General features: G+C 45.8%; 1 protein-coding gene across 7 annotated transcripts; it reads left to right on the top strand.

Annotated features, from left to right (window-relative positions):
- The first annotated feature begins 16,497 nt into the window (after window positions 1-16,497).
- On the top strand, window positions 16,498-49,387 carry POMGNT2 (protein O-linked mannose N-acetylglucosaminyltransferase 2 (beta 1,4-)). Of its 7 annotated transcripts, XM_074860507.1 has the most exons (6): window positions 16,498-16,654; window positions 18,951-19,081; window positions 24,172-24,491; window positions 25,185-25,304; window positions 43,467-43,616; window positions 47,068-49,387. In XM_074860507.1, the coding sequence occupies exon 6, from the start codon at window positions 47,160-47,162 to the stop codon at window positions 48,894-48,896; it is 1,737 nt and encodes a 578-aa protein (XP_074716608.1). In that variant the 5' UTR covers window positions 16,498-16,654; window positions 18,951-19,081; window positions 24,172-24,491; window positions 25,185-25,304; window positions 43,467-43,616; window positions 47,068-47,159; the 3' UTR covers window positions 48,897-49,387. The 7 variants fall into 7 exon arrangements, with proteins under 7 accessions (XP_074716608.1, XP_074716618.1, XP_074716597.1 ...); XM_074860517.1 differs by lacking the exon at window positions 24,172-24,491 and having other exon boundaries at window positions 18,951-19,085; window positions 25,189-25,304; XM_074860496.1 differs by lacking the exons at window positions 24,172-24,491; window positions 25,185-25,304.
- The last annotated feature ends 21,974 nt before the right edge of the window (window positions 49,388-71,361 follow it).

Here is a 71,361-nt window from a genome sequence, read left to right as displayed (position 1 = left end):
CCAGCTAAACCTTCCCTTCAAAACTTTCTGCTTACAGTCTGTCTGAGCCCAGCCATTAGCCCGGGATGCCTTTCAGCCGCATCCCCTCCTGCTGCAGCTGCAGGGATGCCCTCACAGCTCTCCAGTTTTATTAAAAATCAGGAGGGAACCAAGTATTTAGTGAAACAGGGACTCAAGCCCAAAGCTGGAGCACGAGACTGCCGTACGCAGCAGGAGCTGGTGGCTCCCCCAGATATTTTCTCTGCCCCTGCCCCGTACCCCTCTTTTCTGTAGTCTCCCATAACAGGGGAACAACAGCTGAGAGTTACAGGACATGTTTCCCTTACAAGGCTGCCCAGGTACTACCCAGCTCCAGAGGCTTTCATGGCCTTGGTAAAGGAGGAGCGGCATGGCCCCAGCAAGGGGCAGATCAGAAAGCAGAATATTCCATGAAGCTGTGAGAAAAGAAACCCTGCTCTGCCTTCCCCCTGACAAAACATCCACAAAAAATAGCCAGCTTTAAAAGGAAATTTTAGTTAAAAGATAGTTGATAACACAGTTTTTGAAAAATGTGAGTGCTAGGCTTTTCACTGCAAAGAAACGTCTCACAGCAGAGTAAATATTTTGCAAGCAATACGAGCATTTCTTGTGATGGAAAAAACATTTCCCATGGAAACTTCTGATGGTGAAAACAGGCCTTTCTGACAGGGAAGCATAAACAGAATTGGATTCTGGTTTCGGTCCTTCACAATCTGCTCTCTGCTCGCCAAAACACAGGGGCAGGGTAGCTCTCAGGAGGGCTCTGCAAGGGCTCACCAGCCCAAAGCTCTGCGCAGCCGCCTCCTGAAAGCCACTGTGGGATGGATGGAAGGGACAGAAGTGGTGGTACAGCGCATCCCATTCTGGCAACGCTACGTATGCATTTCGCAGAGTCATGGGTACCATAGGCATGTAGGGTTTGAGGATGTGATGGGAAGAGAGGGCTGGACGGCTATGGGTGGCCAGTTGGCAGACAGCAGTGAGCTGGACTACCAGGAGGGGGAAAAGTATTGGGAGCCATGAAGCACGACACAAAAGCTTGCCAGTGACTGGTGCAAGGGGTCAGGATCCTCTTAAAAGAGTAAAAGAGCTGCTGGGAGAGGGAGGGCCAGTAAGGGAGCCTGGGGAAGGATGGAGGAGGCTCTGCCAGGGCAGCAGCCCGCACAGATGCTCCTGCCAGCTGGTCGTGCCACTTCTCTCATCCAAACGCTTGCTGCCGTCACATCTGCTCTAAGTGTGAGGCCGGCTGTGAGCATAAATGCAGCTTACTTGTGTGGCTCCGAGCAGAGGCAGAGGAGGCTGCAAGAGCGTGGCAGCGGGCTGGGGGAACACAGGGGTGTGGGCAGGAGATGGTCGCTCTCTTGCAAACCAGTCCTCATATTAACTCAGCAAGGCTGATAGTCAAACAGCAAGAGGTTGCCAAGCTTTTGCAGAAAGCACAACTGAGCAATGTTGGTTGACTTGTGCTCTGTATGTAAATACTTTCCCTTCTCTGACTACAGTGGCAGCCCTGCTTCGGGGTCATCTGCACCTAGAACGCTTTGAGCATCACTAGTAGCAAACAGCAATATAATTGTTGCCTCTGTTGTGACCAAAAACCATTTTCCCTTCATCTTCTGTCTGAACTGCATAATCACCGGAGAGTCAAGTGGTTGGGGTTTTTTTTTGTATGATAAAAAACTCAATGCTGCCCTCTGTCAGAAATGCAGCAGTACTGGTCTTAAGTTGCTTGTCCTTAATTAACAAGTACTATGTGTTCTTTCCGTGGCACGGCTTTTAACCATAAATCCCCCTCCTCACATGCGAGCCCACTCATAAAAGCGAGGAGGCGATCCAATTGCTTTGCGCCACACTATTTCATGTGCTAAACATCTGATGGTGATTAATAAATGCAACTCAGCTGCTCAGCTAGTTAGAGTGACGGCTAACGTAAGGATGACTTAATGAAAAGAAGATATATTATTGCCCAGGTGAAAAAAAGGAAAGAGTGCTGTTACTGTTTCTGTTTAGTGCCGCTTAAGTGGAAGAATACATGGGCGCTCTGTTAACGCTGATTAACCTAGTGAGCAGGATAACTTCCCATTTCATGAAGGCCAAGTTGGGGGCAAGCCCCCCAGGTATACTGGCAGAAAGACGGCCAACCCCCACCCCAGTGTGGCACAGCACCCCCAGCTGGTATAGCTCAGTCCCATGCAGTGTGGCTGTAAAATGTGCATGTGGTGGTGGTGTCCGGGCTTGTGCTGTCTGGGCTTCTGCCCAGGGGTGGCTTTAACACACCAGGAGAAGAGATTGCCTTTAAAGGGATAAATTACAGCTCTTAGCAATGTATCTATCAAATAAATGGCTACATCCAGAGCTGTTTGGTCCCAGCACACTGCGCCATAGTAGATCAATCAGAAAAAGAGTGCCATTACAGGGGATGCTGCCTGGCTAAGTCACCTCTCAGCGGGGTCTGGCAACATTCACACACTTCAGACTTATAGATTGCTGCCCACAACCCCCAGCAAGCCAGGATGCATGTGCCAGGCAACCCACAGCTGCCCCCGGAGCACATCCGAGACACCTTTTCTCTGGCAACGTGTCCTGCAGGCACGTGAGTCTCTCTCTGCAAGTGTGTGACAGCCGTGGAGGGGATCAAATGGCCAAGAGGGTGATGAGACCCTCCCGTCTCCTTGCACCACAACACTCATTGCCTTTGCAGTGCTGCTGGGGTCACCAGTATGCAGTCCTCTCACCTCCCTACGATGAGATGTTACAGGGGAGCCTACCTTGCAGGCAATCTGTCTGCAGCCAAAGCAGGTCTGCCGTCGGGGGCCACTGCGGACAGCATGGCCACGCTCTCCAGCGAAGGCTGGCAAGGCCAGCAGCCAAGGGAAGGAAATCTGTGCTTGTAAAACACCACATTTGGTCTGGAGCCACAAGCACAAAGCACCGGGATGCGTCGCTTTTCAGGCAGGTGTTGCCCTTGAGAAGGCACAGAGGTCTGGGATGAATTTTCCTGAACGCTAACTGAAGACACCGCAGATATCACTTGGTTTCACAATGAGTCACTGAAACTCGAGAAAAGCAATTCACCAGGGAAATCAAGAGGAGTAATTAAGAGAACATAGTAATTAAAAATGTATCCTAAGAGATCCTGTACGTGACATCCGCACCAGACAGAGAAGCATGCCTTTACCCACCGCAGGTTACGTGAAGTCTGGGGAACGCTGCAGTCACAAAGTCGCCATGGTTACAGATGCACAAAACTGAGAGCAATGAGACGTCCTGCTCTGCTATGACCACAGCATGCATCTTCAACTATTAAATTGCAACTGTTTAACTGACCCTTGATTATGTAATTTAAAAAGAAAGAATCCCAGAAAGTCCTAATATATTCAGGGGTATAACAGCAGACAGATTAGAGATTTTTGTATATGTGCACTGTACAGGGTGTGGGGAGGAATACATATGATGTTATTGAGCTGTAAATTGAGGTACTCATTATGCAGTCCTCATTCCATGTCCAAAACTTCTGCTTAGATTTGTTTATATCACCTTCTGTCCCAGAGATGCCTGCATTTGTTAAATATATATTTATATATTTAACTGATGTATTATATGTGTATTTGTGTGCATGTATACTAGGATGTAGTTGTAATACATCATAAATCCTACATACTAATTATCACATGCTAATGTAGCAAATTAGCTGTATGTTAGTTTCCATCAAAAGCAGATTTCCTTTGCATACAAGGTGCCAGATACAACCTCATGTGGCCTGATCAGAGTGGAAATGACGGGTGCATAATAACCACTTGAATACACTTTCCATTCTATTTTGCTGACATAAATCCTAGTGATAAAAGCGTAAGAAACCACCAAGGGTTTTAACATCACACTCTTTACTGCACATGATAAGGAAACTGGATTTTACTGTCTGAATGCATTCCCAAGGGCACACTGGTACACCGACATGTTTTTAGGGTAGTGGTAGTAAAACCCAAACTCACTTTTCAGATTTCTTAAGGTGTCTTGCTATTTTTCCAAATCCTGTCTTCATCTGATGCTGAAGGGCTGCCACAGCAAACTTAGCGGGCAGCATCTTGACTCTATAAGCAAGTCTATTGGCAGGAAAAAGCTGTCTGGAAGCACAGGCTGTATCTACAGTAGGAAATAACTCACATAAGGGTAAGACCAGAGCCAGATCCTATATCTTGCCCTGAGGTTCCCAGTCCATAGGACTGTATTAACCCACCATGCTTGTTCTGGTCACCAGAGAGCAAAAAGCTTTTCTGTGGCAGCGAGGAGGCTGTTCCTTCCTCTGTGAGTATAGATGTGGGACAAACAAATTACATGCTCATACTCCCACTTTTTGCATAGATGTGGCTCCTAGCTATGAATTAAGGCTTGCTGAAGGTGCGTGGAAAGAGGTACGACAGCTTTCACTGAGCCACAGAGTCTATTGCATCTCACCAGTAGTTTACAGGAGTGCTCTTCTGAGTTGAGGCTGTCTCTCAGCAGAGGCGACAGGATAACTGGCCTTGTTTCTGGGAAGAGGAGGACACTAAACAGCAGCCTTTTTGCTCAAAAATCTGAGCTTTCCTTTTGTTTTCAAAATACAGGGTTGTAATTCCTAAGCCATGGATATGCAGTATAAAAGGTAAAATGGTTTTCCTTGGAAGCACTGGAAACACCTGCTCTATAGATAATAATGCATCATAACACAGAGCAACATGCGTTTCAGACACCGAATTTCACTAAAGTTGTTACAAGTAGTGGTTTGTAGGCAATGAAATTACTGGTAGCAGTTGGCTGTAAAGGATTATAACTGCTGGGCTGGTAATAGGACTCAGGCATTACATAAACCCTAATTAGAAAGGGAGTCATTTGCTTACCCGTACATGATTACACCTTAGTCCTGCCACACTGCCATCTCGGTTCAATTTCCCTGCAAGTAAGGTGACCAGAGCCTGTAATATCTACTGTGACACGTGTCTGCAAGTGTTTCAGTGTGAGCTGTACTGTGTGGTGCCCCTGCAAGCTCCCATGCAGCCCGTGCACACAATTCCTTTGGCCTGCACAGAACAATCCATGGGCTTCTGTGGCAGCTGAAATGGGTCCTAAAAGTTTAACTTTCAGTTACTGGGGCTTCTTCACCCTAAAAAACAAGGTCTTGGAACCAGCCTTTTCTCAAAATCTGAATTTTCTGAGCAGTTGCTTTCCTCTGTGCTACCCAGACATTTAACTGTATGCAGCATCAAGCTGCCTGTCTGTGCTCTTCACTCAGGTTCTTGCTGCTTTTATTGGCCTCACTGCCTTTGCTGGTTATTTGAGACATTGCTTTCCCCTTGACTTGTTCAAATATCAGTAGGGGGCATTATTGTCTGTGGCTGCCTAGTCTCAGAGCTCTGCCTGCGATGCCTTATTTCATTCTAACAAAGACTCCGTGAACAGAATCTGTGGCAACTAGAGACCTAAGTCTGCTTTGGTGGATATTCCTACCAGGAGTTAACAATCCTAGTACCAAACCCACAGTTGAAAGACTGGGACCATACTGTCATACTCACAATCTATTATTTGAAGAAATGATCTGTAGCATAAATTTGTCTATAATAGTTCCATGAGCAGAGTCAGATGAGTTTTACATGCACCTTCTTTGCTAGACTAAATATCACTATGTCTCATAAGCAGGAATAGAAGAAGAGGAATATAGTCTACTGCAAGTTAGATTCAAAGATAGGAACACATCTCAAAGTTTCCACATAGAAGAGTGGTATTTTGCGATTTTACTTTTGTAACACTTAGATTTCTAAAAGAGTCCAGATCCCATTCACCTTCAAATTTTCACAATGTGTCAGCACTCAGTGTCTCTCCTCTGGTCAGATTTTCTTTTGTTATTCTTTGACTTTGGAACTAATAAAGTTGTCTTCAAACATGACCTACAGCAGTGCTCTGACATGAGTGTGTACTTGTGCCTTGGATCCAATTCATTCATGCACATAGGAACGAGCAGAGGGATCTATGTGCCACTAACACCCTGAAAATAGGACTTACAGAGCGTCTTTGCATACTTTAGCGTTGAGACCACTAAGGTGGGTGAATTTCAACTCAATATTGGACATCATCTTCAAGCTAAAATGGGATTTTCACGACTGGGCTTTACTTACTGAAGATTTCTATTACAGCCCCAGGACAAAAATGCTAATCCAATAGCTTTCATCTTTCTACAGTCTCTCCCACCTCATTCCCCAGCCATATTCTGGGGTCTGCTCTGAGTGGAAGGATATGCAGCAACAAAGACTGAACAGATGGTTTGGTGATTCTTTAACAGTTGTGCATTTAGCCACTAGCCACTATGAAAAAGTTGGAATTATTCTTATTGCATAGCCTTCTCTATGGAATAAATCAGTCATTTGCTCCAAGAAGAAGCAAGACTCCTCCTCTCCTCTATCCCTGCTCCAGTACTCAGGTGAGACCCATCAGATCTGCATCATGCACAGTGAAGAAGTGCAGAGGACTATTCTGTCCCTTAAACCGGAGCTTAGTTGGGAATGTCAGCCTCATCTAGGGCAGCTGTGCTGGGTTTGTGTGTGTGGTGGATTTTTGGTAGTGAGGGAGGGGGCTACAGTGGTGGCCTCCTGTGAGAAGCTTCTCAAAGCTCCCCAGGCTCCAAGTTGGACCCATCTCTGGCCACGGCCAAGCCAATTATCGATGGTGGTTGTGCCTCTGCAATAATGTACTCAAGAAGGGGAATCTGGGAGGAGGATTTGGAGTTGTGAGGAAGAGTTTTGAGGAGGACACCTATGTGAACACTGAGGCCAGTGTAAGAAAGGAGGAGGAAGGGGTGGGGAGGTCTGCCGGAACAGAGATTCCCCTGCAGCCCATGATGAGAGGACAGGCCACCCTCCTGCCACCATGGAGGTGGCCAGTGGAGAAGAGACCCACCTGCAGCCTGTGGAGGACCTCACACCAGAGCAGGTAACTGCACCCAAAGAAGGCCAAGGCTCTATGGGAAGAAGCCCCACTCTTGTAGTTGCAGTATGTCTTTTGCCCATGACTATAATGGGTGGATCACCCCTCTCTATCCTTATCTCGATTCCTGAGCCTTTTGCTTTATTTTTTCCTTCCCATTGCTGAGGGGGGAAGGGGTGAGTGAGCGTCTGTGTGGTGCTCAGTTTTTCTCTGGGCTCAAACCACCACTGCAGCACAAGAAATGCCATCACGAGTAACCACTCAGGCCATCTCATCTTCCCAAAAAAGAGACCAACACCATCTGACTTGGAAAAAGAAGGAAGAAAAACTAATAGTGTTGCTACAAAGGTTAGTTAGCTTTGGTCTGGGACCGTGAGGACTGGCATCTTCTAAACTCTTTGAGTGGTATATTGTCGGTGAATGCAGCTTTTGGCTGTTCCAGCTTGCCATATGTCAGTGGCTTCTTTCAGACTAATAATAAAGCAAGCCAATGATAAAGACTGGGGAATACTAGAAAGCTGCAAACAATTCACACATTTAAATCAGGCTCAAGTGAAAGAAGCTATTTCCAAAGTATTGGTTTGCATGTTTACTGTACTATATGTATCCCATACCAAGAATTACTCACTCCTGGCAGCGTCCTTGCCTGTGAAGCACAGTAATTGCAATTACACTTCCTAAAGAATTCCAACACTTTACCTTAAACAACCCAAATGCCTTTTGTCAAACTCACCTGAAAGGAACTATTTTTGATTAAATGTTTGAGAAGTCACGACAGCCATCAGGTCTGACTTCAGTGTAAGCATTCCTTCACATGATGCGTCATTTTGGTGTGTGGAAAAGAAGATTAAAACTCTTTCACCACTGGGTGCTACTCTGTAAGCTAATTGCTACGCTAATGTGCAGATGTTCTTTTGATACAACCTTTTTTATACTCCACACAGTGGGCTGTTTAGGTTTTCTGTGAAGAAAATGGAAAGAGACCCAGTAGGTGCCTGAAGTACTGTGTGTTTGTTATGATCCACCTCACTCATCATAACATCGTATGAGTCGATGTGCCTGTGAGTTCTTTTTTTTGAACATCTAATGCAGTCACTAGGAGTTGCCACTATAGCGGTGCTCTCTGTGGAAAATAAAAGGACTGAGGAGAGAGGACAGGTTTAAAATCTACAATTTAAATCCAAATGGCACAAAAGGAAGAGCTTAATTTTCTATATCATTTCAGGCGTGAAGCAGAAGGTGACCCCATGGAAATCATTTTAATAACATAAATGAGGTGGGATGTGTCATCTGTAAGTGAAGGAGAAGGGGGAAGGCAGCCGTGGTTCACAGAGGGCTGTACCTGCAGGGAGACAGAGCAGCTTCAGATGGAGTTGATTTTTCTGTCAGCATAAAGTGCAGGAGGGGAGAGCCAGGGCATGCTTACAGACAGTGGTGCTCTGAGGGAGGAGGGAAATGATGCTGTCTGAGAGACGCTCTGCCTTTCTCTAAGATGAATGCAAGGAGCCAAATTCCCTGCCCAAAATGCACAGACAAATGTTATGTGGTTTTGGCTATAAGAAAAAAAAAAAAGAAAAATAAAAAGAAAATTAAAGAAAAACAAAGGAAAAAAAGAAAGGAAAAAAATAATGTGCAAGGAGCTGTTGCCCTGGAGACTCCCCATCCATCCTGTATATAAATTCTCCCGTAAACAGACAGGTGCTCAATTCGTGTTACAACCTTGAGGTCCTGTGCTCCCAGCAGAGCGGAGCCTTATTCTTTGTCTTGTTTTCATTTATTTTGCTGTGTTAGTTAAAAATTGAGCTCCTAGCAACATACTTTCTGGGGCAGGCAGACTCCAACAAGGGGAGCCAGCTCTAATAACTGAAATGGGCATTAACTGGCCGTAGCTCTCCCAATTCACTATTCTCTTCAACTTCTGCAATACCCAGGGCTGCTACTGAGAAGGGCACAGTTCTTGTAAATTGTGTGCAAGTTCACAGGGGCCAAATATTCCCACTTCAAAGCAATGTTACACAAGGATTGGCAGTGGGCATGCTCTCCTTCTGGCTGGCCTGGATCAGGGTCACCTAGAAAAGTGGGACAGCCAGTTTCCCTTCGCAGTCACGGTCCAGCCCTCAGAAGAGGAGACAAACAGACCATTTGTTTCATGGTTGCTTTGGGCACCTGAGAAGAAAGATCTGAACCCTTTCAGGCTGGAGACAGCCAGTCCAGTCTCCTCTGGGGATGAGACCTGCTGGAAGAGTGGTGGGAGAAGGGTGGATCTACCAGCACTTCCCCAGGAGGTGGGCAGTGGGCATCACTGAGCAGAAGAATTGCCCGTAACTCATCCTGGCTCAGTTTTGCCAACCACGATATTTGTACTTGCAAACTTGAGAACAGTTAACAGATTGCTGAGAATAGAAGTAATCTGTCTGAAGAAAGACTAGGGTGAAAAGAGAAGGGGATTTTAGCATTAGATTTGATGTTTCCTATTGTTTTTCAGGATGGACACAGCTCTCAGCTGCAGTCAGTGGGAAGCTGCAGTCTTGGAAGGGGGAATAATGCCTCCTCATTTCATAGCCATGTGTCATTAAATGAAGGTGACGAAAGTCAGGCTGTGCTACGCTGGGACAAAGCTCACATCATACGAAAAACAGGTATGAAGATAAACAGGCTGGTCGATCAGGCGATCAGGTCCAGAGGAGAGCCATGAAGATGATTGGGGGGGCTGAAGCACCTCCCTTATGAGGACAGGCTGAGAGAGTTGGGGTTGTTCAGCCTGGAGAAGAGAAGATTCCAGGGAGACATCATAGTGGCCTTCCAGTACTTAATGGGGGCCTACAGAAAAAGTGGGGAGGGACACTTTATCAGGGAGTGTAGGGATAGGATGAGGGGTAGTACTTTAAACTGAAAGAGGGTAGATTTAGATTAGATATAAGGAAGAAATTCTTCCCTGTGAGGGTGGTGAGACACCGGAACAGGTTTCCCAGAGAAGCTGTGGCTGCCCCCTCCCTGGCAGTGTTCAAGGCCAGGTTGGACGGGGCTTTGAGCAACCTGGTCTAGTGGAAGGTGTCCCTGCCCATGGCAGGGGGTTGGAACTAGATGGTTGTTAAGGTCCCTTCCAACCCAAACCATTCTGTGATTCTATCACTGCTGTCACAGTTCAACCATCAAGTGAAACAGGAATGGTTATCTTCTATGTCCAGACCTCATACTTTTGCTATGGAGGTGTAAGACATAAAACTGTTTTCCTTACCTCTAAACTGACTTCCTAAAAATAGAATGTGCATCCCCAAAAGCATACGTGAATGAAGGGCATCTTAGGTAACTAGAGATGCAGAGAGGATTCAGAGAGTGCGGATGATCTGCAGCAGAAGTACTCTTCAATGGAAAAAACAAAATTCTCTCCTGTGTGATGGCTCAGTACTAATGTCAATAATCTCTTGGAATTTCAGAACTGAAAGAGATGGCTGAAGAGAGACTCTCCAAAACAATGTCCTCTCAGTGAATTTCAGATGTCAGCAGGTAAAAACTTCAGTATCTGAGCTAAAGAGTGACATGGTCACCTGCTCAAATTAGTCATCCTAAATTACATTCTAGCCACAAGATACCAGATATTTTCTTGAGAGGTACAGATGAATACATGGGAGACATAACACAAGCTTAAAAAAAATAGAAAACAAATATTCTCCTAACCACAAGTTGGCAGAAAGAACTGTTAAAAATCCTGTCCCCAAAGAGCTCATGAATAAAGGAAAGAAGCTCTTTGGAAAGAGAGACGGATCTTGTGAAAGCTGAGGTGAACCGTATTTTTATTAGTTATCACCAGCCTGAAGAGTTAACCACTCTTTTATTTTGTTACAAACAGTTACATATAGAAAAAAGGAAACTACTCCTCAGTGAAGACTTTGTTTTGTTATTTTATTAAAGAATAAATGCCATTTCAAGATACCATTTGCTGATGTTAGTTTTGTTTCTCAAACAGTAGCAGGAAGCCCTGTGGTACTGAAACCCAGCTGATACATCACCCTGGTACTTTTACAGTAACATATGAGTGGTAGTTTATTTCGTTTACAAAATCAGGTGCTTACGGTTTGGTGAAGGTGGATCTGCAGCCTTAATCCATCCCCTTGTAACTACAGACTAGAATCAGACTTTACACAGGCATGGTTTGCAGGAAGAGGCAGAAGGAATAGATGGGGCATATTATTAAAAAAAAATGTGACTTGATAAATTATACTTCATGATGTATAAATAAGAAGGTAAGACCAGCTGTATCAAGTCAAATCAAAGGTACAAATTTATGTAGTCACAGTTCAGGTTGCAACAGTCTGGTGAATACACAGATATGTTGCACATTTTTAGTAATGTCTCTTACCAACAGTTATTCTCACAGAAGCAGGACAGAGTCACACGTTAGAGGAATTCCTGCCAGCAGGGATGGGAGGATGAGAGAAGTTGTGGTGATAGGAGCCCCTCTTTATGGAGGGCAGCAGATGTGAGAGGGTAGGTCAAGGCACACAGGGCTGGGGAAACTGAGTCAGACAACTAAGAGTCAGGAATGTCATTAATATGGGGGTCATTCTCAATGACAGGGGCACCAGGAGAAGAAGTTGGAGGGCTTGTAATGACAAGACATGGTTAGCAGGTCTCATATCTATCTCACATGGAAGAAGAGTGATTAAACGTGTTGCACTCCTCCTGCGTGCAAGTGATCTCCCCTCTCACACCCTGCCAGTGGCAACGGCCAGCGTTGCTCCTACCACTTCCAAAACTGCCTCTGGGTTGAACACTGCTCAGTGCAGAAGGGAACTGGTCTCTTAGGACCTGTGTAATGCTTCTCACTGGATCCAGGCCCATGTTCTCCCATTTTCTGCCGGACAGCTCTCCACCTCAGCAGTTGTATGTGTGACAGCGTTGTCATCTTAAATGGGCAGATTACAGAACACCAGAAATAGCAGAGCATCATCAATTCAGTTGCTGAATGACACGAGGTACTAAGAGTGATGAATCTTTCCTACCCGGACAAGAAATGATTGATTTGAATAATTGCCCAAGAATATTCACATGACACTCGAACACAGTTGCTGTCATGATTACCAATGTCTTTCTTCCTCACAGCAAGTCTATAATTGGCAGGACTGTCTCAGATAATTTATACAGCAACAAGATTTTCACACTTTCCCAGTTCCGGATAGTTGCTAATATTTCATAAGACAGTCACTTTAACATACAAGGGAACTTTCACGAGTTTTTGGCACTTCTATTGATGTCAACTGTCACTGAATTTCTACATTTTCCTGTCTTTTTTATTCATTGTCACTAGTAACTACCTATTCCTTCTTTGTATTGTGGAGGTTTCTATTTAGACATGGTATTAGATTAGTGCAGGACTTTTTCTGTATTTAAGAGGAACATCTATTTAAAGTCTATATATGAATCTCTCTACAGTTCTGTTACAAGGGATAATTCCTTATTTCTCACACCCTCAGTAGCTTGCCTGTACCATGTTGTCAAATAAATGAATGGCTAAATAAATAAGGTGTTTTCTTATCTAACTGTCCTGCATTCCAAATGAAGCAGACCACTCCAAAACCAAGCAGAAGTTGCCACTGCTCCACAAGGAGCTAGAAAAGAGCTACCCTCTTTGTGCTTTGCTGTTGTGCTAGCGCAGATTGTCACATGCTGATCACTTCTGCAGTCAGTGGGATCCGACTGTTAGTGGCAGAAAGCAGGGGTCGGTGCCCTGGTTGTGGCACTCTAACTCTTTTTGTTCTCTTAATAGCACCACAAAACTACTGAATATCTTTAATTGACATTCTTAAAAGTTTTTTCAGTATCTCTTTCTATAGAACAGTCATGTTTGCTTACCTGTTTAGCTGCACACGTGTTTATTTCACCTCATTTTACCTGCAAGAAGAGAAAAAAAGCCTTAACCTTCCCTGGCAATGCCAGCAATTACCCAGCCCTTGGGCTCAAAGAGCGCAACACTGGGACCAGAGCTGCGCTTTCAGAACACCAGGTGCCCTCACCATCTTGTAGACACGAGTCACTTCAGTGGCAGAGTTGCTCAGAAGCAGATTTTTTTATTTCCTTTTTTACTCTTGCATGTGTTCGACATCAGCATGTGAAAAATTGATACCAGGGGATAAGTACCGATCATGATACAGCTATTACTGGCTTTTGGGTACTCCAGAGAGTGGGGCCACTGCTTGTATTTTCCAAATAAGAGACAGTTTAATGAAATCTTGCTCTTCGGAGGAAACAAAATGTCTATCCCCTCCAAACAAATTCATACACCTGAGGCAGAATGATATGAATATGTATCATTTCTTTAGTGAATTAGATGAATTCGTAAGAGAGGTTTGAGGCATGTAGCACTTTCAAAATCCCTCGTTCAGCTTTCTCTGCTGCCTGCATTTAGAATACACTGAGCTGATGTGCAGAGAGTTACATGCTACCTTTAGTCCCAAATGGCTTCACTGACGTTTTTGGCTGAAATGGTTCTCTTTGGCAGGATGATTAGACAGCAGCACACCCCATGGATGTTGCTTATTACCTTTTACAAGTCTTGAATCACTGGTGCTCATCCAGTTTTACATACTGGCTGGTCAGCCCACAAGCTCTGCTGAGATGTGACTACACAGGCAGACTGCCACATCCCTTGGACTTGTGTGACACCCTATACCCACCTAACAAATTTTACAGAGCTGACATTTAAAAAAATCTGGGTGTCTCAATCCCAGCAATATCCTGCCAACAATTTGTGTAGATGCTCTTGTCTGTCCTGGTGTAGAATGGTTAACAGTGCCAGTGCCCAACAAATATCCATTTGTGCAACACACACAGACGCAGTGAGAACCCTGGGAGAGCAGAGGCATTAAGTAAACAGACAAAACATCTGAGGCAACATTGCACAGAAACACACAACAAAGAAGTGGGTGGATCTAGTTGACTTCAGCGGAGCAAGGCTTGGAGTGCTGCTGTGTTGATGTTCATGAGCAGGTACATCAGCGGCTCTGCTGGACTGAGGCAGCTTCCAGGATCAAGCCCTCAGACACTTCCTCATTCAAAGAGGTTGCACATACTAAGGGAGCTATAACCCAAGTGCAGAAGATGAGGTGAGGATGTATGAGGTGGAAGCATTTCAAAGTTTGCTTGAGGTTGGAGATACAGCTCCGTCTATTGGACTGTAAAAGGTGGCTCAACTGTTCTAGCTCCTAATTGTGAGCACATCGTCTGCCCGTGTCTCTAAAAGCTAATTTATTCCCTGAACAGTCCCACTGGAAGTGATTCAGGCAATGTGTGTGGTACCGTGATGAAACTCAAGTTTGGGCCAGGCCTCTAGCTGCCGTTACACTGGTTAGGAGTGTCTTATAGGTCCCATGTCGTACCTACCAGCCTTGCGCAGACATCTTGGGCAACATAAACTGTCTAAAATGGCACTAGGCACCTGTGTCTGGGTACCTAAAGTGACTGTCCCTGCCATTAGCATATTCACACTGCTTTCACTAGCTATCTCCTGTAATACCTTGTATTAAGGAAAACACTTCCCTACCCCTTACAGGCAGTAGACTTAAACAGATGTGGGTCTACAAACTTGTTACTCCAGGAATAATGAATGAACTATTTTGCATGAAAAGTTTATCAGATTATGCTCTTTTCCCATTACAGGTTATTCTGAAGCAGACATGACAATAAATCACTGCAATCCTATGAATATTTCATAGAAACACATTTCAGCTTATGGGTGTTCTTTTCTTTCTTGAATGATTATGTCTGTGTCTTTGGCCATTCATCGTCTGTGATACGTGACTGGCCACTTAATTCAAATTACTGTAATGTCTGGCTTTTTGACTCATTCATTAAATATTTCATAACAAGCAGGAAAAGTAGCACTGCAGATGACATTTATGTGAATATGCAAACAGGTATTTGTGAAATTTTAGTCAAGATTTCTACTCACAAATGCTTTGAGAAAATTAATAGAGCTCTCTAAACATTGTTGAAATAAATACTGACTTTTTATTCCAACAAACATTAATGAAAATGGTGACAATGATGATTGTTTTGCAATGTTGCTCTAGTTATAAGGACGCAGGTCCAGCATTCTGAAGTCTCTGTAAGACTGGAGTATAACTCACAAACCTAATGAGAAACGGAGTAGACGGGATCTCTTGCAAGGGATTTCATTAGTGTAGCAGTTCTTAAACAAACTCTAGAAAGTGAATCTCAGCAGCCTGATATTTACCTTGTCAGTCTATTGGAGCTCAACACTAAAATTCAGAGACCGTAATGAAATTAAATTTAGAGTAGCAACAAGCATTTCTGAAAACCCTCAATTCTTGTGTGTGTTTCTTATAACACAAGTTGGTTCTTCAGATCTTTAGCTACAAAATCTGCAAGACAGAAAAGGAGGCTGGAGGAAGGAGTACTAAGCTATTAAATTTGATTTCCCCCAAACGTCTATCAGCTTTTCAGGGGCAAGCATTTCAACTGTTAAAGTTTCACATAATTTCCTGCACACATGTTTAGCAATCCTGTCACTCTGGGAGCATTTAATTATACATACAAACACCAGCTAACGTGAAAGATGCTACCAAACCATTATTTGTCCTTCTCACTGACCAAGAGCACTGCATGGGTGAGGAAATGGAAAGCTCCCATGGGAAATCAAAAGCCCCGGTGAAGCGAATGAGAAGATCTCCCTTGGGTTTGGGAGAGACTGGTTCAAGCAGAGGTGCTGTCCACACAGGTGTCCATGTGCTCAGCTGATTCGACCTCATATATCAGATTCAGTGCATTCTTGGTGGTTTATTCAAGCTGTAATAGTCTTGGTGCTGCCCTGGTGCCAAACCCCACCATGTAAACGTGACCTGCCGCTGCCGTCACACTTTCCCTGGTGGGAAGGAACCTTCCTCCAGTAAAGATGCAGGTGCCTGTTATCTGTCGGGTTTTGCTGGTAGATTGGAAGCCACGTAGCCATAATAAGGATGGTTGCCCTCCGCTTTAGCATGGATATTCTGAGTGAAAGAAATCAAGAGGCCCGGGAGTGTGGGCAGCAAGCTAGGAGGGTCTCGGGCAGATGAAAGCTGAGGGGCAGGGGCAGGCCGGTGTGGGTAGGCGGTGGGAGGACAGCAGGAGGGTGAAGTGGAGGTTGAAGGAGGTTTGGGGGAGAGGTGAGGAGCGGGGGGCGAGCAGTGCAGACGGCTGGGAGAAGCAGAGAGCTTTAGGGGGTTGTCTGGGTGGGAAGGCAAGGACCGTGCAGCCTGGGGAGAGAGCTGTGAGGGGAAACCCCCGGACTGAGGTGGGAGCCGAGCTGACTGGGACCGGCTCGAGGGTCCGTACCACAAACCCCGGCAGGGAGCCCCCCCGAGGAGCCGGGGCACCCCGGGCACCCGCAAACTACACCCCCCAGCGCGCCTTTCGCGGCGGCCGCCACTGAGCGTGCGCAGCGGCCGCCGCGCCTCCGAGCACGGCGGGCGAGGGGCCGCCCGGCCCCCGCCCCGTCACCGCCCGCCGCCGCCGGGAGCGGCGGTGCCGCCCCGCCCCGGACCCCCGGCGGACAGCGCCCGCCTGCGAGGAGGTGGCGGCGCCGCCCGCCGCGGGCGGGGAGGCCGGGAGGAGGCGGTAGGGCCGAGCCGGGCCGGGCCGGGCCGGGCTGAGGGGGCGGCTGCTGCCTTCGCGCCGCCGGCGGCAGGTGAGGCGGCGCGGGGCGGGGGCGGTGGCGGCCCGGGCCGGGCCGGGCACCCGCAGAGGGCGGATCGCGGGGGCCGGCGGCTGCCGCCTCTTTTCTGAGGGGAAAGTGGGTGCAGGGGAGGCGGGGGGACCGCGGCGATGTCTCTCGTGGTCGGCGGCAACTCCACAGTGGGGAGGCACGGGGCAGCGCGGGGGGGAATAACCCACGGAAGCCCCCCCGGGCTGCCCAGAGCGGAGCTGGCGCCTCGGACATGGGAACCTTTCGTCCCCAAAGCCGGGGAGCGAGAGCGGTCCGGGGCAGGCGGCGCTGTGAGGGTTAGTCCTTGTAGGCAGCTGCCTGCACCGCGGAAACGCGGTTCAATTAAAACTCTAATAACCTCCCTAGAGGTCAAAGACGCTGCAGGTTTAAAGCCTGCTAGGGCAAGCAGAGATGTAATTATGTTCTCCTGACAATTTTCCTTGATGGCTGAGTGCCTTGGGAACCCCCCCAGGCACCTGTCTTCAGCTTCGAAAGCTTATCAGTCCGTGTGAATTTGGCCCCAGTGGATACGGATGCCGAATTTATCGCATCCTGCCCCTTCTAATTATTGTGTGCTGACTAAGCATGGTGGAAAAGTTTCTCTTGCATATGTCAGCTCCCGGTGCGTTGCACGTGTGTGTTCTGAGGTCAGGCTTACGGGTCTGCTTGTGTCCCCTTGCTTCCATCCAGCCCCTCTCATTTAACCCAGTCTTTAAACAGGTTATTTAAGATAATGGCTGCTGCTTTGAAAAGAAGTGAAGAGGCTCGCTCTTCTCTGGTAATGAGAATAATGACTGTATCTGAACAACTGGTAAAGGCAAGGGAACATATTGGTGTTTTCACACTAGTACCGTAGTTGGATAACTATTGACAAATGCTGACTTTTAAACGGTGACTGCTGATTTAGGAGAATATGTTAACTTTGGTAATAAAACAGCCACGGCTCCTTTTAATAGCGTTCTCAAAACACTTGAACTGATAGATTGGCTTGTTAGCTCAAGCCTTGACTTACTGAGAACCAGAAGAGCTTTTATTCTCTGGGAGGACCTTCTCCTCCGAACAAACCTGACGTATGCTAAACACATCAACTGCAAGACAGGATGTTTATTTTGCAATGTCATTTTCAAGAACGTGGTAGATACCAAATGCGTGAACTAGATAGAGGAAACCTGCTTTGCAGTCTGGTTTTCTGCAGGAGTGCATTTTGAACGGTTTATGATTGCAGGGTGGCAGTTCTGCTTGGAGTCTCACTTCTGTGTTTTAATTAGCTGTCATCAAAGCTGGAGTTGAGCCTCCAATACTTGTGAAGCGTGCCATGAACATGCGCTGTAGGGTACATGGTTAATGTTTTGGGACTAATTGCCTACAGCCCATTCCTTATTAAGCAGTGTACAAAATGGATTGACTATATGGAAGTCTTTCCAGTTAAATTTCCAGTCTCCTGAATTGCATCTTGCTGTGAACTTACTGAGGTTTGCTTCAATCATCTGAAAATTGGGTATTCTCATTCTCCTTACTCTCACCCCCTTCTCTTACAAATGGTTGCTTTAACGTCTTTGGTAAGCACTGTTAGTTTAAGCAGTTCCCTATGACAGCAGCCGACATTCAGTTACTGTTCCCCAGAGTTTTTAACAGATTTATCTGTCCTGTGCTCTAACACAGCAAGGTCTTTAGGAAGTGTTTTAAAGCATAGAGGCTTAGAGATCGTCCACTAGTAAAACTATCATTTTATTCAAATAATCAAAGCCATAGATGACTTCTCTCAGCAGAAGAACCTGCTTTCTATTTAAAATGGCTTTTCCAACTGGAGCGTATCTAGGCTGTGAAGGAGTGGATTTTTCTAGGAAGTAGTGGGAGGCAGGGAGAATCATGAAAACGAAGGTGGCGCAAAGAAGAGCATTAAACCACAGAGCTAGAACCAGATTAGAGGTTCTCAGCTGTACAGAAAAAATTTTGCCTTCTCATGCTGTGGGACAATAATATCTTTGGTTGTTATCCAAGGTGGTCACAGAATTCAGTTTTGTGGTTCAGATCGAGGGGTAAAATGCATCTGTGGGCCCATAAAGCTCGGGGAGGAGTGGGCTAGGAAGGGTAAGTGGAATTCTGGGGAAAATGGGTGACACCTTGTTTTGCTGGCTACCTTCCTGGGAAACCAGTGGCTGCTCCTGAGGGACTTTGCACAGTCGGCACAGAGTGCTGGCGGAGGGTTAGCATTGGTCAGTGGTTCTGCTGTGCTGGATGAATGCATGACATGGGACCCTCTTCCTTCTCCTTGTAGGTCTTCACCCCTTTCCTTCACCTTCTGTGGTAGGACGTGTTCCGTCCTCCTCCATCAGCACGCCGCCTGCTCCGACAACATTCTGCCTTCTTCCCTCCACAACTGTCTCTCCTTGTCCTGGAAGTGAACTGGTAGGTGTGAGGTGCTGGAAGAAAGCAGGTTTCTTTCTTTGCTCTCCAAGTACGCAGGCTGGGCCTGGTGGCACAAGCAGCGGGAAGGTGGCTGCTCACATTTGGTCATGCTAGACAGCCCTTGGCTCTGCCTGCGTTTGGAGCAAGCTGTGAGCGGGGCATTGGACTCAGCGTGGTGGAATTTAAACTGCGAGTTTTCAAAGCCAATTACCGGACGCGGTCTGTGTCTGACAAGCTTCAGTTTCGTTAGCTGCCTCCCAGGAGTATCGAGCTGCGCGGCTCACCTTTGCAGAGATCAGATTCTCTTTTGTGATGCTATTAGGTGTTTTTAAAAATAGCTTCATCAGTCCACTTTAAAAGAGCTGGTCTGCTCTGATAACAGTGCCTGCTGGTGCTTTTCCAGATAAGGAACTTGTCAGTTTCCTGCTGTCATACATGCAGCTTCTGCCCTATTTAGAATACAGCTTAAAAAAAGACTACAAAATAACCACCAGTCTTGTGTAAAGATTTTTGTATTTGGTTTAGGAACAACTGAACACTCCTTATTTAACTGCTTTGGACGGTATTGGTTTATGAAGAAGATAGAATCAAACTAGCCGCAGAATTGAAGGTAATAACTTCATATATCTGTGGCTTGAAGAAATCTCGATCAGAAGATCTCTTATATAACAAAGTGACAACAGGCCAAAGATCTCTTCTTTTTTTCTTTCAGTCCCAGTTAGAAGTTCATTAGCTTTTAAAAGGATCTGAAGTACTACATTGTGCATCTATGTGTATAATCTATATGGTGGTGGGAAGCAACCAGATGAAACAGTATAAAAACAATTTCAGTCTCTTTTGGGGGTCTGAAAAGTAGTTGTGTGCTTGTGCACACCAGGAGTATTGTGGGGAAACTGCAATTGCATGACATACCTAGTAATTCATTCTATAATGGTGTATGCAGGAGCAATGTTCTAATTTACTAATTTCTTTGATGTTTTGTGAGCCGATGGCATTTTTTAAAAGGTCTATTAATTCTGTGGGAATTTGATAAAGGCTAATTGCTGGTGGATCAGAAGACAGTAGCAGTCAAAGCGAGACTCCTGACTTCTCTGCTCTCAAAAGAAAGGCAGCCCTCTGCAGCCTCATTTGTAAGCTACTGTCCTCTTAGAAATCCTTGCTCAAGAATATTCACCAGTGTCCTCAGCATAAATTGGGAACTTGTTGATCGCTCTTGATTAATTGGACTGTGCTCCATGAGCCAGTCACTTTCTATTACAGGACAAAAGCACCAGGAAGATCATGGCTTATTGTAGGACCCAGTGCGCTGTGAATTTTCACAGGAAAGCCCTTTAATCTTTCCCTTGTTCCCTCATTCTCACTTGCTTCTCAGTTCCTTTCTTGTCCTTTTTCCTTTCTCTGTTTCTTTCTCTTTCACCATGTCTTTGACTTAGGTCTATTCATGTACTTTAAGGACCCACCTAAGTGTTTGCAGCATAGGATGTAAGTACCTATTTGCACTGTATCATCAAAGGATCACATTTCCAAATTACAACTTTTCTTTTGAACAAGAAGAAAAAAAGGTTCCTGGTTGCTATGGTGATGATCACTATATAAATGCCTATAAATAAACAGCTGATTCTTGGACTTTGATTTGAAGTATTTTTGCTTTTCTAATGAGATATAATTAAATATCAAAATGGGAGGAGGTGACATTTTACTAATTTTATTAAATACATGTTATTTGTATGCCTTCTGTTTTATAGTATTTCTGCTGAGAACAATTAAATAGTAAATTGTTTATTTTCCTCTCTGTAGAAAGTTGATGTTTTGAAAAATCAAAGTCTAGTATTTATAGAAAAACTTTTAAATGCCAAAAGGCACTCCACTAAAAAGGTGGTGTCCATTTTAAGTTTAATCAGAACATAGATTTTGAGCTAAATACCTATTTTTCTTATCTCTAAGAAACTATTATGTGCTGTCACAACATTTAAGTTTCAGTCAAAAGTGTCTGTAAATGTAATTATGTTCTTCTGCAGTATTTGAAACCCCACTGGGGCACAACAGCAAAACTTGAAAATGTCACTGACTTTTTCTTTTATGTTAAAATAACAAAGACAGAGTAAAAAATTGGATATTCCTCATTGAAGTTTGAGGAGGAGAGGAGAATTGACTTTTTTGTAAGCCTTTTGTTCTCAGGTCCATGATGTAAAAGTAGCTTCCTCTCTGTGCTGAAGGTGATAACTAAAATGGATTGGATGGAAACAATAAACTGCTGCTTCAGAAGTCAGCAAGTAGCCATCAGCCATTGCTAAAAAAGCTCTTTTCATTAGTAAGCTCTGGAGCCCAGTCCACCCACTTGCAGTTTCTGAAGCACGACTGCAGCCCAGTTTCCCACCAGTGCACTGGAGTATTCCCCCTCACAGGTGTTTCTCAATCAGGACATGGGTGCACTTTGTTTAACAGCAAAGGAGAGTTTATAATGGAAGGAGCTTGCCTTAGGGGAAGGAAAATAGTTATTTATAATATACAGAAACACTCCTTTGTCAAAGGCTCAGTCTAGTTTCTTGGTGGAAACTGATTTTGCCACAGTGGCCCAAAGAGAGATTTCTTCAGTCCTAAACTGTGGAGTGCAGCTTGTGGTCTGGTAGGGAATAGATCTGCTTTCTACCACCGTCACAGCTTTGTATTCAAAGAAGCTCTCAGATTTCCAAAGAACTTTGAAGCACTGTCCTGTCCTGTTAAACGTTTGGTAAAATAACACCACATTATTCACTGTCTTCGTTCCCTCTGTGCATTCAGATTCATATCTACTTGTTTTACCAATTTAAAATATATTTGACTAAACCCCTTTTACTTCAGAGCATGTGTAATTGGGAGGACAAGGATACACAGTATTGGGGTTTTTTTCCAGTTACACACAATTACTTTTCACAGAGCAAAACACGTACATCTGCACACAGCTATTGAAGGTAGGGGCAGAACAGGAGCAAGGAATGGTGTCCCCGAAGGTCTCGCTTGAGCAGTGACAGCCTGCCCAGGTTTGATTTATGTTTCATAGGCCTGTCACTTTTGTCTCAGCTGAGCTGCTGCTGTGGCCAGGCTGGTGAGGATCACCTGAAGAACAGTGAGTGACAGCTTCAGTGATTTCCTGGCAGTAAATTAACCCCAGAGCTGCCTCTGGACCTGGCGCTTTATGCCATGGTACTGCGCTGACCTCCCAGAGGGTGGCACAGAGTCCTGACCCTGACCCTGTGCCTGCCTCAGCACTCTGTTTTGTGTGAGCTTGAGGCCAGAATCAGGAGCAGGTTGTGCTTTCTACCTACTGAAAGGTGATTCGAGGTTTGCGTGTATCAAAGGCGGTTTTACCTGCATTGAGGTTAGACCTGCAGGTCTCAGCTGCCTTCACAGGATTCTGTGGCGGACAGTGGACAAGGCAATCCAAGGTCTCTCCCAAAAAGGCCATTGAAAAGGCTGATGAGGTTTGTAGGCATCTTGAACCCAAACGGACTCTGTGCTGCCTACAGGAGCAACAGGGAGATTGGAAGGGTGGCAACAAACAAGGACTCTTGAAAGTGCTCCAAGTTCACAACCACTCCCAGGCTAACTGCTTGGCTTTGGTGTACCTGGAGACCATGTTGATGTCGGAGCAGGACCAGGCTCCAGAGTCACGGAGAGAATTTTCTCAATTGGAAAGTACTGTTACTGCTAGTACATACTGCCTTTTAATGGAGTGATATCTTTATTTAGAAGCCTTTTCTTTGGGTAGGAGGATGAAATACATATATTGATATTAATGACAGTGTGAGCTGGTGAGGACAAGAGGTGGAGGGAGCTATTGTGTGTTGCCTTTGCTGGTGTGGATAGGACAAAGGGTGAAACAGTGCATATACCAGATTTTTATTTTTTTTTCTTCTTCAGAAGTTCTGCTTTTCTGTGTGTGGTTTTTTTTTTCTTTCAATTTTAAAATTTTTTTTTTAATGGATGGATATGATCCAGGACCATCTGGTGGAATTTGCCGTTGTCACATCTAGGTTTTCTGATGTATTGCCTGTCAAGTTATAGTGTATGTTCAGATGAGTTTCTCATATGATGTGCTGACAACTACTGACAGCCCTGAGATGGGAAGTTGGAAGCTTGAGGAAAGAAGAGAGGGGCAAAGTTAGCTGTAAAAATGTAACCTTGATCGCTCTTGATTGGTGGATTTCATTTCTGGTACCTTTTTTAGTAAAGAAACGTGAATGAGTGAACTCTAAACCAAGTGCATCTAGGTGCACCTAAGGTACTGTAATTAAACTTGGAAGGTTTGTAGTCCACTCCTAGTTCTGTCATTGATTTTTTTTTTTCTCTTTAACACTGGGTTCCTCATTTAATCTTTCTCTGTCCTTAACTGTCCATCTGTAGCCACTCTTATACTTATTTAAATTGCAGCCCTTCCTTCCTCCTTTACTCCTCAATCCTTCCCCAGTCCCTCCTCAGAAAAGAGATTTTACCACCAGGTATCCTAATAATTGTGGTATCCTAATCCTAATTCTGTAGTAAAATGAGCTAAGATTTTTGGCAAATTAGTATTAACCTTTGCAGACAGATCACATGTACGAAAGCAATAAGCAACTCTGAAATAGCTACAGTAATTCTTTTCTTGCTGGTATAATACATAATTAAAGCAGGGGTTTTTGATGTAGAGGTCCATGGTGCAATTGCATTTTCTCACACACTGACAAAGATAATGCTGTACTTCGTAATCCAGAATCCAAACAAGATATAAACCAGTTCCATTTTGTTCCCCATTTTTTCTGCTGTAATTTGAAGCCTGAGTAGCAATTAGGCTGGTGACAAGATAAATTTCACAACTTGTTATCATTCTTCATTTTTTAATTGGCCAGATCAGTAAAGAAGTGATTTGTGTTTGAACTTGAAAGGTTCTTAGTTTATGTAGTACTGGTAGAAAGCATAGTGCAGGCACTTATGAATGTGTTAGAAGGAAGCCTGTTTGTAAACAGAGATGGGATTGCACTGCAAAGGCACGTCCAGGTGTGGTTCCGAACACAGATCCACCCCCCCATCCCTCTCAAAGCTGCGATGGTTATACTGGGCCTCCTGCGTCTTAGGTCCTGCCTAAATGTTGACGAAGTTGGAAGTCGCCCTTGGAAAGGGAAAAACTTTCTTTCATGGGGGTTTGAAGCTGAAGATGACAGTCCCCAAGCTCAGGAGACTCTTGCTGCAGTTTGCTAAGGAAGAAGCTGGAAAGCATTTACTTGCCTCTACTCATTCCGGTGTCTCCTTGGTGCTACCTCCTGGCCTGGAGACTGCGAGTGCCCTTCTGTAGCTGTGGAGGGACGTCGTGCTAAACTGACCAGGCCAGTAGAGCCTGAATATAGGAAAAAGCGACCAGTGTTTCATACTCTGATCTTCTGCAGTTCCATACTTTGTGAGTATCTGATAAGGAGACTTGGAAATGATCCAGCTACTGTTCTGTTGTAGGGGAGGGACTGGAGTATGCAAGGGTCAGCAGCTCTCTGTGGTGGTGGTGGGTTTTGTTGGGTGGAGCACTCTTCTTGTACTCATCAAGCATCAGCTCAGCTATTGTCAGAAGTGGAGTTTGGAGGAAACCCCATAGATGGAATACGGCCAGATTCTCTGCCTGTAACATGTTTGATAGCACTGCAGGGAGGCGAGGCTGGTCTTCAGCCCTTAAACACATTAAATTAACTCTGGGCGAGCTTGCTGGGAAAAGGGTAATGAAGCAGGTCAGAAACGGGATGTGTGTGCTCAAGCACATGCAGTGGGCTTAATACTCCAGGCAGCATTCCCGCAGGCACGTGGCTGGGGAGCAGCCAGGTCCTGGAGCATGCTGTGCTGTTCGTTAAACGTATCACAGTCCACAGATGCAGCCAAAATCACTTGTCCAGGCATAAAAGATAAAGTCAGTTAGGAAGGAGAGCAATCCCATCAGGAGAAACTTGTGAGAGGAGCTGGATGCAGCCTAGCGTAATGCTGCCTGTGTAGGGCATGTACTAGCCAGCACCCTCTCAGGCGTTGCCTGCGTCTGTTGCAGCAAAAATTTCAGCTTCTGATAGTGGAGACTGATGAAGATCTTGACACATCTATTCTGTTGTTTCAGGTAGAGGCGGCTGCTGAATGGATCTGCAATGTGACTGACGTGCGGTGCTTCATCTTTATTTCATGTGACGAGGAGGTGGGAGGGTGGAGATCACTTGAAGTGCCTGGCTAGAGACAGAATGTAATTTATCAGTGTTCATTTGTCTGGAGGGATACACAGCCCATATATAATTTAGAAACGTGTTAAAAAATAGGGAGCTGTTGTCTTTTAAAATCAGTGAGCGCTCAAGTCTGTTGGTTTAAAATCTTGTTTCTGTGACACATAAATGCACTGCTATGCATTTTGTATTTATAGTGTGTGTACAGTATAAGTGATATGTCTAAAATGAACCAAGAAAGTGTGTATAAATAGTATGGATAAAACTAAGCCCTTCATAAACTCAGTAATGTGTATTTTCCATATTTAGGCTGAAATATCTGGAACTGCGCATGGATTTATCCTAGTCAGTTCTTCTGAGATCACATTTAATATAGATGTTCTTTTCATATGTGATCTGCAAATGGACTTTTTTGTTTGTTTCTATTGTGGTAAATATCCTTTCCCCCACTTTTTTTCCTTCTCCCTTTGAGTCTTTTTCTCCTTTTTCTGATTCAAGCCTGATGATGATACGCTATAGATAAATTATCAGAGGGGGAAAAGGGGTATTGGTGCCCTCCACCTTGCTGTTGAGAAATCTGTATTTGTTTTCTGCAGTGTACCGAGAGCAAGAGAAACGAGCAGGGTGTTGCTGTCCTTTATCACAGACAAAATGATAAATTACATGTCCTGGAAATTTTAGAGCTGTGTAAGAATGCACATCCTTGGCCCACAAGGATGTGTGGTTGAAAGTGCTTATCCAGCCAGGAATTAAGCACGTGCTTAAATCAAAGCACAAGCGTTGCTTCCACTGGGTGTATCTACCTGGCACCACGCTGTGTGGGGTAAGCAAAGCTCTTGCTGTGAAATGAGGATTGATTTCTTTTAGTGGCCTGAAGTAGGAAATGAGCCTTTTCCAGTCACCTGGAAGAGTGGTCTCTGAGTAGCGCAGTTGTTGCTCTTCTGTGATACTGTCCTTGATTCTATGGTGTGAACTGACGTAGGTGGAAACTCTAATGGTTTGGTACCTTACAGTGCATCTGTCCACTTCCCCTCCTCACTTTTCACACTCTGCCCATGTCTGCTAACCATGAGCAGAACACCTCGTCTGTAGTAGGTGGTACAGTAGGGTGGTGCCTCTGCCTAGAAGGCCTGAAGCATTAGAAGACACTGAGGACGTTACAAGGGAGTGCATAACTTTTCCTTCCTTGCAAACAGGGAAATATGTGGAAATTTTCAATAATTTACAGTTCAACTCCTTTCCCTCCTGTCCAGTGTAAAAGACTTTGGACCAAAGCTGTGTACGCTGGCTTGCTCTCTGCCAGCCCAAGAAAGAAACTGCTTGGAAGAGCGGCTAAAGGAGGACTGGGGTTTTTTTGGCTGCTGATGGCAGTGTGCGGTAGGCAGAGTGGTGTAGGTCTTTTCTTCATCTGGTTGTTATTCTGGTTGTCCTTTAGTGGAAGCACTCTTTTTGGCTCTGTTCTCTTTCCTCTGCTTTAGTTCATTTTCATTCTGTTTCTTGCTCCTTTGAATTTGATGGCGTCTGTGATTTCTGAGGAAGCAGCGTATTCTCTGCTCCGGGTGATGTCCACGTGCTCCTGGTGGTGTGAAGTTGTTTATCCCCTTCCTGCTGGATTTGAGCTTGCATTCTAACTGGGAGGGGAGACATAATTTTTGTGTACAGATGGAAATGTCTTCATTGGGTTTTTTGGTGCTGAATTAGATGTCATCCCTCTTGCATCCTTGAGACTTTGAACAAGAGATGGGGGCTGAGTTTTCCTGATGTACTGATTTTATAGCATCATTCGTTTTCACTGAATTACCTCCAACTGATCCCACAGCATTGTAGCTGGCACTGCAATTCTCACATCTCCTGTGTTTTAAGTGACTTTGTTTACTTCATACAGTGCAATGAGGTCTTAGGCTCATGACTGGGAATTCCTTGGTGCTTTACTTATAAACACAGATCAAAAAGATAATCTCCCAGTCTGGTCTTTTTTTCTCTGGAGCAGTCTTTGAAGGTTGCACATTCTTCTGCTGTACATCCTTTGTCCAAGTGTGTCTTCCTTTTGTTCTTTATTCCCTTCCTACTTGTTTCTTTTTTTCCTTCCCTTTATTTCAGTCCTACATCTTCTATATTCTCTTGGATTGCTTTATGTTTGAGAAGAGACACACCTTAGTTTAAGTATAGTTGGCTATTTGGACTTGGAAGTTTTCCTTAGGAATGCTTTGTAAATGAAGGGCTCAGTAATTTGCCCCTTTGGCTCTTAAAGCTTTTTCCACCGACAGCTGAAAAGTTTTACTAACTTTTCCCATCCTGCCTGCAGCTTTCATTGCCATTTGACTGTCTCACAGGCCAAAGCTTGCTTTGTCATACCTATGAGAGACTGTGCTGCAGAGTTCTTACATCTGAACCAACTGACTTTTCCTTTTTCCATTGTAAAATATTTTGCCTTTTCCTTTCAAAACACACATGCAAGTATCCTCCTCTCCCCTGACCTTTGACTCTGCCTTATAAAACTGCAGGAGAGATCTAGATAATTACTGACAGCTGGACTTGGCACAGTTGCGTCCAGGAGCCCCTTCAGCTGCTAGATGTTCTGAAGATCACATGTGTGTAAAAAGGGGCCAAGGGGCATTTTGATGTTAAACAAGGATTGCTTGGTTCTTGTGTGGAGATGGCATATATGGAGATGGCGTTTGAAGATGAGAGGAATAAGAGTTTATATGATAATAGAAGGGGGTTTTTTGTATTTGTGAAAAAGTGGGTTTTGTACCATCCAGCCAAAGTTCAACTAAGAAAATGTAATTCTTAGTAAAAATGGTTTCGTTTTTTAGTTGCAAAGATTTCTCTGTATATGGTGTTAATTTCCTTTCCATCTTTTTACTGGCTTAATTTAACAATTTGATTACACATGTATTTTGCTCTTGAGAGACAATGGGTGCGATACAATCTCTGTTTTAAACTTATCATGTAATTAGCAGGAAAAGATGTCTCTAAAGTCTGATCTGCCTACTTCTTTGTTGCTTGAGGAGCTGAATTATGGGATTTACATCCTTGACTGGAAGCCCTTGTTGTGTAAATTTGGCATAGGCTATTTCTGTTCCAGAGAACCATCTCTTTCTTCATCTTAGAGCTGTGTAGATGCTAGGACCATGCCTGCATGAAGCCAAGTAATGTAATGAGTTTCCTAGTCGTGCTATATGTACCTCTTACATGAAGTGGGCTTGCACACAGATCTTTCTTATTCGTCTAGTTATGCTCTCTGATACAGTAATCAGTAGACCATATAGTTTTTAAAATATTCCTTTATGAAGTCTTGTGGCTGGCATTGAAAAATAAGCTTTGCTCTCCCTTCTCAGAGCCTTGGTCTTCAGAACCAGCATGTTTGGGGTGTTTCTGCTACAGTCTTCTCAAAGCCGTGCTGTGAGTTTTTCATTGCTTTTGGAGATAAAATTTAATTCATTATGTTTTAGGGCCCACTTTTGCATACTGCTCTCTGAATAATACGTATTCTTGACAGTTCAGTTCCCTTCAGTGGTGTACTAGTGTGAACATGTTTTGTTCTAGAAGTGGTACCCAATGGAGAGTTTAGACCCTGATTTCTTTAAGCTCAGAAACTTGTGTGTAGTTTTAAGCTGTACGTGAATGCTGGATCACTGGTGACCAATGAAACATCTAAGCACAGTCTGTGTAAAATACCTTGGCTTGGAAATCGCAAATGCCCTGAAGGAATTTGAAGCCATCTGGCTCCTTCCCTTCTTTTGTCCCAAAAAAAAGCCCTCCTTAGTTTGAAGCGTAGGGACTGCACTCCCTCCTCTGCACTCTCCTTGTATGGGTAACGATTTCCTGGATGTGATGGGTTTTGCATTTGCTTCTGGCAAGCAGTCAAATGTAGTTACTGGATGACCACAGTCCATTGCTGGGGCAGCCACTGATGAACCTTTGATGCACCGGGAATGAGGTAGCTGTGAATTGCTTTGTATCATAGTTTGCTGTTGGTTTCCCCTCTCCCAGCTGGCCATCTGTAATGTAAATTGAGTGGGATGTTGATGGTTTGTGGATTGAAATCCCTTTGCACTGACAAGATTAGTTTCCAGTGTTTGTTCCCCGGACAGATGAGCCTTTCCCCCATACCCCTGTGGAGAAAAAGCCCTCTCCAGAAAGGTGTGCGGCACCAGTTTCATGAACTTTTTTTTTTTTTGCACTGACTGACCATATCATAAGCTCACTTGTGTGAGCCAAATCAGACTCAGACTGTTCTTGCTGTTGTGAATTTATTTCAATTTTTATTTAAATATTTTCCTGCTTATCTTTCACAATGGATGGGAGGAATGGAGAGAAGAAAGAGGAAGAGGGGTGGCAAATAAAAAGGTGCACAAAGATTAATTTGCTGTGTAGACTCCTCTTTTAGATGGAGGGAGAGACACACCTGGGAAAACAGGTTATCAGACCTCTAAGCACAATAGATGAAATACTCTTCTTTTTAATAGACACTCTGGTGTCACGCTGAGGCGGTCACTCAGCACTAAAACTATATGACCAGATTCATTTTGAGGAGACATGAGGTGTTTTTCTGGGCGTGTGCATTTTTACTGCCTTTAGCTAAGTTAGGGCCCTTGGTGCTTATCACTTTTTAATGATTTGTTCTTACCCCTGCTCCTTGCTTCTGGCTGTTTGTTCTTTGCTACTTAGGTTATTACTCATGTTCATGCAGAGACCTGAGAGTTAATAGAAAATGAAGATTGGAGTTGCTTTCCCCTTCTCTTCTCCTGTAAGGTTATCTGGGACAACTTCACATGCATTTATATATGGCTTTGCAGCTTCTTGGCTTCTGACTGTGTTACAATTGTGCCAAAGGTATAAAACGAAAGCTGGAAAGCTAGCAGCTTATTGAAATTAATTTCTTTAGATTTATAAAGCCACTGATTAATCATCTTTTAACGCAGGTACAAACTTAACAGAAATATATATATTCTGTATATTAATTTTAATCTTCTATATGATTTTTTTAGTAGTCATGCATGCGTATTATATACCGATATATATTTAGCACAGAGGTCACAAAGTCAAGTTATTATACAAAAAGTTCTCTAGTCCTTGCTTAATTTATGTGCATATCTTTGTCCCATTGGAACACAGGGCTCCTAGGTACATGCTTGTCTTTAAGCATTGAATATATTCAAACAAATTAGAGAAGAGGGGTTTTATTCTAGTATATTTTAATTTTTATTTTAGTGTATTTCATCACCTTGATGGTAAAAACATGGTGGTTATTTTGTGTAACCTTAAGTCATCTAGCAAGATGGCTGTTTTCTAGTCAGTCCTCAGCCTCTGACTTGGGTGTTTTCTCCTTTCAGATACCTGCTGCATTAATAGAGGTGCAGATTTGAGTCATCATAGTTGCAAGAGGAGCTTTTTGTGGCTGAAGCTTTAATCCCTTTGCCTGGGAAGAAGGGTGGTTACCTCAGCAGACTGTTCCTGTCAGCTTCCAGGGCAGGTTGTAAGCACATTGTTCTGCCATGGAGAGGGTGGAGCTGGATGAGCCAAGGCAGGAAGATTCTGTCTGGGATGATGTATGTCCTCCCTCTCTGACCCCTCCAGATTTGGGATGGGTCTCACTGCCTATGGCCGATATATATGTATATTTTAGTCTTGTCTTTTCTCCAAGGTCACAAGAACCTTCCTCTTTGAGGATGATGGGTGTGACAGCACATATGTTTTTACTGTGGCTTATCTTGGTAATTCTTTGCAAGTGAGAGGGTTCAGACCTGCTCCAACCCTGCCTGTGCTTGGGTTTTCATGATGCAGGGCTTTCATGATGGCTAGATGGCTTCAGTGGGGAATGGCTGCATCAGCAGCAATTCTGGCAGAAGGCTAGAGGTGGAGAAGCACATCTTGTTGTAGAATACTGCCTGTAGTGCCCTTGATGTCTTGAAATACTGTGTAAAGTAGCTGAAAGACCACTCCCTTCTTGGCTTTGCCAATACCTGCACATGGATCCAGAGCTGTACATAAATGAATGGGGGCAGGTGTTTTTAAGTGGAGCTGTTTTATATGGGAGCTGGTTTATTGGGCTGATGTTGCTCTTCTCTCGGTGACATTCAGGTTACGCTTCAGTTATTTGAAGAGATTCTCATTGCTAAATACTTGACTCAGCATTTGACTCAACTGAGGCAGCAGATCTTGCCAGTGGGAAGGAAGGGAAGAGAAATGAGCTGCTGCAGCAGGGTTGGGTAAGGAATTTCCCATCATCGAAGGGCCACCAGTGACAGCAACTATGTCAGTGGGTTTGCAGATGTTTCTCTCCCAACAGATAGATACTTTCTGTTTTTTCTCTGAAACTTTCACCTTCTTGTGTGTATTAAACATCACATCAGCTATTTATGGGGCTATTGTAACCTCCACAGAGATGGGGTGAGAAAGGAGGGTGGTAGGGAAATGATGCTTTGATTTATTGGTGGGATTTATGGGGCAAAAATTAACCACCTTATTTTTTATTACTATTCAAATAAATATAACAGCAAGTCTTATACAAAAAAAACCCCAACCCTCAAGTCAGACTTGAACTTCTTCCTCTTGCTGCTGTGCCCTTGATAAATATGCCTAGATTCAATAGTCCTTCCATGAATTTTCAAGCTGCCAAGGGCATGAAGAAGTTCTTTCTAGCTATTGAACTGTAAATTGTTGCATATGACACCTGGAGGAGTTGGAATGGTTTTGTACAAGTAACTCGGTGTATTCATCACACTTTCCCTATTGCGTGCAGTGGTTCATGTTGAAGCTGAGAAAGATGATTCATATTGCTTTCTTCTCTTTCCCCTGTCAGTAGCAGCAGTAGCCCTCAGAGCAGCATTTGAAACAGTAAATGCCTGGCCCACAGCCATGTGTTACTGCTGCTCTGCTGGGCCCTCTGATGATACTGTAATCAGATGAGAGACAAAGTAAGAATTGTTCTTTTCCACAGGGAAAATCAGACTAGGGTATTTTAAGTACTAATCGAAAAACAGTTTTAAGAAGTGTTTAAATTGGCCAGCAGACATTTTTCAGTCCTATGGCATATGCTGTCAGGAAACACCTTTTTTTTTGTTTTGTTTTTTTTTCTCCAGTATAAGTTATTTTAGATGACTCATGAGACCTTATGCTTTGTTCTGAATTCTCATGTGAATATTAGCACCCCTGGGATATGCTGCCAACCCAGAACATGGATGTTTTGTGCTCCCTTAATATCAGTCTAAGTGGTTACACTAGAGGGGGGGTTTGTCCAGTAATACTGTGCTTCTATCAGTTGTTAGTATTATACTACTATCATATGAATAGGGTTGGGTTTTATGCTGGCTGCATCCCTTTAAAATGTGGGGCTGTGGTGTACAGGTGTGGCTGAAGGGGGCGTTGGAGGTAAACCAATCTGTTTACAATTTTGGGACTCAAAATGGCAGTAAACCTTTTTATTTCCCCTGATTTGATTTAAATTCTCCTTTACCTTGGCTCTGAACTACATTCCTGTCATGCTGCTGTGCTAGGTACCTCCAGGCATTTGTCAGAGACTGGCTAATTGAAGCACACGCTCCAGCTTGGATCGAAACTGCTGTTTTGATCAAGATTGTAGGCGCTGCTGCTGCTACCTTGTGGAGTTCTTTCCATGAAGTACTAGGACTTTGGTTTGTAGATTTTGGTTCTCCAGGGTTTTTAGGAAAGCGCAAAGTCTCTGAACATACCAGAAGGTGGAAGCTTAGGGCAAAGGCAGCTGCAGGGAACACTCCTGCTGTAATCCTGCTTGTGAACTGAGATGTTCTCATCAGTTCTGCAACAACTGCAGCCCACTTGCAAATGGGTGCATAATGCAGTGAAAGCAGTGAAAAGCTTGGACATCTTAAGCCCTGTCCTTCAGATACTTCCACACACTTACTAGCTGTTCACCCCTACAGATCAGTCAAAGTGCCAGACAGTTCCATTGTTTAGCCTAAAATGCAAGCTTCATATTTCTGTTATTTCTTTTTACATACCTTGGTGCCCCTATGATGTTCACATTCAGAGGTGTTTTTTCTTTCAACAGCTGTATTTTGCTGTGGTATTAGCATCTTAATTTCCTAAGATGTCTATGAGACTTGCTGGTTATGACTACCCTGTTTGTGTCAACATACAGGAAAAAAGGGCATTCTTCCTCTCCTCCACCCTTCTCAGGACAAGTCACTGCTGACAGGGCCTCCACCTTCAGGCTAAGTTGTGGCTGCAGGGGATCTCCCAGGCATGCAGGAGGCCCCATGGCCCTCTGCACAGCAAGTGTGGATGGGGATAGAAGATGGCAGGAAGGTGTGCGGGGAGCAGAGCATGTCAGGGTTGTGTCTGCTCCACCAGCAGCTCTGTCAGAGCAACAGTGACAGAGATGATAACTTCATCCTCTCTGTCCTTTATCATGTGTAAACTGTCACATGTGATCTTGGAGGCCCTGGCTCCTGTCTTCAGCCCTGGAGCCTGTGGAGATGAATACAACCTTGGGGTACACAAGAGGGTTTGATTGTTGGTGGGTTTTTCACAGGAAGCTGCTACCAGATTTGTGGCTGCTGGTGTGGTGTGTCCTACCCAGATCCCTTTGACAGTTTCAGTCTTTTAATCTGTAAAATGGGAGATGTGCTCCTTCAGGAGATGTTGTGGTGATAAAGGCCTAATATTAAAGTGTTGTCTGAGAGAGGACAGATGATCTTACTGCCACCTGGGCCAAAGTAGTTAACAACTAGTGGGCTGTGAGCAGCACTACGGTGAGGCCATGAGCCACGAACAATATGCAGGGGTCTCACAGGCAGTGTTTTACCCTCGGTTTCTCATGTCACTCTAGGTGAATATCATTTATTTAGCAAGCTGCTCTTATGAGCTTCCTTTACAGACACACTGGCACTAAATACATTTGCAGGTACGCAGTTGGCATAGCTGTAGGAGAGGGAATTGGTTTATCTGTGTCACCCTGCTGACCTGTCATTACTGGTGACAAAATGGGAACCTGAAAGAGCAGAAGTGACACCTAGCTTGAGTCAGAACAGCTACTGAAGCCACCTCCTGCCTTGGGAGCTAGCAGGCGGCTCTCCCATGCTGGTCATCTGAACAGACATGGCATACAGCTGCAGGAGCAGGCCAATATGTCCCTGCAGTGCTGCTAGGGCAGTTTCTAATGGGGGTGGAGGGATTGTTAAGAGTGAATAGTTCAGCATGTGACAAATTTGGATAGCTAGTGTGCTTTTCCGTAACAAGTATATATTTTATATGCATAAAATATGCACATATCTGTGGAAGAGAATAAATATCTATGAATTTGTCAGGTTGATGTAGAGACGTGTAACCTGTGTGTGTGTAAAATGTGTTTGATCGTACTTGCACCTTTGTAAAACTATACTAATGTAAAACTTGCATCCTACACCTCTTAAGCCTGGGAGTATGTCATACTTGAAGCAGTTGAGCAAAGTGGGGTTTGACCATTGAGATACTCTTCAAAAATTACCTTTTACCCTCTCAAAGTATATTCTTGTGTAGGAATTTTCAATATTTGGCTGAAGTCCTGGTCCTTTTGACATCAGTTTTAGTGTTAACTTCTGCAGAATCAAAATGCCATCCTCTGTGTGTGGAGTCCTGACCCTGGTGTCCAGAAACCCAGTGCTTCCTTTGTCTCCTTATGTATTTATCAATACAGGGACTTTTTTTTCGTCAGTTCAGGCATGAAATTTTTTTGTGGTCTCAAACTGAGATGCACTTTTGGTTCAAAAGCACTGCAGGAAGAACAATTGCTTATAGAGCATACTTCTGGGACTATAAATAATAAATGCTGTGACTCAGAGTGACGCAGGCACCCCTGCAACATATACATTCAAGGCAAAGATTCAGTAAATAACGATTTACCTGCTCTTCGTTAGTCCTAAACCAAGAGGGATCTATTCAGACTTCTTTGCTAGCTTGATGAGTTTTGTTTGTGTTGTACTGCTTTTTAGCAGTTCTGAAAATGTTAACTGTTTTTCTTTTGTGGTGCTGTTTTTAGAGGCTGCAACTTTATGAGGGGTGTTAAATATTTATCAAACTCTTAGTTCTCAGCCAAGACAACCGATGCAAACCTTATCAACTTGCAGTAGGCTGGTGGTGCTGGCTGTTTGAGAAGAGCTTGGGACTGCCACACTTTGTTCCTTACACTGCAGTAGTAATAGACAGTTGTTATTTCAGAGTTGCTGGATATATATGATAATGTTGTTTTCCCCCCTTTAATGATGCAGTTTTGTTCAGGTACTTTGTGATGTGGCAGACTGATAATAGCACCCTCTTCAGGATTGGGATTAAACCATCCAGCTCCATGGGATAAATTGTACCTGTGAAATCTATGTGTATACCTCATTCCAGGGGTAGAGAAGAAGCTTATTCATAAATAGAAGACCAGTCTTTAAATGTTGTACTTTCTTCTCCATTAAAATCAAAGCTTAGCTAAGACAAGGAGCCCAGCGTGGTATCTCTGGGTTATCAGGGTCCCACTGATAAAGTCCGTAACTGGAGCTGAAGGTCTCTGAAGTCAGTGGAAAGGCTCCCATTAGCATCGGTGACAGCTAGGTCATGCAGTAGAGCTTTCCGAAGTGCTCTACAGAGTCAAGATGTGTTTTCTCCAGTGAAGTTGGCTACAAATCTAACTCCACTCATTAACTTTGAAAATTCTGAGGAAAAACATCTGACTTGTCCCACACGAGACAGCACCTTTGCATTCAGAGGGCAATGAGATGAGCTAGGTAGAGAAGGGTGACTCTGGATATCCTTAGTCCCGACAGGACAGGCTAGGGACACTGGCTGGGCCTGCCAAGGAGGGGATCTCTTCTGTTTGCTCTTTTTTAAAAATTTATTTACTCCAAGCAGCTGTGACTGACCAGTGTCCCTTTGAGATTCTCTCAGGACAGGCATAGGCTCATGCTGTAGTTCAAAGTCCACCTTGAGTTGGTGGGAAGAGGTGGCACAGGCCTGGAAAGGAGGATACTGAGGTAGATGGCACCTTTCCTATCAATCCTAGTAGTTTTTAATGTTTCCACATGGGCCAGAACCATTTTGCTTGTTCTGTAACAGGAAGGCAGAGGTGTAGAAGCAGCATTCCAGAGCAGGAGATGAGAAAATGTCTGATTTACTTCTGTGATGCCCTAGTTTAGTAGGTACAACAGTTGTGTTTATTCATCATGTTGGCAGGCTCATTTTCAAAGGTCTAGCTTTGTCAAGAACCTTTTGTTGATTTTGCAGAATGTTATTTGGGTTTATTCTTTGTTTCTTTCAGCTTATTTTTCTTTTGTATTTGGCTTTTAGCTGTCAGTCAGAAACCCAAGGTTATAAATTCTGTGGTATTACTGTGATTCTAAGCATGTGTGATGCTGAATGACACCCACATTTCTCAGCTCTGACAGTGGCTGTATTCAGGCTAGCAGTCTTGTGTCCTGTACTGGACAAGTCACGATATTCCTGGGGCTGCTTTGTGCCTCCCAATTCTGCCAGACCTCTGCCTTAGGACTACCCCGTCTTTGTCTTGTATCAGAGAAAGCGCTACTTCTGCTGCAGCAGGCAGGAGAAGCTGGATGGAGGGACATGCTTGTCTTGAGGCAGCGGATCCGTGTCCTGGGAGGGAGGAGGAGATACCCAAGTGCCATCCTTGATTGCAGGTTGTCCCCACGAAGGGGACTCCTGCAGGGGAGTCCTGACTTCAGTAAGGTCAGGGTACTTGGTATTGTGGTCTATTGCTACTGTGATTCAAAATGTATTGCCCCTCACTGCCCTGTAAACGCTTCAGCCTGCCACTTACTGCAGATTAATTTGGCAGGGCTGCGTTGCCTTCTGCATGGAAACAGGTAGTTTCTCAGGGCTGGGGTCCCACAGTAGGGGGGGGGTGTTCATGGACAGAGTTAGTGCAGACGTAGTCAACAGTAACCAGCCAGGCAGTGTGACTCCTTAGTGCAGTGAACCACCACAAGTGCTGTAAATCCATTTATCCCCTCCCTTAGATGATTTCCAACATGATTTGGGGAGGGTAAGAAGCTGGAGACACCAGCTTGTCTGTGATGCATATTTAGAGCCAGAGTTTCGGTGCCATGCTAACCCTTGTGCCAGACTCTCCTAGATTAGAGTTTTGAGTACCCCATATCTTACCTAATTTCATTTTTTAGTGCAGAGCCATTTGAACTTCTTCATTTTGGCAGTGATGATAAGTCATGCCATGTGCAAAAATCTAGGGATTCTTTTCTCTTTTTCCTTATGTAAAATGGCTGCTCTTCATCTGAGACCTATCTGTATGACAGCTGGATGAGATGATTGTTGTAGGTCCCTTCCAACTGAGTCTAGTTTAAATCTGTAGACATGTGTGTACACATGGGTGTTGGAGAACTTTTCCTCTTTTTCATCATTCTTATTTCGCTTGTTAGGTCTCACTTGAAGAAGCCTCCTAGATAATCAACAAGATGTATCCTGCAAATATACAGACAACACATTTGCAGCGAGCCCTATGTGTTTGTTTGCGATCTATCTGCAAGTATGTTCCTGCAGGGAACGTACTCTCCCTCCTAATAACTGTGTTCACTGGTGTGACTTCCTGCCATGAGCCTTTTGGTGAGTGCCATGGGCAGAACGGGGCTGCTCTTCTGATCCCGCATGTAGATCCAGTTGTGGGATTAGGACTTGAAATGTTCCCGGTCAGTACCGCCTGGTTTGCCATCTTCAGGAAGCTGACAGGTTCAAGCTCTGCTGAAAAGGTTGGTGTAAGACACTTTCGCCTCCGTGACCTTCAGCTTGTTCGCAGTAAGAGACTCTCTTACAAGCTCCTGGCTCATTTTTGTGCCTTTAGGAATTACTTGTTTCTACCGTAAAAGACAACTTCATTTTGAAAATATGGTTCCCTGGATCTCTGAAGGAAGGCACTCACAGCCTTGTTCAATACCAAGCCATTTGCTGACTGACCATCCCAGCTGGGAAGTCGCTTCCCCGGTGCCAAGGGAATTGCTAGAAAGCATGCCGAATGGCTTTCATGTCCTCTAGCAAGGGGCACTTTTTTCCTTTTTCTCCTGTTGTTTTGTTCTTTTGTGTGAAGTGTTTGGAGTAGTAGTGGCATTGATGATATTCAAAAGCAGGATTTCTAAAATGCATCTCCCCCAAACCAGTTTGCTGTCTCCCAGGACATGCTCAGCTTTGTGAAACAGCACGATGGTGTTTGTTTCAGTGTGGCCGCCCACTGGGGATTTGCAGGAATACTGCAGCAAATCATCCTGCATGCAAGGCTGACCTCTGGGAGGCTAACAAATTGAGGTGAGCCAGCTGGAGCGATAGGACACTGCCGACAGACGGAGCATGCTCAGACCTGGGGGAGAAAGGTAGTTCAGTCTGCAGATGGTGCACGGGTTACTGTGCTGAGAGCTGTTAGACACGATTTTTTCTTTATGGTAGTGGGGAAAGAAGAGGACTGGAGAGTGTTTATCCCCCGGCAAAGCATAGCTTTAAGGTGTCTTCTTTTTTCTTTCTTCTGTGAAAGAGAGGCACTGGATAGCATTTCCTGTTATTTAGCAACGCCAGGTATGCCTGCATGTGCTGAAACACTAACCTAGCAGTGATAGTACTCCCAAGATTAAACAGGTTGCAGATGCTCTGAATTACTGTGTTTCTTTGCTGGGTGTTATTGTAACTGTGCTCTGTTTGCTGTGCTGATCACATACGGCTCTGAATTCAGTTTTGTTGGCACTCCTGGCTGCGGTGTACTTCGGGGGGGGAGCGGGGTGGGGGGGTTAGTATGGTTTTTGATGCTATCTCCTTGCTTCCCCCTGCAACTTCACGCTGAACGTCTCCTCCACGGCTGTGCATGTGTGGGAAGGAGCTCAGTAGTTCATTTGTAATCTCAGGTCTTTGTAGTTCCTCTTTGTTTGACTGGTGGTTTGCTTTATCATTTTTAAACAAAAGTCTCACGGGGAAAACATCTTTGATCTGGACTAAATTCTGTAGGTTTTCAGAAATGTATTTCTTACTGGACAGGTGCTGCTTTGGGATTACTTTTTTTTTTACCCCATGCAAAACCATGCTAATGTAGAGCCTGTGGTAACCAAGGAGGGATTTTCACTGTTCTTATTGGCTGCGCTGTGCTCCGAACAATTTCGGCTCCTGCTTAGAATTTGCAGCACACAGGAGCGGTCTCAGGCACCATGCTGATGGGAAGCGGGGAGAGCTCAGGCTGTAGATGCTGCTAAGCACCAGTCCCAGTATCCAAATAACACAGGTACTCTTCCCGTCGGAGAATGGAGAAAGAAAGGATGGATAAAATACAGAGAATAACAAATGGCAGCTAAAGCCCAAAGGCATAGCAGGAGTGGCTGAAGCTCATCTTGTTCAGTACTTTGGGATTTTTCTTAATATTCTTTTAAATTCACTTTTGCAACATTAGTAGGTTTTCCTTTCAGCCACCCCCGCTCTGCCTTTGCTTTAGGTAGACCACTGAAGTAAGATAAACCTGCTGCTCTCTGGCACATTTTTGTTTCTGACAAAGCTATCTTGCTTACAGACTAAAAGCAAGAGACCAGGCAAAGGGAGAGGTTTTTTACTCACATGACAGTGCTGCTAATGCCAGTATAACCTGATAGGTTTTGATGGGATACTCAGGTGAACAAAGGTCAGCTGGAATGAACTCTGTCTGTTAAGCTTCCCCCTCTGTCTAATCCTGGTTAGGAGACAAGGTACTCACCTTGGGTTTTCATCTTAAGGCTTGGGACTGACAGAAGGTGAAGACTTGAGGTCTGAGAGAAATACTTTTTCTTTTTCAGCTCATTTTTCTTATATCTCCCACCTCAAGCTTGTTTATCAGAAATGCATCTTGTTTAGGGGAATTTTCTGGAGATCAGGGTTAGTTTTTGTTTGGGGAAAGGACTTCATATTCCATGTCATTCTGGATGGAAAAGAGATCTTGGAAATATGGACCTTAAAAGCCCGAAAAGTATTATTTTTAGTTTCATACTTTGAGCTCTGTTTTGTGGCTTGCTTATATGTGTTGACTGCTTAGTGTTGGAATTTTTTTTTACCTGTTCTTTTGTAGATCAAGATAGCAGTATCAACAAATACTAAATCAGTGGCTGCTAATCAGCATGAAAGTCAGGTTGGATCTCTTATCGTCCCAGCTCTCTCAGACTCTGAAATTAAATGGAAGAAAACTTAGAGTTTTCTGTCCATAAGCACAACTGGTAGGTGTCCAGTAGCCACCAACATTCTCCTGTTCATATTGAATATACGTTTGCAGTAGGAACCATTGCACAGAGACTCCTTGGTTGCAGACTTGTATAGAAAGATTTGCGGTTTTGCTTTCTATTCCTCACTAATGCTAAACCATAAAAACTAAAGACAAACCTAATTTTGACCACAACTGTCTGTAGATACCTAAGGTTTTTGTGAGACAGTTGTTTGTTTAAAAATATGTTATATTTTGATTTTATTTTTTCTAAATAAAGTTCTATTTAGAAAATTCTACTTGAGACTACAGGGTTAAGGTATTCTTATTTTTCCTATCCCCTCTTTGTATCTGGCTTCATTAATGATATTTGTATCTTTAACTGCTGGGTTTGCTCCCTTTGAGAATCTGCTCTTTTCCTGTTTAAAAAGTCAGCACTTCTACACTTCACTGCTTTTTACAAAGAAAATGTTCCAGTATTTCAATCATTCAGTGTACCATCTTCTCTTTAATGTGATATGTACTGCAAAAGATATATATATCTCTCTCATTAAATAAATACAGTGAATAAGATGATAACAGCCTTTTGGGCTGTGGGGACTGACTTGCTTGTAGTTCTGCAGGAATCTGCGACAGAGATGAGAATAAAAGCCAGTTCTTGGCTGCTGAATCCTAACTCCCCCTCCTTCCAATCGGGAAAGTTGCCTTCTAGCAACTTCTGCTTTGAGCATGAATGAAGTAGGTATTTAAAACTGCATGTGTTACATATACTGCATCCTTAGCTAAGCCTCTTGCATCAGGGATGGGAGAAAGAACAGAAGACATTTTGCAGGGAGAATGTGAAATGCCATGTTTGCACACTTTTCTTTTCCTGTACTGGTCCTGGAAAGCCAATGTAGCAAGAGATGGATCCTGGTGTATGGAGTGCTAACAGGGAAGATGCCCTCGAGGAGGGAGTATCTGTTCCCACCCCTCCCACTGTGTTGCTGAAACAAGAAGGGTCAGGGTCCCCTTCCCGTTTCCTGTCCATGCGGCTCTGCCCTGACTCCTTCCCTGTCCTGTGGCAGGAGCAGCCCCAGTCCACTCCAAGTTGTGCCATGTCGCTGGGAACTGTGGAGATGGTTCTGCTTGGACACCGCTGCCACGACTGGCAGGCTCTGCACAGGAGCTGGTCAGCTGGGCTGAACCCAAGTTGGCCTCCGTGTGGAGTCACTTCTCTCTGTGCACAGAGTGGTGATGCTCTCTGGAAATGTGTGTCTTTTGTGCTTTTTTTTCCATTTTGTGAGGTTTTTTAGCCTGCTGTGTGTTTGGAAAACTCAGCATTGGCTTGGAAGGTGCTTGGGCAGTTGGTAACAAAAGCTTGGCAAGGCCTAAGTAGACAAAACCAACACTTCTGATTTTGTTAATACCTGCAGGACTAGGTGGTCCCCCTTCAGGTGTGCTGTTCACTCCAGTGACCCTTGTTCTCCCTAATCAAGCTTGTGGTTTTTTCCTTTGGGGGTCTTAGTAGTGTATGTTTGTGTCTTTGTTTTTTATTGTGTGGGCTCTGTAGCTTTTTTCCCAATTTCTTACCTAGATTGTAATTTTTTTAATGGAGATTTAAAACATTGTACATCATATTAATAGCTTTGAAGTAGTGATTCATCCTACCCTAGCCTCACAATTAAAAAAAGAACAACAGAACTCGTCTCTTAAATGAATCCAAACAGTCCTTTATGCCAACTGCCTATTAGTAGAAATACATCTTTCCCATCCCACCCACTCTGATCTCCTCGACTTGTTAACAAGAGATGAAGAACAGTGTCTCCATCTATGCTTCCTGTTGCTCTCCCACTTCCTGAGGATGGTTGAAATGTTTAAAACGTCAGGTGACCGGCAGCTAACAGGCAGAAGGCGCTACTGTGTCCAAACTTTTGTGAGAGTACTACGGACCTGCAAGATGCTCAATGTCTCTGCCAGGAGTGCCTGCTGGACACACCAGATGCATGCTCCTGAAGGCCTTACCTGCTCACAGTAGTCAGTGCTAGTTAGAGAAGCAGGAGATGGGCTGAGAGGATGAAGCTGTGACCCTTTTGCTAAGTGAGTGAGGACAGAGGAAGAGAATGGGGTAAGCCTTTCATGCCTGTGATGTCTTTTGGAAAAAGAGCAAAGATGAGCTGATCAAAAATAAGGGTCCCTCCCACAGGCTCTTAGCCTCTGGAGTGGCATCCATTGTGGTTGAGCTGCAAGCCTCAGGACATGCTCTTACTTCCATTGCCAAGTCTTGAGCTGCCCCTACACCAGTGTGTTTGTTGAGCTCCCCATCTTTGACCGTACGGCACTGTAAGTCAGCTGCCCCACTGCCCCATCAGCATTGCTGCTGGGGAGATCTGCTGCTTGTCTCTCGCTCCCACTCCTCCCCTGCAGCCTGATCCTGTCAGGAGTCCTCAAGGGCACGTCCTCTCCCCTCCTGTGGGGCATCGTTGCCCTCTGCCAGCTTGGCAGCCAGAAGCTCTGTGCTGCTTTTATGTGCATGTCTCTTCTGGCTACGCTCTAGTCTCAGCTGTCGCATCTTCTGTTGCTGAAGGATGGTGCTTTAGCATTTCATCAAAGCAGAGAGTAAAAAAAATGTCAGTCCATGCAATTTCCTTGGTAACTGGGACGCGTTGCTCATGTGGAGCAAAGCTGTGGTTATCCCAGTGTCACTGGGAAGTGAGAGGGTGGCTAAGTGTGTTAAGGATGGGGAGGAAATAGTCTGTGGGCAACTGGGGGTGTGAACAGCCTAGATGCCAACCTGTACCTAGAAAGAAACAGCACAGAGGACTCTGCTCTTAAGGAAAGTAGTAGTGTGTCTGGCCTGAGACTTCTGCAAGTGCATGAGACTTCTGCAGATTTTAAGTGTTTTCCGATGACACTGTGGGAGGGAAGTGGCAGTTCTAGACCCATTTTGGGAGGGAGATTTAATAATAAAAGTTTCTTTTATTGTGAAGCAGCTCTTTTCTGGTGGAAGACTAAATTTTTTCACCTATTTCAGAGTTACGGGCTGCCTCCTGGGAAAGTTTCCCATCCCAGGACTTCTGCTGCTGACAACGCTTAGTGACTGATCTCGGCTTGGGGGACTGAGGAACCAGGGGACATGGGGATTGATTGCTTGCCTTTACCACTTTTGTGCAGCCTCTCCTGGGTATGTAAAAGCAAACAGTGGGATGGTTTGTTACTATTTGTGTTCTGTCACTCCCTGAAGGACCAAAGATTTTCGTTTTCTAAGGTTTGTGTTCACTGAAAGTGTCAGATTAAAAAAAAATGGATGATAAAATGTGGGAAAGCAGGCAAAGAATTAAGACAGTTCCCTGAGTACCTGTGAAATTCTCCTTTCAGTTCTGCCTGCGACACCCCTTCTTGTCCACATCCCCTTGTTCACTTCCATCAAAAGCAACTTTCAGCCAAGCAGTATGAACCAGGATGCACGAACTGGCAATGAGGAACAGGAACGAAGATGGATTCCTTTAGCCTTGCTAGCTTTTAACATTCATTCCTGACACCTGGTTGGCTAAAGCACATGCACCCACTTCAGCTAAGTGCAGGGAAGTGTAAGAGCTGCAGTGAGGGAAGAGATGGAGGAGGGCCTTGCAGGTGATTTTTATTAAAAAGCTGAGTTGTTCATTTGTAGCCATTTCGTGGGTATTGCTGTAGCAGAGTCTGAAATGAAAATTGCTAACCTCCAAACTCTGGATGCATCCATCAGGCTGCATCTCTGAAGTGCCTCTTATGCCCTTCCCTTGGGGCTGAAGAGGAGAGAACAAATCAGTCAGGGGTGAAACATTAGAACTGGCTGTTTCCAAGGAGGCCTGTTCAGCTCAAGGAGTTTGTAATGGTCGGCAGAGCTCTCCACCACTGAGATGCCTGTGAAATGCAGCTGGTATCAGTGGTGTTTTTATGGACTGCTGGCTTCTGATGCCTTTGAAACACCCACACATACACACTCTCCCCGCTGTACTGGAATAATAAAGAGGCCATGTGGTTTTCCCCCTCTGCCAAGTTCTTGCAACTTGCATTGACTCCGTTGAACTTGTAGGTGCTTTGTTCTGACCTGCAGTAGTTAACTTTCACAATGCCTGCAGACTGGTCTTCATTTGAAGCTGTGCTTGTGGCAGAGGACTTGATTGTTAAAGTTCTCCTTCACATACTGACTAGCAGGCTTTGCACATGGCTGCTTGGGCTCGGTCCTTTCCTTGGTGGTGCTGCTGAAGTCATTTAAAGCTGTGCTCACAAGATGAGAGGTCTGTACTGGGGAGATTATGTGGAGAGTTGGATTATATCATTAGAAGTCTTTCAAATATAGTGAAGAAGTAACATGAAGCTTTGGAAGTCAGGTACCAACAAAATAACTTAAGATCTGTCCCCATCAAAAATTTCTTTTCCTGAAAACTGTTTTTGTTGCATTAGCAGAGCCTGAGTGATGTACGGCTGTCCCTAGTAGGTTTCCATTCAAGGCTGTCCATGAAACAGCCATGGTTGAGACTTGCAAAGCCCTCAGGAGCAGCAGTCATCCCCTGTTATAGAGAAGGAAAGATTGAGAGGTGATGTGACAGTCGTCATCCTTCTGTGCAGGGTATCTGTGGCACCTGGGACAAGACCAGGTCTAAATTGCTGTGGTGGAAACAAAGGCTGAGCGTTAGGAAAGTTTATCACAGCCCTTCATGCCTTTATTGCTAGAGGCTGGCTGAAGAGACTAATTAGTATTAAGAATGAGATAGATAAGCATCTTTTGGAAGTGGCTTAGGGAGAGCTGATCCTGCCTTGGTAATTAAATGACCAGTCTGGGTCCATTCCCATTTCCTTTTCCACAGTTGAAATCAAAACACCTTTTTAATTTGCTGCTTGCTTTTAGGGAGTTGCTAAATGAGGCAGTTTTTCAGACCACTTGCCAAAGGAGGTGGACTTCATTTCTGTTTCATTTGAGTAGCTAGAGCTGCTCTGAAATCGAAATGAATTTGTTGCTCAGATCCCCGGAGGTGACCTCTTGAATCTGTGCTGTGGCTTACAGCTAGCACTTGGTTCTTTGGCATTATTCAGTTTCCCACGTACCTTCAGTTCTTCCTAAGACCAGGATCCCGCAGGCTGTTGGGATCTCACGAGCTGTAGGGATCCTTTCTAACTTCATTGAATTCCATGAATGATTCTCCATTCAGTTCCAAGTTGTGTGAACCACATTGCAGGATCAAGCTTTTAGGGTGCAATACCTGTTCTGAAAAGAACTCCCTTGGTGGTAGAGGAGGTGTTTGCATTGGTCCTAAATATGCCTTGCTATCTTTCTCCACTCTGCCATAGAAGAACAAGTGTCTCTGCTGAGGGACTATTGCTTGGGATGTCAGACCATGTGCTAGAGACATTGCTTTTTTTTCCCTCCCTGCAAACTTGCATCAAAGGGAGTTGAATTTGCCACCTTTTAAAACTGCAGCTAGAAACAGTGTATTCGGGTATATACCAATCAGAAATTTCCCTTCCGAAAGTTCCCCACGAGTCATGGCTGCAATTATTTACAGCCTGACTAGCAGTGAACCTTGATGCATAATGAAAATTGGAGCCCATAAATACTATAGGTGAATCAATATCTCAGTTGAAGTTCACAGTTGAAAATATAATCAATACTCTGATATAAGCCAGTAGTGTTTCTACATAGAAAGACAACAGTGTCATGATCTCTTCCATAACAGAAGAAGAAACAGGGAGGCCTTGGAACAGCACAGAAAAGATTCTCAGGTTGGGATGGGAGAATACCAACACTAGAAACACTTCAAATGTATTACCTTCCCATTTATGTAAGGGTTGGCAATGATGGTGCAAGTCAGACTCACTCAATGAAGGTCTGATTGCTTTAATGAAACATCAGTTCCTCGCCTAAAGAGCAGACCTCTCTCCCATGCCAATATTTCTTTTGGAAGAAGAAGCCTTTGATCCCGGATGGCAGCCAAAGAAACGACCGAGTGACTTGGAAATCTCCCACAAGGCAGTCCGTAGATCTGCAAGTCCTCTCCCTAGCCCCCCAATAAAATTAAATTGAATGTTATGTTCACCAGTTCATGTTTCATATTGGAACAGAGTGTAGCAAAATCTATACTTGGCAATACTCCTTGTACTATTATTGACTGCACGGTAAAGGTGAGAGGCAGAGTTGGGTACTCGCAGCCATGCCAAAAGCCTATGGCAGGTCAGGAGAAGGAACTAGGTCTCCCAAGCCCTGTGTGAGTGGCCCAGTGATTGCAGTGCTCTCTTTCCCCTCACTGTTGGAGTGGTCTACAAAAAGCAGTGAGCCAAAGTCCCAGGAAACATACCATTTTTTCTGACAAAGCTTCATCCTCAAACTCTTTTACTTTTTCTTCTCCAAAGAGGTAGAAATGAAAATGAGAGAGGAAGCCTTCCTGTAGAGCAGCTCCCAGTTCTGTTTGCTTTATTTTTTTTAGAGTTTTGGGTAGTGCTTTGGCACTCTTTTTTTCTTTTCCCTTGTTCCCTGGAAGGGGGAAAAACTACTGAAAGAAGCCTAAACTCTCTTTGAATAGTCCATAAAATGTGATTTATGGTGGAGCTGTAAACCTGATGTTTAAATGGTTCCTTTCTTGTTTTATTTTCCACAGGTCTTTGCCCTCACCATGTCAAGGAGTGTTAATGATGTGTTCCCTCTCCATTGCATTCCCCACCTGTCATCTTGCTAGGATCTAACTACAGAATGAACATAGCAGCTGTGTTTAATGCCCTGCTCGTGTCTGTCCTCGCTGCTGTGCTGTGGAAATACATCAAACTGCGAGAGCATGTCTTCGTGGTCGAAGAGGAGTTGGTCCTCACGCGTCAGTCTCAGGAACTCTCTCAGGTTCAGATTGACTACCATGCAGCTCTCCAGGCACTGGTGGAGGACGGTACCAGGATGGTGTGCACCGGCAGGATGCACACCGACCGCATCTGCCGCTTTGAGTCCCTCTGCTACTCTACTGAGGCTGAGGAGTTTGTCTACTTCCACAGCAACTCCTCGGTCATGCTGCCCAACCTGGGCTCCCGGAGGTTCCAGCCGGCTCTGCTCGACCTCTCCTCAGTGGAGGATCACAACACCCAGTACTTCAACTTCGTGGAGCTGCCAGCTGCTGCGCTGAAATTTATGCCAAAGCCAGTCTTCGTGCCTGATGTGGCGCTGATCGCTAACAGGTTCAACCCCGACAACCTGATGCATGTCTTTCATGACGACCTCCTCCCCATTTATTACACCATGCAGCAGTTCTCCGATTTAGATCTGGAGGCACGGCTCTTCTTCATGGAAGGGTGGAGCGAAGGTGTCCACTTTGACCTCTACAAGTTACTGAGTAACAAGCAGCCACTCCTCAGGGAGCAGCTTAAAACCCTGGGCAGGCTCCTCTGCTTTACCAAATCGTATGTGGGACTGTCCAAAATCACAACCTGGTACCAGTACGGATTTGTCCAGCCACAAGGGCCGAAGGCTAACATCTTGGTTTCTGGCAACGAGATCAGGCAGTTCACCAAATTCATGATGCAGAAGCTGAATGTCAGCTTGGAGGAAAGCTCCAGTGAGGAGTACATTGTAGTGTTCAGTCGAACAATCAACAGACTTATCCTAAATGAGGCAGAACTAATCCTGGCTCTCGCTCAGGAGTTTCAGATGAAGACCATTACCATCTCTCTGGAGGAGCATTCGTTTCCTGATATTGTGCGGTTGATCGGCAATGCATCCATGCTGGTCAGCATGCATGGGGCGCAATTAGTCTTGTCTCTCTTTCTGCCAAGAGGTGCCACGGTGGTGGAGCTCTTTCCTTATGCGATCAACCCTGAACACTATACCCCTTACAAAACCCTGGCAACCCTTCCTGGCATGGACCTGCAGTACATCGCCTGGCAGAACGCTGACAGGGAAGACACCGTTACCTACCCGGACAGACCCTGGGATCAGGGCGGGATTGCTCATCTGGACAAAGCTGAGCAAGAGCGCATCATTAAGAGCACGGAGGTGCCGCGGCACCTCTGCTGCCGCAACCCCGAGTGGCTGTTCCGTGCCTACCAGGACACGAAGGTGAACATCCCGTCTCTCATCCATGTGATCAGGCAGTCTGTGAAGTCAAAGCCTGGACCCAAGAAGCAGAAGTGGTCTGGTAGCCTCTACCCTGGCAAAGTGAGGGATGCCAAGTGTCAAGCCTCTGTCCAGGGCACGAGCGAAGCTAAACTTGCTGTGTCCTGGCAGATCCCCTGGAACCTGAAGTATCTCAAGGTCAGAGAAGTGAAATATGAAGTGTGGATACAAGAGCAAGGGGAAAACACTTACATGCCTTACATATTGTCCCATCAGAATCACACCTTCTCAGAAAACATTAAGCCCTTCACGATATACCTGGTATGGATACGCTGCATCTTCAACAAAAATCTCCTGGGACCTTTTGCAGATGTGCTCTTGTGTAGTACATAATCTGTTGTGCTACCTGTACAGCTCCACCCTGCTCTCCACTCCATCTGTGGTTTAAAACTTCTTGTCTTGTAGTTTGTAGAGGGCTGAAGACGACTAGACTGTACCAGTGCCTAAGTGTCCATTTTATTGCACTCCACGTGTATTCTTTAAATGGTATTTTTTTCCAGTAGAGTGTTTAAAAAAATTAAAAAAAAAAAACCAAACAAAAAACCTCTGTGTTCTTCAGAGTAACTTCCAGAGGTTGAATTACATGCTGAATACATGTAATTGAAAACAGAACGGAAGTGAATTGTGTGTACCTTGGTCGTGATTTAAATTTGTTTCTATTGTGTGGTGTGTATTTAAGCACAGCATTAAACCACAGTTAATTCCGTGGCTAGGTGGGCAATTCTCATCAGCTTTTTTATTGTAAGTTATTTTTTTCAATAACTGACTGTAACTTCGAGTTCAAGATTTGGTACGAGAGCCTTCATTAAACTGCTGTAAACCTCCTCGATATTTTTTTGCTTTTTATTTGTCAAAATTGTTATTGTGATAGATTTATCTATTGCTGTGATGAAATGTCTATATGGGTTGCTTTTTATTTTTTGTATTTTGGCTGAAGAGAATGAGACTGCAGCGTCAGCTTCACATTTAAAATCAGAGTTTACTGCACCCCAATAGCAAAAGGCTGGAGAAGCAGATGGGCGATAGAAGGGATGGAGTGGGTAAGATAATTTGCTGTGGTTTAAGATATTTTCATTTTGTGAGTTACGTATGGGTCTGTTGGAAAAGAAGGGGATGGTTTGGAAGATCTGATGGGGGAGAGATTGCACTTACAGCAATCTGCTCCAGAAAATCCTTTTTTTGGTGTTTGATCAGAATAATCTGTCGATAATGGCTGCAAACAGGTGCATGCTTTGCTACGTAATAGGCAGGTGGTGGCAAAGGGAAGCTTTCTGGGAGGGAGCAGAGTCAGGCAGGGGACAGGTAGGTGGGTGCCATGGCACTGGGCTGGACAGAGCGCATGGCAGGGGTCGGGCTGACGACACTCGCACCTCTGTGGCTCCAGTGAGGGGAGTAGTTTGTTCTAGATTTACACTCATTTTCCCCAAGATCAGAATCTGGCTTTGTTGCTGGGGTAACACACTGACTGCTTAGGACCTGATCCTGAACAGTTCTCCTTTAGGTGGAGACTCTAAATGTCGCTGTCTCTGAAAAACAGCTCTGTGTAGAAAGTACAGCTCTTGGGGAAGAGAGGAAAAAGGGGCAGGAGCGCGAGATGTTTGCCTGATAGATATTAGCATCTTTCATAGTTTATAACCAGTGTTAAAGCAACAGGAAAAGTGCTTCTTTCTCCTCTCTCTCCCTAGTCCCCACCGTCCTCCTGAGGTCAGGATGGATGTTTGAACAGTAGGATAAATGGCTTGCTTTCTGAGTGATGGGCTGATAGATGAGCATCTCAAGGCAGGATTGTAATATGAGTTCTAGGGAGAGGGGGAGAAAAACATTGCTGTACAAATCAGACAAGAAACAGGAGGGTTGAAAAATGAGTGGAATGCCACAGTACAACATTGAACCTTCAGGCAAGTGCTACTTCTGTATATTAATTTTCATTATGTCTCACTGTGTTTTCAAACATGCTTATGATTTAAAGGGGGGGAAAAAAACCAGGACAACAATCCCAAAGTCTGTGCTTTGCCATTGTAGCCTTGCCACCTTTTGCCTTGTTTTTTTTGTGGGTTTTTTTGCCTTGCCAATTTTTGCCTTGATATTTTAAAGGGGCACGTGAATACTCCTGCTGTTGTTTACTTAGGATAAAATGGGCTTCTTGCTGAAGTATCTGAGGTGTGCCCCAAAAGGCACCACCTGGCTGCACATCACATGCCAGGTACGTCAGAGCTGATGCGAGAAGAACTTTGTAAAGAGGCGACAGATGTGTGAGCAGGCTCTTTAGGGAAGCTGCCAGGACCTGTAGCTCCCCAGGACCTCACTGGCTCATTAGCTCCCACTCACGGAAGGGTTTTGCAGCAATCTCGTGTCCCCCCCATCCGTTCAAGTTGAAGGTAGCCCTGTGGCCAGTGGCCATCCTTGGCTGTTGCAAGAGTGGTAACATTGGCACCCAGTGAAGTCGGTATTGAGTGAGCCTCAAGAAGGCTGAAATTTAGTCAGCATTCGTTTTGCATCTGTTCTCAGAAGTAATTTTCTTTGGGTGTGTGAGCTGCCTGTGTTCTTTTAACCACCCTTTGTTCTGGGTGGGGTATTGGTCTGGGTGTTGCTTGCCTGCCTGCCTTTCTCAGTGCCTTTTGTAGCAATCCTTTGCACCTAATTTGTAGACCTTCCCATTTCATTTAAAATTAGTTTCATATGATTGTAGATTTCCTAACGTTTGCAGAGTGGTTACAGCACATTAACTATTTTCTTCTCATATCCTAATGATTCTAATCAACAAAATTGGCTACAGAGCGATGAAGTATCGTATATGTGGGTTTCTGTGCTCTTAACTCTGTCATGAAGCAATCTCTTGCATTCAGAGACTCACTTTTTCCAGAAGATAATTAAATGTGCTTTCCAAAAATGTGCGTTCAGGTTCCATCTTCCTCATCAGTGCTATGAGGACTTTATGAGATGGAAACAAAACTAAAGGATTTTTCCTTTTCAAATTCTGAGATAGCTGAACACTGACGTTGTGACGGTGATGTTGCCATTTGCCCCCAACACCTGCCCAGTGAAAGAGTGTCTATACCAGAGGTATATACCTCACTGCTATACCTGAATTCCTCCTCTTCTGGAGGAATCAGCATTGAGAGTGCGTGGCCCAGCCTGCAGCTGTCATAAATGGGGCACAGTAACGTCATGCTGATTTATACTACCTCAAGAACCACTCTGGAGTGCTAGCATCTTCCCACAGTGAATTTTCTTTCCTTTTAATAACTTGGCCATCAGTGCTCTGCAGGCCCTTTCCATTTGTTGCCCCCCATCCTCCTCTGTCCCACGGGCTGTTTGTTTCCCTTGCTTCACACGAGTGTCGTCTCACACAGCCTCCAGCCTTCACATTTCAAGAAATCCTGGCAGGACTTTTCTCTGTCAATGCTACTTTTTAATTGATCAGAAGGAATGCTTGCCTGGCATTGCTTAAAGTTTCATCCTGTAGCGAATGCAGGCTCTCCCTGCACAGGGGCTGAGGCTGCACCTCAGACATGCTCAGGAAGGCAGGGCTGGAGCTGCATTACCGTATTTCCAAAACAGCTTATTCCTCAGGCAAGCTCACGGGGCTCCTTTTGACAAGTTGTGTTGTGCAAGAGACTTGCACCTTCCACCATTGCATCATTTGTTTTTGCTCCCAAAGCAAATACATTAAGCTTGGCGGTGCTGTCTGGCCCCACTGTCCTGGAAGAAGAGAACTCGCTGGGATCCAAAACCCTCTGGGGGCAGTGCAGGATGCCTGCAGCAAGCTGGTCTCGAACTCACTGCTGCCAGGCTTGGCCGTGCTTACGGAGATGCATCATCTAGAGGATTTCCTCTGGCTGCAGTTTCATCTCTCCTTTTAATTAGGCAGAGTGCAAGGAGCAGCCAGCTGCTGCGGCAGGGTTGCCTACCGACATGTGTGAGGACAAAGAAGGACCGAAAGGAGCACTTAGCAGCTTGCGTGCGTGAGGAGTTGGAGCAGGAGCTGCAGGTTGTGTGGCAACACAGTTCCCTACGCAACGGGACTTCTCAGGTGTGATAGTGGCTTTAAGAGAGGCAGAGCAATTTACGCTACTGTTATTTTCTGTTGCTTACAGCCCAAACTCACCCTCAAAAACCATACCCAAGAATAGAAACATTTCTGAAGAGGCTCAACTCCACTCTGGCTTGGGTGTGTTTCTTGAGAAGGACAGGCTACCACCAGGGCTGTCAAGAGTTGAGACTTACGGATTGCACTTGTCTTAAATGGACCACCCCTTGCTCAACACAGTGGAAAACAAGGTGGTCTGGAGGTGTAGCCTAGAAGAGTGGGGAGCAGGTTAGAGTAGCACACACAAAAAAAAAAGTGGCTGAAAAACCACAGAGTCAGACCATCTCCAGGACTATTGAGTGGTGGGAGGGACTTGTTCCAAGCAGCCTGGCAGGTGGCATTTTGCATGATTGTCTGTGGGAGCTCGCATCAGAAAATTTCTGGAGCACTTGTTTGCCAGCTTCTCAGGAACGTATCACACTGGGAAAGAATAATTAAATCCTATTTTTTCTTTTGTTTTATATGTATATTTTAATAGTCCTTTTGAGATAGCCTGTGTCCTGCCAAGTGACTGTCAGCATCCTCTGCCTGGCTTTTAAACCCTTGTTGCAAGCAGGAATTGTCCTCTACATGATGGAGAGTGGCGTGGAGGTGAGTGTCCTGAGCTTGCTCCTGCGGCTGGATGCAGCATCACTGAGCTACTGGCCAAATGAGAAGCAGTGAGGGTGCTGGTCCCCCATGAGCAACATTCTCATATGGTTGCAACCCATCTCCTCCTGATCTCCCTCTGCATAGCCAGTGAGGCACCTTGGTGGCCACCAGCTGATCATTTCACCAGCCAGAGGTGCTCCAGTGCTTACACAGTGCACTTAGCTCTTGCCAAGCATGCAGCATCCTAAACCTCATCCAGGAAAACGCATGCCTGCCATAAATTATTACTGGCTAGCTTTTGCTTAGCAAAATTATTGCACTTTTTTTTTACTGGCCCTATGGATTTCTCAAGCTTTTGGCTTCTTTCTTCTCGCACACTGCCCATGGCTGGTAGGGCCAGGCAGTGACGGGCTAGCTGCAATCCAGACTGGTCACCCAGTGCAGGTTTTATACCTACAGAAAGTGACTGGAGAAATTTATTCAAAATACTTGGTTTTGCAGAGTTCAAACTGAGATTTTTTTTCTGTCTCCTTCCTCTCCCCTCCCCTGATTCTTTTGGACAGATGTTTTTCTTAAGGAAATAATAATTCTTAAGAGCAGTAATTTGGGATTTTTAAGAGCTGCTGTAGAGGGCAGGAAAATAAAGAGGAAAACCAAATCCTTTAAAAGACAGCTTAGAAAATATGTTTGCAGGAGAAACTGGACCATTTCTTAGAAGATTTCGGTGAGAAATAATGCAGAGTGCCTTTTTTGGCTTCATCACCTCAGTCTTTAACAACTAAATACATTACTCAAGGTAAACATACAACATGAATATTTTTCAAAGCTGTCTATTGATTTTCTTTTTTTTTTTTTTTCCTTCCATTTCAGGCCACCTTTTTGTCCCTGTCTCTAAGGCTCTGTGCACCCACCACTCCAGGATCTGTGAATGGTTTGTCCTGTGACACCAACACCTCACAGGACCCAAATTAAATTAAGACACTTAGGAAATGATTTATTTTAAAACCCCGCAGGCTGTTGGTGTAGATGGCTCTGAGGCAGAGCCAGAGCCACATTTACTGCAGGTGGGCTGGCAAGGGCTCTGACCTGAGCCTTTAACCTCTTTAGGGCAGAAGCTGGTCCATCTGCACAGCAAGGAGGTTGTTGCTCTCCAGGATCCCTGGGTGAAAGAGACTCTATAAGCACAACATCATTTAATTTATAATAAACAAAAGGGTGACTTCAGCATCTTTATTGCTATTTCTCATCTGCTGATCTGTATAAATAGGAGACTTATTTCTACAATATTTTTGCTTCTGGTGTCTGTGCAGTGTAAAGCAGGGTAGGTTTAGTGGATTAAAGAGCACTTAATTTTTCCCTGCTGGACTTGGGGTAGGCACACTCTTGGAATGACTTTCAATGTGATGACTGACAGTCCATCTGTGCTGTGGGTGGTATGAGAAGCATCACCATCTGCATGTGTGTGAGGCACATCACCATCCTTATGTAAGAGAAGTCACCTCCCCCAGCATGTCCCCCCTAAGGGGGCTTGAGCCAAACCCTCTGCTAGCACAGGACTGACTGTGACATAGCGAGCCAGTGCGAATTTACACTGACTGAGGGCCTGACCCTCCTTGTCACCCTCTCAAATTGTCTCTTCAGAACATGCCGATTACTAAATTAATTGTTGGCACATTCAAACAGATAAACCAAATAGCCTCCTGTTTGCTCGAAATAACTTGGCAGTGATCATCACCTTGAAATGCTGCTTAGTCCTGCCATTTGAAAATGTGTTGCCTTTAAAATTTAATTGAGTTTCCCTTTGTTTGGTGTTTATTCAAATGGCTCACTTGAATTGCCTGATTTACCTTCTGGGTTAGCCCATGTATGCGTAATGCAGCATCCACAGATTAACCCACTCAGTTTAGCATCTCTCTTCTCTGTCCTAGAGACTCCTCATTCCTTTGTCCTTCCTTACTTTGATATTATTCTGGTTGCTTGCATTAGTGGTTGCTGCCTCCAGCTCAGCCAGTGTGGGGGTAAGGTGGATGGAAGTGGGACAGTCTGCAGGCACACCGTCGCTGGTAGCAATGTCATTTTCCCACTGCGTGTGGATTTCCCACGGTGTTTTCCTGTGGACGTTTCTATCAGTGTGATGTTTCCATGATGAGTCAGTTCCTCCTGCTTTTTCAAACCACCTGGCAAGAACCTGCCAGGCCCCTGTTACCATCCGCAAATGGGTACTGAGATGGCAGATACTGTGTGGACTCCAATGGATCTCTTGCTTTGAGGTGATTTCACCAATAGTGAAAAAAAACAGAGCTGAATACTGGCCTTTTCCTACTCTTCAGCCCCAGGGGCCAGGTCTGCTTGTATTCAGGGACTGTTTATGTCAGGACTGTCCCTGTGGGCAACTTGGAGGGTGGCAGTTCTTTCTCAGCAGATGTAAGTCGCAGGCTTGGCCGAGCACAGAGCTGTCCCCGCTGCCCAGTGGCTCCCCTGGCTCTGCCACAGAGTGACCTGCCCCGAGGCAGAGGAGCGGGGCCCGGTGGCTGCCCACCCCGCAGCACCCTGCGGCTCCATCCCACCCAGGTGTAACCGGCTCTGTGCTGGCTGGAGGCATCTCTCCCTGCATTTTGCTTTTCATGACATAGCTACCACCATACGGGCATGGTGTAGAGCTGTGTGGGTTGGCTTGGGCAGCCTCTTCACCTCCTTCACCCCCACCTTTTGGTAGGTGATGCCCATTTCTCCTCATTTGAGAAAGCTTTAACACTTGATTTATTTACCCAGCTCCACATCTCCCCCCAGTACCAATTTATGGCTTAAGGAAAAAGACTTTCTGTAACTACTCAGCAAGGACCACACAACATCCTGGTGTTCTTGTGTGTCTTTTTGGTGGCAAGGTGTGACAGACCTGGGTTAGGAAGCAGGGCTCAGGCTGCTGCTCAAGCTGACTAGCAGGGAAGGGGGCCTGGTGGCCATCTGGCCAATGTTTCCCTGAAATGTGCCTGGGTTTTTTATACGATTCTCATTGCAAGAAGCATGGGGGAGAGGGAGGTGGCGTGTGGAGCACTGCCATCTGAGGTGATTTACTGGAGAGTCTCCCATTTTTTAGGCGAGACCAGTGGAGAAGTGCAGGTCCAAGCCATCAGTGTTAGCTAGAGACTGAGATTTGCTGTTTGTACAAGCCCTCTTCCTAATCCTGCTCCTCTGTTTCAAGGATTTATATCATTTTCCATGACTTTTTTCTTTTTATTCCCTCTTCTCTAGACTCCATCTTCTGTTTTGCCATGAGAAGATGGAAAATTTGAGCTCGACTTTAGGCAAAGGGGAGCAGGGGTAAGAGCTCCATGGGAAAACACCAGTCGTGGCCAGGGAGCCCCTGACAGCATCGTTTATGCAGCTGGATGGAGGATGAGGGCAGCCCTCCATATTTCATAAACATCTTTATTTTCATCTATTTCTTTCTGGCAGAGAAAGGTGCTTTCCTCCATGCATGAATACCTTTCCGTTTCAGAGCCAGTCATGAAAAATTTCTTTCCTTCATTCCTTATTCCTCCAAGTTCCTTCCCCGGGATTATGATGGTGCTTCAGAGGAGCAATTTGAAATGTATTTTGCCTGAGGGGAAGAACAGGATTTAGTTTGGGAATGTTGTCTGGGAAGGAGGGTTTCAAATGCTTTGTGTTCTTGTTCTTTTCCCACCTTCCGGTTGCAAAGTTTTGGCCAGGAAGTGACTCTGCAGGACATCCTCTCGTTAACACTGATGCCTGGAAGATGCTGTCTCCTCAGAGAAGGGGGACAAGGAAACATCGCTGCTGCAGCTCCAAGGAGCTGGACACCACGGTTGCACATCCCAGTTGCTTCTGTGAGAAACACTTTGTTTCTTTGACAATTTTTCCTCCCTCCCACTGCAAAATAGCTCTATTAGGGAGACAATCACTTTTCAGTTGAGAAATTTAAATTCCAGTGCTAGATTCCCATTCAAAACTAGTTTTGAAACAATTTTCAACAATTACTTAGGGGTTAGAGGGTGGTTTCTAAATAGTGTTTTATGTGGACCATTTATTTTTCTTTTCCCAGGCTAGAGGAAGGGCTGAGAAACCAGCAGGGCTGACCCGAGAGTCCCTGCCTGCAGTGCAGAATTTTTGGTGGAAATCTCCGGGCAGCCTTTTCTCCCCAAAAGCGTGCTGCAAAGCTTGGGTACACCTGTGTAAACAGAAAGAAAACTACCAAAGAACAGTTGGTTGCATTCTCTATATTGCATGTTCCCCTCCTAGGCGCTATCACCTTTCTGAGCAAAGACCTAATTTAAGCATGTTTCTGTGCAAAAAGACAGGATTTCTTACGGCCCAGGCTAGGGAGGTCTCTAGCCAGCAGATTACGCTTACTATAGTAGTGATGTAGATGAGGGTGACAGGTATATAATACCAGGCTATTGATGCCTACGTGGTATTTCCTAAGGCAAGCATCACTGGTCTTACCCTGCTCCTGCTCAGCTTATCTCATAAAAAGCAAGAGCAGAGCGTATCTGTGGCCAGTTTGATGCATCCTCACCAGTAGCTCAGATGAAGGCCGCCTAGGTAAGCTCCACGCACAAACAAGCCACCCAATTCTAGGCAAGGTTTTTGGCTCTGCTTTCTCAGCTCTTTCAAAGCAGTAACACTTCAGGGGGAAAAAAACCCCACAGAATTACCCACAGAGAGCAGTAGTGCCCCTCAGTTTGTGCTGCTCCGGGCTGGATAAGCCATTTACCTGGAAATTCTCTCTGCTTGGTGGAAGTAAAAAGAACCCCTTAAAGCCAATTCCATATAATCTGTAGGAAAATATTACCACCATCAGGTGATCAACAGCTTCAGGAGCAAGAAAACATGCCTGAACCCAACCAGGTGCAGCCAGTGCATCCAACTGTAGCTCCAGGGAGCTTTTCCCTTTTTTTCCCTGTTCTGATTTGATAGCTTTTTTCATACCCTTTGCCCTCATGTAAACAACTGCGTGAGTTGCAGAGGAATAAACAAAAATCAGGCCCTTGAATGCAATTGCTTACTGGGAAAAAGACCAAAGCAGAGAGCCATGAAATACGTGTATGGCATTGCAGGCACAGCCAGGTTTGCAGGGCTGTGAAATAGGGGGGCTCCTGCTGCCTGGGCTGCCCTGGGAGTGTACTTATCTTTACACTGATTTACAGTAGAAGGGAAAATCTGAAAGTGGCTATAAAAGAGACCCATTTATTGCTTAACTCTGAAGCTCCCTGACTCATGGGGGAACCTGTCCCTTGCCACAAAATCAAAACAGATCCAAAACGCATTTTCTTAGGCTGACCTTTTGCAACTCCAAAAGGAAACACTTCAAAATTGCAATCTATAAATGCAAACCAACTCTAAATCAACAGCTTGAAGCAGAGACAACACGAGGCATAAAACCAGTGCCATTTATTTTAATAGGTTTTGTTAATTTCCATTTAAAGAGTTTAAATAACCACACTGGTACCTCTAGCAGAAGCGCCCAGCTGATGTGCATCTGCTGCTACCCCAGCCCAGCTCTCCAGTTACCAAGAGCTCCAGGTATTTTGGGCCTCAACGTATGGCATTTTCCTTAATGTCCTGCCCACTGAAAGCCATGGTCCTGCAGCGCGCCAAGCAACCAGGCTCTGGGCTGCTTTGCTGAGCTTGATTTAGTTGCTCAAGATCAAGCATCGCCGAGAGCAAGCTGCCCATCGTTTACTTGGAGGTGTGGCTTAAGGTAATTAATTTCCCAGTTTAGCTAAGAAGGCAGCTCAAACCCTGCCAGTCTGGGAGCCCACATGTAATAGCAAGGCTTCAAAGAAAAATGCTGCTGCCAGTGGGCTCGCTCTGTTTTCCCATTATACAAGCTGTGTCCGTGGTGACACCAGGGTGATGCTCCAGGGCCGAGGCCGGGAAAGGGCAGGGGGCTGGCACGTGGTGGTGGTTTTCATCTGGCGTCCCCCGCTGAGCCCCCCGGGCTGCCTTGTCCCTGAGCCATGAGCTGTTTTCTCCATAGTTAACAGGGCGTGACGGTTCCAGCTGGTCCCAAGCCATCATAATTAACGCCACAACTTTCCCATTTCTCTCTGGCTTTCAGACTCGTGCCCAAGCTCTTGCCAGCTCTCATCAGCTGGCCCCCTGCTGCCAGCAGAGCAGCAGCAAGCAGGGGGAAGGACCAAGGCAACTGCCAGGAGATAGAAGCAAAAAAGGAGAATCACCCTGGGGAAGAGGCTCTGCGAGAGATGCTCTTGGAGGCCCCCAGGAGGTCAGTCCCCAGGCTTTGTGTTGCAGATGCCCAAGCAAGCAGGGAGAGCAGTATGCACCACCCCTGGCACTGGAAAACGTGATGCTTTAGAACTGGGCTTCTGCCAAGCAGCTTCTCTGTAGCCTGTTCCTCTGCTTCTTCCTCCTTTGACCAAACCAAGCAAGCTGGCTGTCGGCCTGAGCAAAGGAGAATCAAGAAACCATGAATTCACAGTGATGCATGGTCAGACAACATGCACACTCTCCTTTACGCTGTGCGAAATGGCACATGTACCCCAGCCAAGAACAACTCCTACCCCCGCCTTCCACCACCCCTCTGAGCCCGCTTTAAGACCGCCTGGGACAGTGGGTCCTGGGATAACTCCTTTGTGCAGCTCAGCTGCATGCCAGGAGCCCACAATGGTGCAAGGTCAAGCTTTGCCAGGTCTGGACTGGAACTGGTACATCACCTCCTACCTCAAAGGATTAAAGTTTGGTCTTGGTATTGCAAGCCTTTCTGCATTTGGTGGCAGCTTCCCGCTCCTCTCCCACTGGCTGTGGAGCAGCTCGAGCAATAAACAGCCTGTCCTGTGGGTGTGTGGGCCTCACTCCCTACCATTTGTCAAGAGTTTCCCCCTCAAGGCATGAGTTTCAGGCTCTCTATCCAGAAAGAGGACCTCTGCCACATGAGGGGGTTATCTCAGAGGAGTTGCACCCTCTCTATTCTCCATCTTTACTTTCTTTCCTCCCGTCTTCAGAGTCCATGCAATGGGTTTCATTTGTGGGGACTGTAAAAAAATTGTGGAGCAGACTCTGTGTTTTTCCCCTGTATTGCTAAAATGTAGATGAATCTGGTCCAAACCCATGCAGCATCTGGAGCTGAGACCTGCTCGATGACTTCTCTACAGGAGGTCAGAGACCTGATTTTTAACTACCAGGTTTCAGCTGAAACATTTTGATCTACCTGGTGCCAAAAGGGAAAGAGCAAGCCCTCCAAACCCTGGCTCTTCCCAGGCAAACTGAGAAAACAGCAGTGATATTCTCACGTTTGGGGGCTGACAGTTCATTGCATTCAATGCTTGAATTTAAGGATCACTTTGGCATCATCTTGCTGGAATTTTACTGGGGTTGAAAGGCAGAGCTTGTGAGTGTTTTATTAGCTCTTCCTTTACCTTTGAAAAGAACATCTATTGTTTATTAGTTTAAAAGAAGTATAAAAGCTATATTGAGTTCATGCTCAATAACTCCTCCCAGTGCTCCAACACAGTGGCAGCTTAATTCCAGCACCGGGCTCTCTCCAGAGTGGTAAAGGATCACAAAACCATGGGAATGTGTTCAGACAAAACCCGTACAAACCTTCATCTCCCTGGGCAAAGGTGATGGGCAGGAGAAATGTGCTGGCAGAGGCGAGGGCAGGTGGAGGGGGGGTCACCTAGCAGGGCAACCAGCAACAGGGCAAAATATGGTCACATGGAATGGCAAAAAAATTTGATTAATAGCTGACTATGTTAAAAAAACCCAACATATCTAGGTTTCCTCATGGATAATTCACAAGCAGAAATAGTTTGCTGGCAACAGCTCACCTTGTTCTTTTTATCATATGTATCTTGTGTATGTTGCTACATTAAAAGCAACATGAAAACTTAGTTGTCTGCATGTACTCAGCATAGACATCTCAAGGAAAATGAGCTGTGAAGAGCCAGAGTGCTTTTAAAAGAGGAATGCTTTACTGAGGGGAAAAAATTCAGCATTAGAAAGACATCCAGCAGATATTTCTTCTCTTGGGCTAGTTACATTTTAAAATTTATTTGTTATGGGAGGGGTGGGGAATTTCTACCTGAAGCTGGAGCCAAGCTATTAATCCAAACCAGAGGGGGAGTGTACAGCTGAGAAATACTTCCCCACCTGCCAAACCTTCCCCAACATGTAGAAGAGCTGTTTCCCCACTTCTGACAGTGAGTTGTAGCTGTGCTTTTTGTCTCAAGGGATCTATGATTTTTCTATTTCTCAGCAAGGTTTAATCTTTAAATTCTCTTCCTTTGCAGAGACAGAAGGAAGGGAGAAGTGACAGTACTTGTAAGAAGGGCCACAGGTGAAGGATCTCATTGAGGGGTGTTGAACAAAGCCAGCCTTTGGTGATGGCTCCCCAGGCTCCAGTAAGGTTGTGTTGGAGTCACCCATGTCAGCTCTTTTGCTGTGGGATTGCTCTGTGCTTTCAGCTACAGATGGAGATCAGAGCTCGGGAACAAAACCTCCTTCTATTCGACCCCTCAGCAAACCCTGAGCTCACTGGCTTTGAAAAAAATCTTTCTGGCTTCAGACCCCAGGTCACCAACTTTGCCCCCTCCTCTGCTCAGGACCCACGGAGAGGCAAAATGGTGGCTGGTTGGTGCTGGTTGTCTCCTTCCAGCTTGTTGTTTCCAGCTCCAGGGTCTTCTGCCAGCCCCCAGGGACCCTGATCAGAGCCTGGGGGCTGGGAAAGCTCAGCGACAGCCACCAGGCCAGGGAAGGGACTGCTGTCCCCATGCCAAGAGAAGCGTGAGCCTGGCCTGCCAGATAACTTATGGCCTGGTGGAGGGGCCCTGTGCTGGGGAAGCGAGGCTGAGCTCCGGGACCTCGCACCACACGGTACCTCATGGCAGCACCCACTGCGGAGTGCTGCTGGGCGAACACAGCGTCCCCCTGCACCCGATTAGCTGCACCGGGGGTGAGCGGCAGCGGGTTAGACCGGCCCTAACGCCAACACTCCTGGGAAACACCCAGAGGCAGCTCGCTGATGACCACAACGTCCTCCAGACACCACAGACTCACCTGGAAATAACATCCTCATAAGACAGCATCCTCATAACTGAGCCTGGACTGAGCATCTGGGTTGGGGATAAGGATTTTGGGGGAAGAGTGGGGGTAAGGAAGATTAATAGGGCTGGAATGGAAATGTTTATTTTGCTCCAGGATTTTAATTTCTTTGATCTGCCTGGTGCAGCCGTAGCAGGCTCATTAGAAACCAGCTCAATAACTGGTTTAATCCACAGTCTCCTTCAGTCCTCTGAAAAGGGGGTGTCTCACCTTTCCCCACCCCCCAGCTCCACAACCACTAGCTATATAACAGAGGTGGGGGTTTTTTAACTCTTCGGTTAAGTTAATTATTTTGAAAATATTTATTCATGACACACCTCTTAGTAAAGGTGCCTTGACAGGGTATTAGAATAAATGATTGAATCTTTATGGAAAAAGAAGGGGAATATTTTCTGTTCCTGTCTGGTATCTGAGTGCTGATTAAAGTGCATCCCAGCGCTGTGGAGGGCTTGCAGTCAGGGCAGTCCTGTGTACCACACTTACACCTCAGCACATTTTTACAAACTTGCTTTGATGCCCTTAGTTCCAGAAGCTGCTCATCAGACACCTCACACCAGCCTCCTGAATTCTGCCCAAACCTTCAGAGAGCTCCATCACGAGCACCTCCATGGAGATGTCCTGCAGAACAACTCTCTGGGGGAGTATGAGGCAGAGGGGTGGTGGGAGAGGGCGGGGCAGGCATTTCTTTAAGTGATTCCTCATTAAATGGCTTCCATAGCAGCCATACTGTCTTTGTGCCCTCCACCCCATCTAGTTAATTAACGTTTGGCCCCGCTGCGACTACTGCTGCACTGCAGAGATAGGGGGAAAAGATTTTGTGCAAAGTGAATGATGGCTGCCCCCACCCGCGTGAACCAAGGATGCAGGTTTGCTTCTGCAGTGTGTCAGAAGATGCTAACGTGATGCACCTTTCTCCTCCTGTACCCTTTCAAAAGTTTAAACTCTAATGGCTTGAGATTAAAAAAATTAATGGTTTGGATCATTGTAACCATTAGATCTTTCTCAGTCTTTTTTCCCCCTGTCTCATGCATCGTTTTCTTCCTTGATGGAGTTTTGGGTTTTGATGAGCTGACAGGACTTGACTCCTCCTGGGATATGACCGAGCTAACAACGCTCTTGCGATTTCACAATACACTGTCCAGAAGGAGGCATTTCTTTGGCGTAAGAGGGCAGAGGTGAGCGAGCTGGAGGCTGGCTGCGGGGAGCCATCCTGCCCGGCATATGCCCATGGCAGGCACAGAGGAGAAGGAGCAGAGGTTTGTGTCAAAGCTTCCAGCAGGTAATGATGGGCTGTATCTGCTCTGCCCCTGCGGGTACCTCTGTAGGGGTCAAAACTTGGCCATGCCAAATGAAAAATAACCACCTTTTTAGAGGCCTCACTAAGCTCTTTTTTGAAAAATAAGTCCATAGGGCTGTGGATAACAGAGCTGTATCTCCCCACAGGCAGGCTGTGATCAGACTTGCCATTTGTGCTTGGGTGGTCCTGCCTTTTTAATAAAGCAATATGATTTAATGGTATTGTTTTCATACAGGGAAGAAGAAAACAAATTATTGATTCTTTACTCACAAAGAGGTAGTTTTGCAGCCTCCCTGTAATACCGGCAATGATTTTTCAATATATAATGATTAAAAAAAGGGATAAGGACAGCTCATTGTACATTTGAGCATCCTTGGCAGCCCATTTTATTATTATAGGAATACACTGTTTGCCTTATAGAATTGTATAAGCACTGTATGAGATCAGACAAGTCTGACCTTGTGCCATTTCTCTCCCTGGCTCTCTCCTCCACTGCCTACTGTAACCTACCACAGCACCCAGCAGCCCTTGAAACAAATGCATTATCCACTGAGCAAGCCTGTAGTTGGTGTGAATCAGCCTGCTGACAGTGCTGGAGGAGATGGCAACACCGAGACCAGTATCTCTGCAATCTGCTGCTTTGGTTTTCATGGAACAAAACCAGATCTTGGAGGTGCCTCTGTTTGTCGCGACCCAAAGGTGTCCTTCATCATGGGAGCCCCTCACCCATGCTGGACGGAGGCGTGCTGCAGGGTGAGCATGTTGCAGGGGGAGATCAGCTGGGAGGTGAAAACCAGTTCTTCACTCACTTACCTGATTAATGTAGGCATGGCCTGAACCACTTTCCACTATCAGCCAGGAAATCTGTGAGAGGGGGAGAAATTGAATTTCAGCCTCCTCAGTAGGAAGCTGGAGCCCTAATCACTAGCCCATCTCAGAAATGTAAATTTTGTAGAGTAACTCCTGCAGACCTAGTTTGCAGCACACAGCAGGAGACAGCCCTCTCCCTGAGATGATTAAAATCTGATTTATGAGGCATGGTGGACAGATGGCATCTGGTTTTTGCAGTCAGTGGTCCCTATGGAATAAAAGAGGCAAACTTCAAGGCCGTAGCTCTGAAAAGACAGAGAAATGACTTTATAGCCCATGTCTGTGCAGGTGCCCGCATGGACACCTCCACTCCCACCATGCCAGGGCTCAAATCCACCAGCCCAGCAGGTGCCTGCTTCTCCCCCTTCCTCTCTCTCTCAGCACCCAAATGTTTCCTATTTCCCAGCCCTTCCACTGCCCCATATCTTCTAAAGCTAATGTGAGGGCAGGCAAAGAGGTGGGCAAAAGCAGTTAAAATAGAGAGTGCCTGACTGCCTTGTGGAGCCGCTCCAGCACGCAGGGGCAGGGAAGTGATAACACTGCAGGCATAAAAAAGGCAGTCTCTACCAAGAGCAATCAAAACACCTTGGGAAGATGAGATTTTTTAGAAGGACGTGTGCAAAAGCATCACCAGGTGGGAGAGGCAGGGAAGGATTGAGCAGCCTTTCCCTCCACACAGCCCAGGGCCAGGCTGGAGCGGAGCCCCTGAAAGCCCACTCAGATGCCGCCGACACAGAAACACCCATGTTTTGGGGGCTTTTTTTTCTACCTCTTGAACTGTGACCAGGCTTGAAAAGTCCATGCCCAGCTGAAGCAGAGACAGCTCCCACACATGTTGCTTGTTTCCCATTTCTGGAAGAGAAGCAAAAATAAAGGCATGGAAGGAGGTGCAGCTGATATGGTGCCCCCGCACAGACACTGAGTGCTGGCCTCTTCCACCAGCACAGAGCTTCCTGAATATCAGCCAGCTCTTCCCAGCTGCCTCTGAACATCCCTGCCACATGTAAAATGCTTGCTGTGCACCACAGCAGTGCAGTGTAGAAAAAAAAAAGGCCTTGCACAGGGACATGCCAGTGCCTGAGATGATAACTGGTGATGACTCAGAGCACAAGGCTGCAGTGAAGCCCCTGTGCAAGGCTGAGCAGTCAGACCCCCCTTTGGAGCCAGGACTGCCTGGGTTGGGGTTAGGTACATCGGTGTGGTGCAGTGCCAGGGATGCTGGTTTCTGATGCCCTGGCAGAAAGGGAGGTGGGTGCCGCACCTCCTGGTCCTGCCAAGGGCAGGGTGTCATAGCCTACAGTCAAGGCAATGTATTTTTGGCTGCAGGCAGGGCAGGAGCTTGGGGTTTGCCTGGCGATGGAGGGGGGAGTCTCATCGCTGCAGGGACCACAGCAGAGGCCTTTGACTCAGGTTTCTTCTCTTGTGCTAAAAATACCAGCTTTCAACAGGGAAGGCTGACTCTCTGAGGACACCTCAAGATCACAAACAATAAGCTCAGATATGTTACCCTAATACTTTCTTCTTACACATCTGCTCACACAGGCTGCCTGCTCTCGGTGCTCTGTTCTTCCCTCTTCTTTCCTTCCTTTCTTTCTCCACACCCCTTCAAAGGAAGATTAAGCAGCAGGACTTTCTGACATCCTAATCCTGCCTTTGTGGAGCAGAAAGCAGGACAAATATCACCTCATTGTTGCTATCAAAAGGCTTATTTGAGCACAGTCAAAGTACACGGCTCCCAGGTGGTGCTGACATCTCCATGGGGCCTATGGGGGACTTTGGTGACACATGGGCTGGTGGCACCACATGCCCCAAACCACCCCTGTGAAACAGGGCAGGCCCCAGCATCACTCAGTGGGGTAACTCAGCAGGTACCTCATCTCCTCCACCAGTTGTCTCCTCTCCCTGTAAAACCCTGGGCAAGACCATACCAGCCACTGTTGTTGCCTGCCTCAGCTTGAGTTTCTGGCTGAGTCAAGGCCGATGAGGGAGGCTGCATTTCTTGCCGGGTAGTCTCTCTCAGCTGCCCTGAGCCCAAGTCTCTGAAGACTTAAACATTGTTTGCTCAGGAACGTCCATGTTTGATTAAATTTGGCCACAGATAATAACAGAGCTGTGGAATGGCAGCCGAAGGGTTTCCTAAAGCTGCCTCCTAAGCCTTGGGACTGCAACAAAGCAGCTGGGCAGGTAAGCTGGTCTTGTTCCACCAAGGCATGCTGCCCCAACCTGCCCCAAAGTCCTCTCAGCTCAGTGCTGGAGCTCAGTTGTGCTGTACGAGCAATGGTTTTCTGGCTGTTTCTGGCATGGGAGAGGCAAGATGCCTACACCTGGCCAGATCCCTCAGCCTCATCCCCGAGCCAGCAGCACTGAAACCACTTGCCAGCACTTTTCCATAAGCAAAGCCTCCTTAGTTGACTGACACCAGCCCTTCCACTTCATCCTCACTTCAGCCACCAGGTCTGGTCTGAAACCAGCTGTTTGGTGGGAAGCACAGACAGAAGGTTTGTGTTGAAATCAGTCCTGAATATTCTCCAACCCAGGGCTTGCAGCACCCAGCAGCTGGATGGGGATAGCAAGCACTGGCTTCCCTTCTGCTGTTTGCTCTGCAAATAAAGAACTAGCTGGATTTCAGTTGGTGGGTGTGCTTTTGCTCAACCCCACCACAGTAACCACTTTTCTTACTGCCAGGGCTAGCTAGAAGGGGCTGAAGGCACACTAGGAGTCCCTGGCGTGAGGTGACCCTCCATATAGTTCCTCCATGTAGGGGAAAAAACTGTTTTCAAACTTACGTCTGCAGGGAAGGTCCTTTCTCAGGCCTTTGTGGGGGGTTGAAAATGGGGAGGGATGCTTGTCCTTTGCAACCAGCTGCAGCACCCTGCAGAGCCTCCCAGCTGTCCGTGGCAGCAAATAGCTCACCTGTGCCAACACGGGTGGCTTTGCCAGTAAAGGAGAGCAAGCTTCTGCAGCTCCTCTCCCAATGTGCTATGGGCATATGTCTACACGTTTAACTTTTCTGAGACCAGTTAGAGTTGCTAAAGGTCCTGGAGACTTTCATGTCTTTTATCCGAGGTGAGGAAGAAGCAGTGCAAGCTATGACATCTTAACCTTCCAGCTGGATCCCAACCATTTGGAGGACCCAAGGCCGACCTCCTGCCCCCCTTACCCTACAGCTGAGGATGGCAAGGATGCAGGAATAGGTGCAGATCCGGGGGAAGGGATGGAGAAGGGAAGAGCACTCAGGGTGTGCAAGCCCATCGTGAGCTGGGCAGGGGCCTGGCAGCACCAGGCAGAGGTCACCAGCCAGATGTGACAACAAGCTTCTGAGCAGCTCCTCAGCAAATTGCTCTGGTCTTCAGTGAAAGCAGAGAGGGAAAAGAGAACTCTGATCTCTGCACCCTTAGCTTTCAACTCCAACTTGAATGGCCAGGATGAACTCTTTCTGTACACCCAATTAAGGGTCTTTGCATGTGATGCCTGGTTTCACACTCAAAAGATAAAGCAAGAAGTATCTGACCTAACTGTCCATTCTGTGCATACATTTTGCACCACCTCTCCCCCTTACTCCAGATCAAGGGAAACCGCCTACAATGCCTTAAATTGAATGTAATCACCACTTTCCTGCTCCCAGACTATTTACTGTGGGCAAGGAGCAGAAATGGCAGACCCTGATGAACTGAATAAAAACCATTGAAGAAGATTTGCCCAGTTGTGGCAAATCTCAGCCTCCTGGTATCCTGTTAGCACCTAGATGCGCTTCCTAGAAGCCCAAATCTGCTGCTCAGCTTAATAGATCTCCTTTTTTCAAGTTTTAACTCAGAGGAGCCAAGAACTTGTTTAAGGAAAGGTCAAGGCAATAAACCCCAGATTGTTTATGTACATAAACAGCCCTGGGACATAACATGCTTTTCTTACTCTGAGCCTTTTCTGATGCAGCCAGAACGGGCAATTAAAATCGAACACCTGCAAAATTATGGCAACACTTGCAGCGTAGCTGGCGCCACTGTATCTGCTAGCCTCATCCTGCAATAAAAACTCCATTCCTGCTCAGATATGGCCAAAAATGAAATCCAATGGAGCAAAACTCACCTGAAAAGCAGGACTGGAAGAGGCAGTCCCATGCCTGCTCAAGCAGAGACCTTGGCCAGCAGCACTGTCGAGCCGTGCTTGCCCCCCGGGGAAATACCCACTGTGTGGGCATGTCCTGTCACATTTCTATGCAGAGTTGGGGCACACATTTAACTTGGGCTCTTCCCTATACCTGGTTTGAAACCCCCCATATTCATATGGTTGGACCTGGGGGGACAGGACCAAAGCATCCCTGGAGAGTTTCTCTCTGCTTCCCCAAGGCTGAGTATCTAGCAAGAAAAATCTTCACCACTTTTGGGTGCTTTCTGAAGGCATCGCCACACGCTGCCATCTCCAGACAGATGGGGAAAGGTCAGGCAGCCCATATGCTAAGTTAACACCCCTGTGGACTAAAATATTACTTCCTGCTATTGGTCAAGGGAAATCGCAGGTGCCCTTCCTCCTCCTCTCCTCTCCTGCTGCATGCTCGTGGCAGGGACACCATGAGCCACCGTTGTGACTGGTCATGCACATGATACCATGAATTACAGCTGTCCATCCCAAAAGGAAGTAAAATGGCGAGTCCAGCTGTCTAAACTGGAACTTGGCCAGAGACTGGGAAGGTAAAAAACCTTGTATGGCATCCAAACACAAGCAGCAGACAGAAGCTGGAAGCACACACGCCACCTAGCCATCCCATGCATGGGGGCATGAGCACCACCCTGCCCGCTCACTGGCAGCAGGGGTCCCCAGGGGGGGTCCCCAGTGTGCTAGATGTGAGAAACCTCTTTGCACCCACATCATCTCTTGGATTGGTGATGCTGGGTATGACCCAGGGTAAAAAAACCTGTTTCAGCTAAGAAGAGAACAAACCAAAAAAACCAGGGAAATCCCCAAGGACCATGTGGAGGCATTCTGTGGAGGGAAAACTTCTCTTTGGGAAAGGCCACTCCTGTCTTTGGCTTACCTTATTCACAAACCAGTGGATTTCAAAGCCCCAAAGCATGGCTGGATTTGTGTTATCAGCAGCACACAGCTCTAAACACCGCATCGTTTTAAGATCCATCCCTGGGACGACTGCGGGGACTATTCAAAAAGTCCTGAAGTTTAGGAGTTCTTGGGAACACAAACAATTCTACCAAAACAGCAGGTATCCAAAATAGCTCTGGTTCTTTGAAACTTGGCCACCATTTGAGATCCTCAATCCAGAAAGAGCCATGAAGATGCCCCTCACAGAGAGCTGAGACGCAGATCAGCATAACCCTGTAACAGACCAGAGAAAAACAAATGCCTGGGTGACCCTGGAGAGAAAGCCTCGTTCACACTCAGACACAGTCCACCTTGTAAAAGCCTCACAGCAAGAGTTTTACCTCCATTGCTTCATTAATGGTGCCTGGTTTGGGGGATTGTCCTTACACTTCATTTGCAAGATTGGAGGGACTAAAACCCCCATGTCCATGGCTCTCTGTGATGCAGGAAGAAGAGGCAGAGCATGTATGAGTAAGCATGAAGGGAAGGTCAAGTTTAAGAGACCTCATCCTCCAGAGCTATTTTAGGTAGTATTTGAATATATCTGTAGGTCTGCTATTCTGGTAGGATCATCAGTGCTCTGGAGAACTCCTAAACTTCAGGACTTTTGGCCTGGTCCCCTCAGTTGTACCTGGTATGTGTTTTTAAATAATAAGAGCCATTCTTTCACCTCTGCACAGCTGGTGTGCTGCATTGTAAACGCCATGCAGGGAGGAAATGTTGCTTTCTCCTGCGGCTGCTGAGCACCTGGGTGCACGCTTAGCTGGGCAGAGCCCTGGGAGCTGCGGTGTCTCATCCTCCAAGCAGCTGTCCTGCTCTGTCCTGCTTCCCCACGCTCCCAGCCTGGAGCAACGTGCTGCTTCCGCAAATCTAGGTTTTCATTGGAAAGAGATGGTAACAGGGAAAAAGGCGGTGGTGGAGGGATTTAAAGTACAGCAGGGCAGATGAGACTGCAAGGGAATTAGGGAATTAATGATGCTCTAGCAGCTTGAAATTTGCCGGTCCAGAGATGAAACTTTTAAGACGCTCTTGGCAAGCGTGGGGAAAAGACAGCCTGTCGAGCCAATGCCACCTGCTGGAGACAGCACTCGGAGACCCAGATTCGTGGCACCGGTTAAACCGGTGTTTCTGTCACCTGTGCACCCAAAATTTCTCTCCTGAACCTTGAAAACCTGACCCCATGCCTGAGGGGGCAGAGACCTCGGACACCCACAAGCACAGCCCCTCTGGCATCACGAGGTATGTTTCTTTTCCCCCAGGTTCCCAGTCTCTTTTCCCCCATTTGCCTTATCTGACAGCTAATTATCATTCCAGGAGTAATTGCTGGGAGAGCCATATGGGATCCATAAAGCACTAATGCAGGGGGATTTTTTTCTAAAGAATCACAAAACCAGAGAAGTCCTATATATTATTGTTGTTGTTATTGGTATGATTATCACTGCTGTAATAGCAGCCAAAATCGTCAAATTAGGTTGCGGAAACCGCTATTGCTGCGCAGACACGAAGACAAGGTTAGTGTCCCTGAAGCCTTTCCAAGTCTAAGAGGTTTTTAATTGGGAGGAAATAATATGTTCACAAGCTCTAATGAGAGAGTTACAGAATAAACCCAGACCTAAGGGGAGGGAAGGAGGAGGGAGGTGAAGCCTCAGTGCAGAGACCTCCATGAAGGGACAAAATAGGGAGCAGCTGCTGCCGTGGCAGCAGATCCAGGAGGGGCTCAGCACTTCTGCATGTATGTATGTGTCGGTTATCTAATAAGCCATTCCTTAGGCTCC

This window comes from Strix uralensis, chromosome 1 (genome assembly GCF_047716275.1).
Source record: "Strix uralensis isolate ZFMK-TIS-50842 chromosome 1, bStrUra1, whole genome shotgun sequence".
Lineage (NCBI taxonomy): Eukaryota > Metazoa > Chordata > Aves > Strigiformes > Strigidae > Strix > Strix uralensis.
This window is presented reverse-complemented; position numbering and strand designations above follow the sequence as displayed.

What these genes read in the sequence shown, in the direction of transcription:
- POMGNT2 (XM_074860553.1), top strand. Translation starts at nt 47,160, where the DNA reads ATGAACATAGCAGCTGTGTTTAATGCCCTGCTCGTGTCTGTCCTCGCT.